We start from the raw sequence: 52,029 nt of genomic DNA on the forward strand, positions 1-52,029 counted from the left end.
TCTCACGCACACCACAAATCTGTATTAGTATTTGTATTTAAAGTATTGTTTTGGTTTTGAACGATTGTGATTGGCTGAATTCCAAGCAGCTGATTTTGTTTACACTATTTTTACGCAGACATAGGCAAATCGAGTAGACCAATCGTCTGTAAAAACCAGCTGTTTACCACGTGCTCGTGGTATAACAAAGGACACAGCTGATTTTGACAGACGAATCATTCTACTCGATTTGCCTATGTCTGCGTGTACATTTTGTTACAAACTAATACACTCTCGCGCGTGGATATCTCTATTTTTCTATTTTCAGCTTAGTTCTTTTTTTCTTCCAGCGCTCTTTTGGGTCTGCTTAGTGCTGCCAAAATTGATGAAATTTTAAGCGAACACTCACGAAAAGTAGCATTTATAGCGAAAGTTTACTGGCAGCACTTGCTCACTCCAACAGGCGCTGCACCAGCATGTTGGTGGTGTTGGTGGCCACCCTTTGTTCTTTATTTGCCTTCGCTCCTCGCTCGGTTTTCTTCAGCCTTCGATTAGAATCGGTATTCAAAATTGAAACGTCAAAAGACTTAGCGCGTTTGTTTTTTTGTTGGCGCTTGCTAATTATTTACATTTTTCGGAATTATTTTTCAAGTGAGTGACTAAGTAATGGTCAAAAGTACATGTTGCCGGTAGTTGGAAGCAATTTTATATCTTAAGGCTTTGAAGTCGTTAGCGCAAGTGAAAAGATATTGATGGCGACTTTCGTTAAGCAGTTATCCTCTGATCTTGCGTGTGGATGTGTGTGCCACCAAAATGATGAGAAATGGTATCGCAAAATAGAAATTATGATCAAAAGTACAAAATGTTTGGGGGTAGCCCAATTTTTAAATTCTGGGTGAAGCCCAATTTTTGGATTTTGCTTTTTTTTTAATAAAATGGGACTGACGATTTTTTAGATTATCAACATAAAAATATTTGTTAACAAACTTTTTGAAAATTGGCTTTTGTCATGCATACTACAGTGCCTAGAATATGGGACTTTTTCTCAAAACCTCGCTGAATATTGTTTCTTGACCTATTTTAGGACTATATGTCAAATATGAGCAAAAACTGTCAACATTTACCCGTTGATACTCGAAGGTGAAGTTTGTATGGAAAAAATTAAAAAAAATGTATGAAAAACACAGTTTGCTAACGATTTTGTTAGCGGGTGCGCTACTTCCATTAAAAAATTCCCAAAAGTAAGATTCTTATTGGAAATGTAATGCCCTACAACTTTCTAGAACTACCAACGCTGTGAAACTTGATGCTGAAAAGTTATTAGCGATTTAAAAAAGTCATTTTCGTATGAAAAACATTTTTTCGTCAAAGTCAGGCTCGGGTATCACTGGGTTATTTTAAATCAATTTCGCTCAAAATTTGCTTAAAACAACCCAAAAAAACCGATTTCCGCTTGTGGAACAGGGTGTCATTTTTTCTGGGCACCCTAATGTACACGGGACAGGAGGGAGTATTTATAATACATAAAAGTATAAATAACATAATAAACACAAATAAAAGTTGATTTGCAAAAACATAGAGAATATGTTGCATGATTAAAATGTATAGTTTATTTTTCATTCAAACAGTTTTTAAATTTTATCTAAGAACAGATTTCCATTTTTTTAAAATAATAATTTATTACTAAATTTTCGGATAAATAAAGTCAGTGTTTCATTTGTGTTATCATTAGTTTTTTTTTTTATTTTCCCATGATTTTATATTTTACATAGATGGTTCAATACATTAGCTTGGTTCACGGAGACAAAAATAGTTTGCTTTCGAAATATTTCATATTCCATACAAATATGCTTTATGAAATGCTATCGGGGGTGGTGGGTAAATATACCAGAGGAGTATTGCAATCTCAGTAAGGAACAGTTAGCATTTATGGTCACGTGTCACCGAGAGTCGTGTTGCAAGTTGCTGAAGGTTACAGAAAATTTGTTCACCTCAGCAACTGAACCGCATACTCTCTGCTCTGGAACTTTTCTGAAGTTACACACCGGTACAACTGTGCTATTCGCGTTACCCACAAGTTTGCTTCATATTTATTTAAGGGTGATGAAAATAAATCTATAGTTCTCAAACCGCTTTCCCTAACCCAACTCTCGCTGCAACTGTTTCACAATTGGTGAATTCAAATAAATAAAATAAATAATTGATTCTTTGTTGTAAACAATAAATAAATAAATAAATTATTAAACTAAAATGTTGGTTGATAAATAAAACTGAAATTGATACATTCCATTAATCACAGCTGCTTTTATATTGGAGTGTTTACTTTTGTCTAATCCCTCAGGATGGATCAGTCTTTTCCTCTAGTGCTTCAAAATTTTGTCTAGTAAATTTTTCGGGACTGCTTTTTTTATGCACGTTGATGTTGCTGTATTATTATTTTTGTTTCGTTTGATTTTCACAGTGATATTGAGGGATTAGTTTAAAGGGTGAATGGATTTGAAATTAAAGCAATGATAAATAAATAAAAATAAATTATCTTTGCACACAATGTGATTTGACTAGGTTAATAAATAGATAGTACGTTAGTTTAACTTATTTCATCTCGATATTGTACAGAAACTTAAGCTGCCGACGTACAGAAAAAAGAAATCTTTTCTGCTAATTTAGACTAAAAATGACTAGTCGAGAAGATTTCCACTGTTCTTTTCAATCACACCGTTACACGCTATTGAAAATTACACTAGTTGGATATAAATAGTTTTTGAGTTGCACAATCCGTATTTACATGTTTCTGTTTTTATGTGCTGAGAAATTTCATAATCCACTGATTTTATGCTTTTCCGTCATGAATCTAATTAACGATGATTGTTGTTTAAATGAGATCTGTATGTAAAGTGTTTAAAACATTGAAATTTTGATATTTACACAGTTTGCTTTTCCTCGACATTTCTTTTTCTGGAACGGACTAGAACATACTTTACTTATTGAATTGCGATTCTGGTTGACTGATGGCAAATGAAAAACCATTTAGCAATGACTAGATATGATACGCTCGAATGAGAGTTAGTTCAGCCCAGAGAGAAGTCATTTGATGATGCTCACTTTCTTTTGACTAGTAGCATTTAGTGCTCGATGATTGTACCGTCGTCCTTGTTGAGTTCGCCGATACTCGCCATGGCCTTGGTCAGCACTGAGGCGTCCTTCAGACTGATGACCTGCAGAACCTGGGGATCCGTGCCGGGTGCACCCTGGATCATCATCTGGTGCATCCCTGAGCCCACCGTTATTGTCTCCATCGTTTCTCCGTTTTCGACCTAGAGGGAAAGTGCGACATGATTTAGTACAGGGAAGCGCTTTGAAAATAATAAAAAAAATCAAACTAATTAAAACACAAGTTCTAATGTAATTTTACAGCAACTTTCTACTCACTAGATCACACATCTGGAAAGAGATAGAGAATAGTTATTAGCTGTAGCTTATAAACAAACTTCCAAAATTGCATAATTGCAAAAATGGATCAAATTACCTTGTGTCGAAAAAACCAAAATAAGAAAAGTACAAACTAAATAAAATAAAAAATGATTTTTATTTCGCTGTAAACATCTCTACACTTACAATCAATAAAATACTTAGAAAAAATACACACAAAATCATACGTGGACACAAATAAATAGAATAAACTACAAAACATATTCTAAGAATGGCACAAAGGTTGAAAACAAACATGACTCTTAAAACTAAAATCATTAAACTGCTCGTTAAATTTAAATCTTTAATAGCTAGCTTTGGACTACGACGGTGTTTATAGCTTGGGCTGATGGTCACAATAGTTTCGTTACTAATTTGTAATTTATTGCACTTTCTTTTTGATGTTTCATTCCTGCCGAACATTTTTCCTTTTTGATTTAGCTGCGTATGAGAGACATTTGCTGACTAGAATTATGATTGCGAGCGATTGCAAGTCAAAAATCTTACAAATATTGATGATGATCGTTCGACGTTTAGATTTATGTTTTAGTTTTTAAACACTTAGTTACACTACTCATCAGTTGAATTTTTGGTTTGTTTCATCTATCGATGAACATCTTTGTTTGATGGGGAAATTAATGTAAAATGGTCATTTCATTTGAAGTGAAGTAGCAACGATATTAAAGTTTTCTGATTAAGCACAAATTTGGTGAAACTGTTTTAATTTTCAGAAAAAAGAGATTGTGGATTTCAATCTCCATCCTTAATTTGTTTAGATAGAACTTTTTTCTACAATGATAATTAATACAAGTGGAGAGATAACTCATTTTTAATGATTTAAACGGTGTTGGTTATTTTTAAATATATTTTGAACAACTTGAAACAAATAAAAAGATGTTTTTTTGGAACGTTAAAACAAAATTTCTGAAAAGGGAAAAATACATTAATTTTATTGGGCATTTAATGCTGACATAGTAAAGCAATGCCATTATGCTATCGGTTCTGCGGCTTAGTAATAAATAGCTTTAAAGAATAACAAACTCAGAACTTCTCGAAAATTATTGAAAATATTTTTTTTGTTTCTGTTTGCTAAAGAACAGCACATAAGTTTTGTTGACAAAATAAATATGAATAAATATTTTCACGGCATCATGACTGCTCCAAAAACTCTAATATTTTGATTTAGATAAAAACTCTTCAACATTTTTGGAAGATTTTTTCATTTTGCACAAACGTGACAATTTTTTTCTGTTTGAATGTATTTACAAATTTTATTTGAAATTCAAAATATGTTTTTCCTAAGATTCGGGTTTCTTCATAGGATTTTATAATCTTGAAGAATAACTAATTCATAAGTTGTTGATGCAGTTTATGTTTGAAAGAATGCCAACATTCTGAAAAAAAATTGTAGGGAAGCTAATTTTCTAAAGAATGAAAACACTGAAAGAAATATAAGGATTAGATTTATGAAATTTGCAATAAACAAAATATCAAGAAATACTTATGTGAAAAAATCAAGAAAACTAGATCATTGTTAACGACAATTAAATAATTATTTCAGTTTAACAAGCTAGAGTTTATGAGCAAATGATCTTGAAAATAACACAGAAAAAATCCGATGTTGGAATCGTATGCAAAAACATGTACAACATCACCTTTGTGAGAAAAGACTGTCATCTTTCAATGACGGTTCTGGATATAGAGCATAGAAAAAGTAATAAATTATTATAAAAATATAAGCAATTCTCCCCGAATTCCGGAAATGGGTTTTATTTGTATTTTTGTATTTGGGCCTTTCCTATCCACCCATTCAAGTCTCCATACATTTTTGGCAGCTGTCCATACAAAAATGGATCATAAATATTCGAAAATCTGAATCTATTGAAGAAATTTTTCTGATCAATTTGGTGTCTTTGGAAAGTTTTTTTTTTTTTTTTGAAAAGTTTTAGACATTGATGTGGACTATTCAGAAACAAATTAGGCTGGTACAAATATTTTAAAAAGTTTTCGGCACCCCTCCCCCCCTTCAAAATCGGAGCGAAAAATCAGGGGGCAAAATTATTTTTTTTTTGAAAAGTTTTAGACATTGATGTGGACTATTCAGAAACAAATTAGGCTGGTACAAATATTTTAAAAAGTTTTCGGCACCCCTCCCCCCCTTCAAAATCGGAGCGAAAAATCAGGGGGCAAAATTATTTTTTTCAAAAAAGTAAAATAAATCATGTTTGGTGTTATTTAAAACTGTAAGTAGCACAAAAAGTTTTTTTTCGCTATTTTTTTTGTTTTCGTCAAGTCTTGATATTTTTTGAAACAAATGATGGCAAAACAATTGAAAAAAAAAATGCATTTTAAAACACTTTTTTCATTCAAATTTTGAGGCTATGGCTTGTCAGTACAATTTTCGTTTTTTTTGACCCCCTCTCCCTCGACCCCGGCCAGGGCCGCACACAAACTTTGAAAAATATTTGCAAAGGCCTGAGTACACGTATTTTTTTTTACTGATTTTAATTTTTTTTTTGCAGAAAATCAATTTCCCAAAATTTGTTGTTTTTATTTAAGAGATTTTTTTAAATGTTTTATGGGATTTTTTTTTGGCAAAAGTTTTAAATGTAAATTTGGATTTGCAATCGAAAAGCACTTAACAGAAATTGTGCCCTTGAGTGACGATTTCTGGAAATATTTTTGTGAAACGTTCAGAAAATTTCCGAAAATTTCGTCCAAGAAACATTCAAATTTAGACCCCTGGTCGCTGACACCCAGCGAATACAAGAAAAACAATCAGGAAATGTGAAGTTTTCAAATTCTGTAATTTGTAATGCTACAAAATAAAACATTTTTGAAATTTTCTGCACAGAAAAAATAATGTAAATTTGGAAGCTGTAATTTTGGAAGGTTGAATATTACCTCTTTTATGATGTAATTTTACCTCAATTTAGACTGAAAAAGTAACATTGCACCAGAAAAGTGGTAAACTTACACATTTCCAGAGGTAAAATTACACCTTTTTCTGACATAAAAGATGTACCCCAGATGTAATATTACCAAGATTTTTTTTTTCTGTGTGATCTTTTTGAAAAAATATTTAGAAAATTTTGGAATCAATACTATTTTTTGAAAAGCACCTAAATATTGTAAGATCAGATCGAAAATCAGAACTAATATGTTTTGATGACCCCTATTTGAGCTTGACCAGAAAATTCAGTTTCATTTTTTTTTGCACACTTCAAATGGAATGACCCCAAAAATATACTCTCTAAATAAAGTAACAAACCAAAGCTACCGGTAATCAACGTTACTTAAAATTTCTAAATTACAAAAGAAAGTACGGGGTAAAGAAAGAAGTGCTGGGGATGGTCTCGGGGTTAGTTAGTATTCAGTCTGTAAAACAACAGTATGATTCATTGTAGAAATGTCAGTAATGTTAGTTGGGAAGGCACTCTAAATTCTCGTGATGGTTATGTCTTTGGTGTCCAACAGCGGAGGGCTGCTGGCCGGACTCGAGGGCAAACTGTCCAGCACGGTCGTTACGCTACGTGGCCTCTGCTGGGCGGCTTCCAGTTCGGCCCGGACCAGCTGAACTTGCTTCTCGAGCAGCGCGGGGAGGCTTTCGTTAAGGAGATCTTTGGCGTTGAGGATTACGACGCCCGGGGGAAGGACCGGGGTTGGTTTTGGGATTGCTTTGTCCCCGGATTCGAACAGATCTTTGGCGATGGTTATTTTGAGGGGGTTGTTGTTGTTTAAGCTACTGTTATTGTTGGTTGATATCACATTTGGTTTTTTGCTTTGGTTCGCCGATTGTTGGGCCAATGCTTGCTGGTTGAACAGGCTGGCAAAGTTGGCCGCCATGTTGGCATTGGTGGCGGCCATGTTAGGTACGTTTCGTGGCCTCTTTAAACTATTGAGATTAAAGCTAGTGTTGGTCAGGGGGAAGAGACTGTTGGTAACATTACTGACATTACTGGTACTGCTAGTGCTGTTGGTTGAAATGGTCACGTTTTGGGAGGAAACTGTCGTTCTAGTGTTTAGGTTTAGCGAAGAGCCTTGATGGTTAGGTACCTGCATCGGGGTTATGCACACGGTTCCATCCCCGTTCGGAAGCATGTTGGCCACCATGGTCTGGTACATCTGCGCGGACACCGGCACCGTTATCATGCCACTGACGTTCACCGGGAAGCCCGAGTAGGAGTACTCTGCGGAAATTTGGACGACATTTAGATTTTTGGACTTTTGAAGAATAAATTTGAATGGGTTATACCTTGACCATCCTCTCCGGTGATGATGAGCTGCCCATCCTGGCCCAACGTGGCCTCGGTCAGATCCACCGACATGCTTTCACCCTGTGCGTCCGAAATGGTTTGAATTGTGTGCACGTTGTTATCGTTTTGGGCTTGAAGCTGCGGAAGAGAGTGCGTGATTTTAATACATTGTATAATGTAGATTTAAAGTTGTTGTATTACCGTTGCGATTCCTTGTACTTGTGCAGTGGTTCCGTCTGGAAGTGTGATGATTGGATTGTTGGGATCAACCTGGATGATGGAGACCGTGCCGTCGGCGTTCTGGATGGTCTGGAGAACGGTGTGCGTGTACTAGAGAAGGTAGAAAAGAAGAAAATCTTTACAATTCTGTTGCACGACAAAGTACAGTAATAACACCTTCATGCTCAAATCAAAGAAAAGCAACATAATTTCAAAGTAAAACAATCTTCAATCAGAACAAACCAAGTCAACTCAACTAAAAAAATACAAGAAAAAAAAACCAAAACTGCACAACAACAATATTCTGGTAGGAGGATTAGTACGAACATCCACATCGCTTAGCGCCATCGAGTCGAGGCAAACCTGCGCGTTCAGGGTCTGCGTGGGCGAGGGTTGCTGCTGAATCTGGATTGTGCCGTCGGACATTTCCTTGATGATCTGGTGGGTGGTCTGGGTTTGCGCCTGGGCGCCGCCCGTCGTCACGATCGTCGGCGTCCCGCTGGACTGCTGCTGGATGATGATCTGCTGGCCGGTTGTGCTGCTGCTGGCCACCGCCGTAGCGTTGCTGCTGACGATGGTTGGACTCGTTGTGATAACGTTTGTGTTCTGAATCTTGATCTGTTCAACCTATGTTTATTGTACAGGATTTGAAGTCGGTATACAAAGAGTCCCATCGTCCAGGGTTAGTGGAAATTTTTAAATTTAAACGTAATTTAATAAATTTTACGTTAGTATATAGTATAAGATAAAGAAATGAATAGTATGATACTTACGGTGGAGTTTGCAGTCGCAAGCGCGTTGGCCTTTTCGTCCTCTTCGCTGAACGCTGGCAGCAGATCCTCCCGACCGTGATATTTGTAGCAGTTGATGACAATTTTCCGCAGTGCGTGTGTCCAGCTAATCTGTAACCATTACCAAAAGAAGATATACCTTCAATCATTCAACTCTACAACTCAAACGAACCTTTTGCTTCTCGTCCTCGGACCGGGCGTCCATCCGCACGTTCGCCCACGGTAGCTCCTTGGGCCACCAGCCCGGACGTGTCGAGTCCCGACCCCAGCCCGGCTTCCCGCGCCCCGTCGAGTACTTCAGCATCAGCGGAATGAACGCGCGCAGCTGGGCCTGGGTCATCTTCTCCACCGGGGTCGGAATTCCGTCGATGATCAGCGGGGGCAGCTCGAACAGCGACGGGTCGTCCTGAACGCGGGGTGGGGCCTGGGCGGCCAGCGCTTCGTCCAGCTTGTCCATCACGTTTGGGCGGAGATTTTTCAGCACGTCCTCCAGCGGTTTCGCGCCGAACACTTTGAATATGTTGTTGGGCTTGCCGGGAGTGGCGACCAGGACGACCGCTTGTTGGCCCACACGCGTTGCGTACTCGAAAATGGTTTGCTATGGAAAGGAAATACGACTTGGTTAGACTTTGGTCCATTTAAATTGTTTTGCTGCAGTTTTGGAATTACAGCTATTTGTTTAATTTTTAAAATTCTTGAAATTCAGAGTTTTTTTTTATAAGGTTCTATAAACATTTGAAAGACAATATTTTTCAACGTTTATGTCGCCACCCCTTCAAATTCAGTCCAAAAATTCAGGGGGCAAATTTTTTTTTCGGCAAACTTCTAAATTTAAAAAACAATGGCAGGTGTTAAATGTATTTTAAAACACTTTTTTCATTGAAATGTTAATACCATGGCTTGTTGTTTCAATTTTTCTACTTTTTTTTTTATTTTTTGCCACCCCCTCGACTTTGGCCAGAGTCGAGGGACATAAACTTTGAAAAATATTTGCAATGGCCTTTCTTTTAAAACAACAATTTTTTGTATTAATATTTTCAATATATCAAAATGATATTTTGGTAACTAAAAATTAATTAATATAACATTAAGGTTATTTACAAAATTTTTAGATTAAAAAAAAACTCTTAAAAAAAAAACTGATATTCAAAATTTGTAATATTTTGTCTGATAAATATAGAAACTGGACTGTAGAGATTTTTTATAAATGTTGTTTTTTAAATTGTTTTAGTTTTGTATGCAAAATAAATATTAGCAAATTCCTATTTTTTCTCATATTTTCTGGAAAATTCAGAACCTCTGATATTAGACATGTTATATTTATCTAAAATATGAATAACCCAATTCTGAAAAGCTTGTCATTGCGATTCTAAACCTTGGGTATATTTTTAAAACATAACAGCAGATTAACATCATGTCTAATTAAAGCAAAAATCAATACTAGAGTAAATTTTCATTTCCATCTATCTGCTGTGGGTTTCCACATAACACTTAAGCAGCTACAAACTGAAGCGTTTGGTACGGTATGTCCACGCATCTTAAGTTCCTGGTAGATTTTGTGAAATGTGAACGTATCATAGAATCCTCTCAGCGGTAAACCCAATGCAGTAGGGCTGGTCGCTTATATTTTGTAAAACATTTTCTAGGTATTCTCAGATATATCCGGGCAGGTGGAATATCAAAATGTTGTTAACATATCTGATTTTGTTATTAGATATCATTACCATATATAATAAAAGAAAAAATGTTAACATCCCCAAAAATGTTATCAACCAGATAATATTAAGAGAATGCCAAATTTAAGTAAGACAACAACAACTCAAGTTATACCATATGAAATGTCATTCAATCATTGATCGCATTATTCGTGTGATACTATAAAATGTGAATAAAAAAACAGCAGTTCTTACTAAATTTGTTGTTATTTTTAAATTTTAGAACTACTGACCAATTTTTCATAACAGTATGGGGAAATTTGTAATTTTTTTTCAAGGTAATATGATCAAATTTCAAGCTACTTTTCAAGATTCTGAAGCATTGAATATTGTAAAATGTAATAAAGGTGGGCAAAAAAAAGAGCGAACCGCTCAAAGAGCCGGTTCACTTAAAAGAGCGAACGAACCGTGGCTCACAAAAAAAAAGAACCGCGGTTTTTTTAAACTCCGGTCAATTTCAAAAATTTCAATGCTCATAAAAATTAATCCCAAAAGTAAATGATTTTCTCAACAAAATGAAATAAACTTTTCAGTGTGCAACTGATTGTTCATTAAACTAAAAAAAAACTTTAAAATTTTAATGAAAATAGAAGTCTTATCCACTGAAAACAAATTAAAAAGCATTTTGGGATCGATCAAAAATATGTTGATTTTTTGTGAAATTACGTTGTACAGTATCTAATGCAAAAGTTTTTTTTCGGTTTAAAAAAAAGTTCATCGATACTTCGATATTTTGAAAACTAATGATTGCAAAACATCTGGGGATGTCTTTTTCATTAAAATGTCTTTTTATTATTTTTTTGCGGCTTTGGTCAGAGTTGAGGGACATAAACTTCAAAAAATATTTGGTATGGCCAAATTTATAGAAGTCCAATGTGAAATAACTTATAAAATCACACGATTCTTGAAAAAACCTTATTCATTCAAATTTTGAAAAAAGAGCGAAAGAGCCGTTCAAAAGAGCGAACGAAAATGAGCGGCTCCTAAAAAAGAGCGGTTTTGCTAAACTCTAAGGAGAGTTCATTAACTATATTAGAGATTAAAAAATCTCTAAAATAACTGCAAATAATTTTCATGGTCCCTCCTATATATTTTCCGAGATTTTTATTTTATTTTGATTATATGTTACTATGTGGAGACGCAGTGCGCACTAATCTTCTATCTGTGTATTCTATCGAAAGACTGGATTATAAATATTCATCAATTTCACCGATATCGATTTTTGACAAAAATTTCTTCACATAACCTATTATGAGTTTCATAGCTAAAGCAACATAAAAGTTAAATAATTACAAAAAAAATACAATTTGGCTGCTGTCCATACAAAAATGGTATGTAAATATTCAAACAGCTGTAACTTTTGAGTGAATTTTCTGATCTATTTGGTGTCTTCGGCAAAGTTGTAGGTATTGTTGAGGACTTTTGAGAAAAAAATAGGTACACGAAAAAAAAATTGCAGATTTTTTTATCAACTTTTTATTCACTAAAACTCAATTTCCCAAAATACTACCATTTTAAAAGGGCCAAACATTGAATATTACGCCCATTTAAAATGCTAGTCTTGATTTAAAAAATTTCAAAATATTTTTTTCAAAGAGATCGGAAAATTTCACGCATTTTTCATGTATTAACATTGAAAATCAGACCATTAGTTGTTGGGATGTAGTCATTAGAAAATGGTGGGTTGTTTTGGTGAGATTAGGAAAATTTCAATTTTCGTGTTTCTTTTTCTTAAAGCGGCTCTATATCAGCAACCCGAGGTCCAATCTTCAATGTCTCTTAGACAATTTTATAGCAAATTTTCTGAATTTTTCAAAAAAAATATTTTTAGAAATGGTCACTCATGGTCACTATTTTTAAAAATTGAAAAACTGCAAATATTTCGCTAAAATCAAACTTTCGGTGGCTATATCTTGAAAACGGAGCCCTTTATCAAAAAATCTGTAAAGTCGATTGCAAATTCAATTTTGCATTAAAAAGTAATGTCAAACTTGTTTTTGCATGAAACTTCGATTTTTTCCAAAAATCACTATTTTTTCAAAAATTCATAACTCGGCGACAGATTTTTTGACCATGTTTCTCTATGGCTCAAAAGTTGCGGATTTTTGTCCCCTAAAACATATCAAAAAATCTCGAAAATCAAAAAAAGTGAAAAAAAAGTTGATAAAAAAATCTGCAATTTTTTTTCCGTGTACCTATTTTTTTCTCAAAAGTCCTCAACAATACCTACAACTTTGCCGAAGACACCAAATTGATCAGAAAATTCACTCAAAAGTTACAGCTGTTTGAATATTTACATACCATTTTTGTATGGATAGCAGCCAAAATTGTATGGAGACTTGTATGGGTGAACCAATGACGCAAAATAGCTTATTTGGTCATAGGGAAGGCCCCCACAAAGTTTGAGTCAAATCAAAAAATACAAGAAATAAAAATGGTCGAAATCGGCCGATTTCGTAGAGAGTTGCTCAGTTTTAAAGTGAATAATTCTTCCCGACACAGTTGACCCCACCGTACTCACCCTCAACTTCCTCAGCAGCCGGTTCTGCTGCCTTTTCCGGATGGAAGGATTCGTCTCGAACGAGTGCGGTCGCTTTTTCTTCTTGGACGATGTGATGGCCGCCGCGGCAGCCACTCCGACCACGCCGGCCGCCACCAGCTGGGCCGTCACCTCGTTCTCCATGGCCACATTGATCAGGTTCCCGTCGTCGTACGCACTTCCGGGACTGCTCGGATTATCATCGTCGTCATCGTCCTCAGATCCCGTGAGGTGGTCCTCGTCGATCAAATCCATCGCTTCCACCGAGTTCATGGTTGATGTTACTTCCTTTGCTGCTGCTTTTCACCGACTGAAAAAGAGGGTGCAAAATTTGAGTCACGCAAGTTAAGATAAGCGCGACATGGCCACGGGGTGATTATAGTTGCGCACCCCTGTCGAGTTTGGTCGGAATAAGTCCTTTTAACATGTTTCAAAACGAAGGGGATAACGCGTGCGTCCTTTATTTAAGCTATAGTTCCAGGGCTGGCCACTAGAGGAAGTGGGACGACGACGCGTGCATGCATTAACAACAGGACTAGGGGGAACAGTTATGCTCTATCTTGTTTAAGTTGCTTCTGGCAAGTGCAATGCCACGGAGTTTCATTGGTGTGTGTGTGTGAATCAGAGGGCTCTTTAAACTTCATTCGTCTCTTTCGTTTATCCTGGGTTGGTGGAAATAACAAAACGAAGGTGATTTCCTATTTCTTATGAATTTCTACATTAAACACAGAATATAGATAGAATATTTTGTTTATCAAGTTCTACTTTTGTAAAAAGATCGACTGGATATTTTTTTATAATTTCAAAGTATGGACCACATTATAAAATTTTTGAGATATGTTTTTTTTGAGATCAGAAAATTTCGCAAAGGTTTCAATTTTTAACATTGAAATTCGGAAAAAATAGTTTCTGAGATATAGTCAGTTGAGAATAACAAGATAATTAGGTGACACGTAGAAAATCAAATTTTCATTGTTTCGAATTATTTGTGAGGCTGCATCTCAGAAACTAAATGTCCGATTTTCAATGTTTCGGAGAGAAAATTCTTGGAAAATTTCTCAGCTTTTCAAAAAAAAAAAAAAAATTCATGATGTTTTTCTTTCTATAAGTTTTTTTAAATGCAAAATATACTAAAAGAATTCAAAAATTTATACCTTTAGATATAACTTCGAAACGGTAAATTTTATCAATTTACCGCTGAAAAATCAAGGGGCAAAAAATCTTTTGAAAATTTCAATGAAAATAGAAGTCAAATCAACTGAAAACAATCTAAAACTCTTTTTTTTCTGCATTGATAACCATATGTAGCATGTTACAGCACCGAATTTATTTTTTTTTTTCAAAAAATAAATTTTCGTCAATACTTAGGTACTTTGGAAACTAATGATCAGCGCCGTAGCTAGGGGTTGGCGCAGTTGGCGACCTCCTAGGGCGTCGAAATCGGTGATTGTATTATTTTTAATGTCAGTCATAGCATCCTCATTAAATATTTCAAACAGATAGGGCGCCAAAATATAAAGTTGAATTACAAATAACTAGATAATTTGGTTTAACATGTAAAAAAAATGATTTAGAGGCGTAAAAATCAATTGAATGAATATTTCTACCGAAGTGTTCTTGAAAATTTATAATTAATGCTAAACTTATTTTTTCAAAAAAGAAGGAGCGCTCAAGTTGCACAAAGTTCAAGGAGTTCTAGAAGAGATTTTCAAAATAAATACAGCATTAAAGTTTGGACCGTTATATAATGAAGTTTAAGCCACACCTTCCAGACTAAAAAAAAGTCCAAATATATGTTTTTTCGCGTTAACTTGGCTGTGAATCAAAATCCGCAAAATTCAGAAAAAAAATTTGGTTCTGTTTTAAGCTTCTTTGAAAAAGGAGTAATTTTAACAATTAAACATTTACTTTTCTGCTCTGCTGCTCTGATCATCACTTTTTCAGTTTTAGCTTAACCGGTGTTGCAAAATTGCCACACGTTCAGATTATTCTGGCTTTTCAAGTGTTATTTACACATTTACTTTTTGAATCGTCAAAAAAGCTCTGATAATGAGAAACTATTCAAACTTTTATTGCCTGGAAAATGTATTAAAAAATAATAACTTTGTAGAATATGGAATTCCATTTAATGTTTAAATTCATGTTTAAATCAAAAAATACAATTGAAAAAAAATCAATGCAAAACATAATCTAAAAAAATAAAATCATAAAAAATATTTCCAAGCATCGTATGGGCGAATCAATAAAAATGAATAAAAATTTCTTATCTTCATATTTTTTTACAAATAAAATGCTATTATTATTACCATTAAAATAAGTTTCATCATGAATTGCGCTAGATTTTGAATGATTTTTAATTGATTTTTACGAAATTTGATTCTGCCGCTGCATGTTAAAAAATTATACTTATTGTTTTATTTTTTTTTTATTTTGAAGAAGGATTTTTTTTTTTTTCCAATCACACCGAAATGAAATCCAATGCCAAATCAGTTTTATATTTTACGAATCCGGGAAAATTCCTTATTAAGTGTTAAGTTAAATTGTTTTAGCAAAACTCATCTGGATTGAGCATTCAATTGTGTGCATTTTTCTGAAACATAAATTAAAAGCAAACAAAATGCTGCTATCATTATCAATTTTATTAAATCTGAGGAAATATTCAGCCAACTTAATTCTCACAATAAATTCTCAATTCAACCTTCCTCAATTATTTTGAAAAATAAATCATAAAAAACTGTTATTCTGATTTTAACCATTAAACCACATTTAGGTCTCCAATTGGGTCCTAAAATTAAGCCAAATTAGGGATATTATTGTTCACAACGATAAAGCTTAGTTTCCTAAGCACAACGAACCTTTGTACGACCGCAAAGGATTTAAAATGGATTGCGATTATACTATCAAAATTCTTTGAAGCAATAATTGAAAAATAACCTAAATTTACCAAAATGAAAATGGCGGGGCCCCAAATTGATGCTTCGCCAAAGGACGCCGTGGACCCAAGGTACACTTTTTAAACACTTTTTTCATTCAAATGTTTAAACCGTGGCTCGTAAATTCAATGTTTAAACAAAAAAAAAACCCTAGTGATTAAATATTATTATATTTTGTGATTCGATTATCCGAAATGAAATTTTTCGAAGAGCCTGGAGTGAAGTATTTTCAAATAACAATTTGTGTTATTTTCGAACCAAGCGCATCCCGATCTTCTGACAAAACTTGTACTTTTCCAGTAATTTCCACCCGCTCGGGTTGGCCCATGCTTTTATGTTTACAATCTGGCACCACACGCGTTCTCATTTTGCTCTCCTGGATCGGATAGCATGGTTGGTTCGTTGGTAGTGTTGGTGTTGGAACGACCCTTTTTTTTCTCCTTATGCTTTTGCCCATTGAAAACAGGATACGCGTCTGCTATCGTAGCCCCGAGTAAGGGTTTGATTTAGTTTTTTTTTCATTGAGGGAAACTCAGCATATTGTTAAACATGTCATGATTGAAATTTACACTCGACTGCCCACACTAGCTCACCACACTCACTCACACTCACGAAACTCGAAGGAAATTTGCGGGGGATCTTCGAAGGAAGAAAATCCTTCCTTGGCCACTCCGGATTGCTGGGGGGTCATCTACGGCGGAACCACGGAGATCCGTGCCATATGGTCTGGCTTTTTTCACGACACCCCGTCACCACTTTCACGGTCACTTTTCACGCCGTGACGAACGACGACGACGTCCCCCATCTTGGTGATTTTTTTCACGCTGCCCTTTTGTAGCCATTATGGCCGCGCACTGCTGCTGCCCCGAAACACGGTCCCGAGACCAAAGACCAAAACATACACTGACCCCACCGAAATATGGTTTGTTTACTCCGTGAAGGATGCCGCGAGCACGCGGCGATTTCCACGGCGGCGTCGGAGCGCGCGGACCCCGAATCCGAGAGCGATTGAGCGCACATCGCAGCAGGAAAAATTCTGAGTTTGCCCTATTCTTACAAAACAGACAACATTTTGCTGAGCAAGCCCAGTTAAATTTTCGCGTTACGCACCTGCGTGAAGTTTACAAAAATAGAAACCAGTCGCCGCGGATGCACGCCGACAACAATTGACCACTAAATGCACTTACCTGCCGTTTTCTGCACGAAATCAGCCCGAATTATGCACTAAATTGCAAAGAGTGAAAATTTTCACGTCCGCAGCACTCGTCGCGATGGCCGACGCCAATATCGATTTTCCACCCAGGGCAGGAAAGAAGTGCTCATCAGGCAAGGCAGCAGCAGTACAGCAAAGCAGCAGCAGCAAGCAGGGGGGTGAGGCGTCGCGACGGGCGTCGGTGGGCGTTGGTTGACGCGGGGTGGTGGTGGAGGGACGCAGAAAATCTCGTGACGTCACGAGGGTGATGCTTGCGGGCAGTTTGGCGCTTTTATCAATGAAAGAGTGATATTTATGCTTGAATTTATCTAGCAAAATTAATTACAAGCTCATTCCAGCAGTATAAAACACATTACAAGTTACAGTTTAGATTATTTTTACAGTTAAAATCCCAACCGTGCTGACGTCACACGGTTGTTTTACTAGTCAACCTCACTAGCTCACATAATCGCTGCTGTCAGTGGGAATATGCTGGGACACGTTCGCCGATTTGACATGGATTTCTTATTGGAAAAAAATAAATATGTTGACAGGAATCTGAGTTTGATTTTAATTTTACCGAAAAAAGGTATCTAAATTATGGAATAGTCTGTTAATATTCATCTTTTCTTTATTTTAGGCAGAAGAGAGTCATACCTGGTCATAGCCTGGTATATCGCAAGCATAATAATCCAAAGTGAATCGAGAAATCAATAGTTTCCACAAATATCTTCATCATTCCAATGCCTATGAACATAAACATCCATAAGCAGAATTAAATTTCAATTCCATTTCTTCCAGTCTTTTTTATACTGCATAATTTTACACCAATTAATGTCTATTCCTTTTCAATACTTATGTTGTGTCAAGCCTTATTCTAAAATTGTTCATGCATGCATCTGATTTTTAGTAGGAAAACAAAATCACAAGGCTTCATTGTTATTTTTGTGGTTTCACAATAATATTAAAATTGATTATTTTTCTGAAAATTGAAAAGCGTCTGGAAAAAGTAAAAAAAAAAACTAAATTAAAATTCCATGCCTTATTTTTATAATTTCAATGCAAAAATACTTTAAGCAAGACAGGAATTACGATACAGCAAAAAAAAAATTAAGAAAATGAAAATATCAATGAATTTATAACAAATTTGATGTATTTTAGCAATTTTTTTTAAAAAATAAACTGTGGCTTGTTTGATTGAAAGCGGAAAAAATATAATATTAAAATATGTATTCATGATAGTTCACTAAAGTTTGTAAATCGAGTCGTACATTATTATGATGAGTGCTGAAAAAATCTTCTTTTTGAAACTTGTTTCATTATTTTACACTTTTTGAGTTGCTTTTCTGTTTGGAATTTTGGTGAACATATCATATAATTTTTCGAACAATCAGGGGGCAAAACCAAATTACCGAAAATAAAGTTTTTTAATGAAAAAAAAAAAAAACGCATTTAAAAGCTTTTGCGAACTTAATGGATTAATATTTTAACTTTTATGTTTCCATTTTTAGTCAAATAAGGCACAGCTATGTTTAAAAATAATTAATAATAAAACAATTAAATCTATGCCACAGATCGCCAAAACACTTCAAACTTGTTATAAATTCATTGTATTTTGCATCTTTTGCCAGTAGCCTAATTGTTGTCATGGTTTAAGCATTTTTGCTTCAAAATTATGAAAATAAAACATGGAATATTATTGTTTCTTGGTTTACCTTCTTGGAAACTATTTTTTAAATTAAAACAATATTTCTGCGGGAAATTTTATACAAGATTAGCTATTAGTTTTTGCGGCATATTTTTGGAATGGAGAAATTCGTTTTAATTCCAGGCAAAAATACGTCTAGATTTTTTTTAAGCGGTCCCATAAACATTTTTTTTTATTTTTGGGAGTTTTTAAATCAAGGCGATTTTGAAAAAATCCAAAAAGCAAAACAATAAAAATAAAATTTTGTTTATAGGAAAGTTAAAAAAAATCTAGACATTTTTTGAACATCAACATGATATTAATTAAGAATGACAACCTCCTGAATCCATATAAAAAGAGCAGTTCTCTCAGATTTCGGTCATTCGATTTTTTGTATTTTTTTTGTCCATATAATTTTCCATACAAATTTGGCAGCTGGCCATACAAAAATGATGTATGAAAATTCAAAAATCTGTATCTTTTGAAGGAATTTTTTTATCGATGTTTGCCATCTTTTGAAAAAAATATTTTTGAAAAGCTGAGAAAATTCTCTATATTTTGCACTTTTGAACTTTGTTGATACGACCCTTAGTTGCTGAGATATTGCCATGCAAAGGTTTACACGGGTCCCCCACAGACCGTTATTATAAATAAAAAATTTCCACCCAAACCAATGATTGGACATGGTTCCTGGGACCATTCTGCACCTCTGGGACGAGTTTCAAAATATTTGCCGGCAGAAATTTCGAATACGGTCAGTTTTAGTGTTTCGAGTAGAAATTAAGGGGAAATCACATGTAAAATGCGTAGGAAAAGATCAAAGTTTCAATGTTTTAACTCCAAAACATTACTGGTCATGGTTTTAAATTGTATTAACATGTAGCAGAATGATATAAAAACGATTTACAGCACTGACTTGGCCGGATTAAGCCGAAGTTAAGTGACTTAAGTATATTATTTACAAGTTTATACCTTAATATTTAAAAAAAAACTCCTACATCAAGGAATTTAAAGTTAAGGAAAACTAGATAGCAAAAACTAACTTAAAATGGGGTGACTTTGAGCCAAGGGGTGACATTGTACCAATAAATGCATTAATATTGCTTTGATAAGCTTGAATTTTATGTTAATTTATTTATTTGTAGACGGATTAATTTGGTCTATTTATGTTCTCACAAAGCAATTTGATGATATTGCTACGCAAATCTGCTTATTCTGTTTGAATAAAGTCTGTTGATTTAAAATTCAACTAATTAAAATAAATTTAAAATCTCCTGGAATCCTCCAAATTTGAAAATTATGCTCACATTTTTCAGTTCTGAATCAATTCCTTCTGAAATCAAATAAAACAATCAAAATATTAGGGAAACAATTTTTTTGACGTGGCAAGTTTGTGACATAGCAATCAGAATAAAAAAACTTTTTTGTTTTAAATCGTTTACAAATTTCAAACTTACGAATGAAATCCGGAGACAACTCCAGCTATCATTTAGCTCATATATTTTTGTTGTCCTGAGTAATGATTATACTTAGCAAAAGTTTAATGGCACAACTTCCCACAGGATTAATATTTCAAACCAACCAATTATTTTTCAACATTGCAGTTATCGTCATGAAATAGAAAAAATTAAATAAAATAACTTTTCATAATTGGATAAAATAATGTTGATACACTCATAGTTAGGATTCAATAAAACATATTATTGATCATCAAGAACGTTCACTAATAATGTATTCATCAAAACAAATCCTACTTCTGGCCAATGTGAAAACACAATCAATCTTTTAACAAGCTTGGCATATCTTATGAAAATATGAAAATAGTACAGTTAAATATCAAATCAAATCAAATTGTTCGCTCTACAACATTACCAGCCAAACTGGGGTGAGAGGCAACCACGTTTAACACTCTAACACCGAACCCGATATAGTCAAGTATGTACAGGCGATGTAAGTTTTCAATGTGACTTGTGTCCTAAAACTCTTGTCGGGGTCAAACGGTAAGGCTTATGAAACTAAAGCTTTATCTATTTCTTGACTTTTTTTTGATAAGGTCCTATAAACAAATGTAAACATTGAGTGTATCCCTTTCACACCTTATGTCAAAGTCCATCGGAGTAAGCGGGATACACTCAATGTTTACATTTGTTTATAGGACCTTATCAAAAAAAAGTCAAGATTTTATCTATTTTTTAAGTGTTTCGTACTTATTGAACTTTTTATGGCAGAAGACATAATCTAAGAACAATATTTGCAACGATTATACTTTGCAATTCAAGCTTATCGAGCTTGGTGTTAAGCTATCTGGCTATTATAAAATCGTAAAATTTGGTACAATGTCACCCCTTGGCTCAAAATCACCCTATTTTAGGTAATTTTTTGCTATCTAGTTTTCCTTAACTTTAAATTCCTTGATGTACGAGTTTTTTTGTTAATATTAAGGTATAAACTTGTAAATAATATACTTAAGTCACTTAACTTCGGCTTAATCCGGCCAAGTCAGTGCTGTAAATCGTTTTTATATCATTCTGCTACATTTTAATACAATTTAAAACCATGACCAGTAATGTTTTGGAGTTAAAACGTTGAAACTTTGATCTTTTCCTACGCATTTTACATGTGATTTCCCCTTAATTTCTACTCGAAACACTAAAACTGACCGTATTCGAAATTTCTGCCGGCAAATATTTTGAAACTCGGCCCAGAGGTGCAGAATGGTCCCAGGAACCATGTCCAATCATTGGTTTGGGTGGAAATTTTTTATTTATAATAACGGTCTGTGGGGGACCCGTGGTTTAAAAACAGGAAAATTGATGTTTGCTAAGTCACACCCAAACAACACACTATTTTCTAATGTCGATATCTCAGCAACAAATGGTTCGATTTTTAATGATAAAATATGAAACATTCGTGAAATTTTCCGATCTTTTCGAAAAAAATATTTTCAAATTTTTAAACCAAGACTAACATTTCAAAAGGGCCAAACATTCAATATTACGCCCTTTTAAAATGTTAGTCTTGGTTTAAATATTTTGAAAATATTTTTTTCGAAAAGATCGGAAAACATTTTATGAATGTTTCATATTTTCACATTGAAAATCGAACCATTTGTTGCTGAGATATCGACATTAGAAAATAGTGTGTTGTTTGGGTGAGACTTAGAAAACATCAATTTTCCTGTTTTTAAACCTTTGCATGGCAATATCTCAGCAACTAAGGGTCGTATCAACAAAGTTCAAAAATGCAAAATATAGAGAATTTTCTCAGCTTTTCAAAAATATTTTTTTCAAGGGTGGGCAAACATGTGCACTTATTTAAAAAAATGAAAAACTGCGACTATTTTCAAAAAAGTCACCTAAAAATGGATTAAACTTGAAAACGGTGCACTTTATCAAAATTTCACTAAAGTACTTTTTGATTGCAAATTTGATTTTACATCAAAAAATGAAGTTGAAAAAATTTTTGCAACCAATTTTTCGATTTTTTGAAAAAAATCAGTATTGATTCAAAAATTCATAACTCGTTCAAAGATTTTTTGCACAACCTGGAAATTTCTGAAAAGTTGGCATTTGATGTCCTCTAAAACATATCAGAAAATGAATAAAAAATTGAAAATAGTGTTTTTTTGCAAATCAAGTTTCAGTGACAAAAAGTTAAATAAAAAATCACCAAATTGCCCAAGACACCAAATCGGTCAAAAAATTCCTTCAAAAGATACAGATCATTTTTGTATGGCCAGCTGCCAAATTTGTATGGAAAATTAAATGGACAAACTAATGATGCAAAATGGCTTCTTTGGGCATACCGAAGGCACCAAAAAAGTTTCAGTTGGATTAAAAAATACAAAAAAAAAATAAAATTTAAGAAAAAAGACCGATTTCGTAGAGAATCGCTCAATACAGTCCAGACTCTATTATCCGAAGGCCTTGGCAAAATTACTACTCTAAAGTGATTTAGAATTTTTAAATCCAAGATGGCGGCCAAAATGGCGGTAATGAAATATTGAAAAAATACATTTTTTAATTTTAAAGGCTATCAAGCATTCAAATTTGACTGAGATGGGGTCGTTGAACTCGAATTTGATGTTTAAAACAAGAAAATGAAAAAAAACGAAATATAAAAATGTTGTTCGTGATTCGATTATCCGAAGTCCAATACAAAGCTTCGGATAATCGAACTTCGGATAATCGAAACTTCGAATAATTCGGATAATCGAGTCTGAACTATAATAAAAAATCTATTTGTGGGACCTCTAGCCTTGACTTGACGTTCCATATTACCCAAAATGCAAAAGCAAGTTTTATTGGATCTTAAAAAAAAACTCCGTAAAAAGTCTTAAAGTAGTTTTCACGGACGGTGCTGGTGATTCACGAAGTTTTTACGAACTGCTTGCGGAATTTTATCACATAACTGGGGGGTTTTCTCCTTGTCATCTCCTTGGAATATTCGTTTTGTCTTGAATAATGTGACCTATTAATTTCGAGGCAATTTATAAATATTATGTTCAAAGATTTATATTTGAAATCATGTTTGAACTGATTTGTTTTTTTTTTTAAATATTCATTTAAAATTTAATAGGACGAAATAACGTTGGAAATTATAGCTTTGGAATAAACAATAATTTAAGAAACGATTATGATTTGAAGATTTTCCCAATACTTAACACAACGATGTTCTATCAAGAAATATTATTATGATTTTTTTTATTTGAAGCTTCAAAGGCAATTCAATGAAACTTTTTTTGCAATTCTTAGGAATTAAAAATCACCACAAATCACCATTCACCATTTTTGAACGCGAAACACACACGTTTTTTTCGCACAACACTCTGGGACGACATCCCACCACAATATTGCCCTTCACTAGGCAGCTAACTGTTTCAAGTACGAGCTAGACGTCCCAATGAAAGGCCGAATTGTAGTTTCGATTGATTCTTCCGGAACGCGCGCCGCCGAAGGATCCACTTTCTCCGGGCTTAACTGGGCAGACACTGACACGGTGACGACAGCGGACGGAGGCTTTTATAATGACGAAACTTAAGAGTTTGACTCCTTTCCACGATGGCGGCCACAACGCAACTGATTAGTTATGGTAATTATTTTTCAACTTTGACCACATCACCACATTCGACCAGCAAAACGCGTTTCCCATTCACAGGAAACTCTGATTTGATAAAATGTCCCAGCCCCAACGAGTCAGCCAGGCTCACATGTGGCCGTTATTTGTTGATAACTTTTTGTGCGATACTGGCTGGACAACAAACTGCAAGTTGCGTTCACACCCGCAAACGGTTATCTGAAGTGAAGGAGAAAAAAGTGCTCACTTTTTGCTTATCACTAAATGTTCGGAAGAATAGATCTTGGTGGTTTCTCGGTACATACAACTTACTTGCTGCTACTGTTCAAAAGTGTGTTATCCGGCAACAAGGATGACTGATTTGCACGTGCTAACATCATGGTTCAAAAAATATTGGGAGGTAGACATTTCTGAATTTGCATTTCGAGTGAAAAAAAAAAAAAAATGATTTGTTTGCAACTGAAAAAGAATAAAAAGATTTTTTTTAACTCTGGGTTGAACATTTTAATTATTAAGTCTACGTGGTTTATACATGATCCCCCAGGTGTACTGAGTTTGACTCTCAAATATTAGCTTGATTCGTTGCGACAGGACTTGGCGTACCGGCTTCTATGTTTTGGGATCTAGCACGCAGTAATACGAAAATATTAGTTTTTTTTTTATCTTTAGAAAGAATTTTCTGATCGATTTGGTGTCTTCGGTAAATTTGTTGCTGATTTTTACATTTTCTTTTCAGTAAAAATCAATTTGCCATTTTTCCGCATTTTTTTATATTTTCAAAATTTTGAGATATGTTTAAGGGGAAAACTTTGAGCCATAGAAAATTACGGCCACAAATTTTGACGCCAAACTTTTTGAAAAAAAATGAGTTTTTTTTCGAAGAGTTTGGAAATTTCCTGAAATTTCGTCTCAGAATCATTGGAGATTGGACTTTTGTTGCTGAGATAGTACGGATAAAGAAAACATTGATGTTTTCAAAATCTCACCCATTCCAGTATCTCATCAACTAAAAGTCCAATTTCCAATAAAAAAAATAAAAATAAAAAAAATTGTGAAGATTTCTAGTCTTTCGCATATTTTTTTGAATTTTTCAAAAGGGGGTAATATTGCATGTTTGGATTTTTGAAATAAGATTCAGCGTTTACACTGCTATATTATCCCTTTCAAATGCAAATTGGCACTTTAAATTTGGTCTGCGCTTTTTCAAGATGTTTTAGTTTTAAAATTGCATCAATTTTATCTAAAAAGGGCTATAAGTTCAACATATTTTTTCAAAAACGTTTTTTAAGAGTTCTTAAAACGCTTAGAACATTACTTTCATCTCAAACTTAACCCTGAATTGCCACGTTCTAGAAGCTGATTTTTGATTTTGTAAATGTTTGTTTTTTTAGATCTCTAAAAGTGTTCAAGTGCTTTTCTCTAAAACTTAAACCTGAATTGCCACGTTCCAAAAACTTATTTTTGAGGATTTTTCTGATGCTATTGACAAATTTGGTCGTAGGAGGCGTAGATTGCGAGATATGAAGAGAAAGAAAAAAAAAAAAGAAAAAAAAAATACTCTTGCTAAGTAAGGCAGACTCCAAGATCTTTATTCCAGGACACTTTGGAGGACCTAGATCATCCCAAAAGAGATCCAAAGGGATCGAAGTGGTCCCAAATGGTCGTGAGGATGTGACTGGTAATAACTAAACTTCATTTGCCTTGAAAAATCGTTGTAAACCTGAATTATCTTCAACATTTTCTGAAGTTTCCAAATTTCAGGTTTTCAGGTTTTCTAGGTCGTCAAAAAGGCCATTAACAACCACTCAAACATTTTTTCCTAGGTAGAGAAACTTATAAATTACAACTTTGCTGAACAATGTTATATATTTTGAGCACTGTGTGATTTTATACAACCGAATTTCGGTATGGGTCATATATGACCCATCAGGCCTGAAAGGGTTAATAAAAACACCTGATCGTAAACCAAACCTCATTTTAAACCAAGCAAAAAGTTTTCCTTTTTCATTTGAAACAACTCTCCAAGCTCAAAATCATTACCATTATTCTAAAAATCCATTTTCAACTTAATTTTGCGATTTGGACTAATTTGCACTGTAAGATAACATGAAGATAATTTGACTACAAAAACTGTTTTATTATTAGGTTGAAATTCTGTTTTTTGAATTCGTTAAGAAAATTCAAAATCATGAAAATGTTTACCTCATCCTGTACTGCCCAATGGGACATTTCCGAAGTTTTTTTTTCTGAAACGGTCTTGGAAAAGGTCCAAAAAACATTTTCCCTAATTTTTGTTTTTTGGCCGTTTTTGAATATCCAGGTTGTTTCAATAACGCCTAAATAGCATGTTATTTTTTTAGTAGACCTTTTTTAAAATCCAGATTGTTTGTTGTTGTTAAGTAGGACATTTTCAGAAATTTTCTTTTGACGAAAGATAACTTTTTCTTATTTTTAGAATTCCATGGTATTTTTAAATTGTCTTGTTCAGTTTATGTTATTTTTCTGTTAGCATTAGGCCTATTTAATGAATTCTCATATCTATCTTTTGCCTGACGCGTTTAATTTTTCCACTGGTTACTTTTTGTTTTTTGCATGTTTGACTGAGAAATATGTTTGGTTGACCATTCCAGACGCAATTATGGAAGGACCTTAAAAAAATCATTTCGGATAAACAAGTATGAAAGAATGAAAAACAAAAAAAATAGATGTCTTATTTTTGTTTTTGAGCTTTCTGACCTTAGGGGTAGATTGAGATGTTTTAAATCCAAGAAGGCGATGAAAATTACTGTTATGATTAATTAAAAAAAAATGCACGACCCTTCAAATTTGACTAAAATGGGTTCGTAGAACTCTAATTTTATGTTGAAAAAATGAAAATAAATCATTCGTAGTCTTATACAATCTATCGGATAATCGAGTCTGGACTGTATTATGGTTGAAGTGTGACTAAATGGGGGGTTAAGCTGTAGAGGCTTAACTGCTAGTAAAATAATATGAAAGTCTGAAGGTTTATTGAAAATTCAACAACATAATTTTTAAATAAAATAATTCTAAAAAATGGTTGAATAATTAAAATGATTAACAAATATGATTCTAATCTAATCTAATCTAATCAGACCCTAGCGCAGCCAATCTTTCGAAGGGATCCTGGAGAGTGCCTTAGGTTAGATGACGCCTAGCACTCTTCTTGTCATTTATTAACATTTGTAGTGCGCCATTGCATTGAAATGCATTGAAACATCACAAGCGTTAAAGCGGCCAGGCCTACTGCGTAAAGCCGTATCGCAGAGATGACTCGTAATTGGGTTGAGTTTGAGCACTGAGTGTTCGAACAACAACACAATTCTGAATCGACAGGGGAGGAAGAAGCGTGGGGACACACCACCATACGCTCCGAGATTTGGTTGTATTCGTTGGGAGCACCATGCTAAGAAGGTTTGGTACTCCGGGACCCTCTTGGATGGGACATTGTATTTCCACGAATGCCCTGGTCACTATTTGCCGTGGTTATAGCGCCACAACTCGCTCAAAATGATTAACAAATATGATTCATCTATAAACTAGATGAATGTGATAGAATAAATCACAGAAATCAAATTGCAAAAATTGTCACGTTTCAGATTTTCTGAATAAAAAGCTAAGCTCTAAATTGAGACAATGATTGAGATGGTTATTCTCTAGTCTAACAAAAAAAAAGTCTCCCAAAAAAACGAGCCCCCATCACACTTATGACCCCTGGGGGGCACAATCAAAGATGAGTGCGTCCTGCTTGATGGTGTGAGCTGCCTCGGCGTAATAACAATAAAAAAGCACCACCACCCTATGGGAAAATCCCGCATTCCCCTTGGTGGGGAGAAGAGCCTTCCCCCGCCTGGGCCCGGCCGGGAAATCAATTTCTTTATCGCCCGCCGCGTGGTTCATCTTCTCTCTGCCTCTGGGTGGTTGTAATCTTCTGTGACGATAAGGAAAAATTCATACTTTTTTATTCTTTTTCATTTGAGTGAGAGCATTTTTGGGGTGCTGCTGCTGCTGGGTGGATAAGTGGGGAGGTTTGAGGGAGGAGGGGACACACGGGCATATGCATTAGGACAACGCTTATGTACTGCTAATTTACGATTATTGCATGTATGCCACATCACATAACATAACGATCGATTTTCCTTGTTACAAATTGTTTTGGTGCGTACTTTTCACACTTTTTGACCACCACGAGAACCGCAAGTGCGTTGTAATGGCTGTTTGTGGTTTGCAGTTTTTTTTTAAGAATTCTCTTGAAAATGATTTTGATGAATCGAATGTTCTGTTCGGACGAGGACAACCAGTTATATAAAGAGAATTTCACAGAACAGAACTCGTCAGAACTTGGAGGCACTCCCCCCATGAACTCTTCATCCAGTCGGGCTTGAGGGTCGATTTCTTCACGAAAACTTTATCAATCAGAGTTCGATTGCTAGAATCCAAAACATTACGGCATAGCTTAGGTTCACAAAATGCCGTCCACTAAATAATACCAACTTTTTCACACTTCACTCGCGGAAAACTTACTCCATCGTTGTGCAAGACCATGTCGGTTCTGTGTGCGGAATTGACATACCTTAACCGCCTATTGCGCAGCTGTTCTATACATGTAGATATTGTGGCTGTTGACCGTGGCTGGAGGCAAGGCAAAGTTCTCCACCATCACCATAGGGAAATGGCTGAAGTTGGAAATTGATTTTTCACTGGGCGACCTCGTGGTTTTCCCGCTTTTAGCATTTCGGGCAGTAATTTAGGAGCGGTTTTCTGTCCGTGGTCCCAAATCCTTTTTCAATACGCACAAACCACATCTTCCATCGGTTATCATCGACTCTGTGACCCAAATACATACATTTGCGGCAAAAGAGGGACCAATCTTGGTCCCAATATGAAATATTTATTCGGTTTTACGACATCCCGGTCAATCTAGGCTGATCCCATTTGTCCATCGATGGTGGTCGAGATGACTTCGTTTTCCATCACAGATTTCCCAAAAGGGGATCAAAGCCCCGAAATGCAATCTCTATTTATTTGGGATTCTAGGGGGAAAAAAAGTGGGAGCTGTGAGGGGGCATTAGTGCGGCATTGCTTTTTTTGTTTTGTTTTTTTTTGCCGTTCTCCGGCCGCTTAGTCACACCCCCAAACGAAGGAACGACCACATCATATGCATAGGAGAGGGCACGCAGCATCCCCTCTATCATCGGGGCTTTTGAGGAGTTTGTTGGGATGAGAGTGCGGGTGCTGCTTTTCTTTATTTCCGGCAAGTGTGACATTAAGAAGCGGGAGAGATGGGGGGCGTTAGTGGTGTGGCGTATACTCATGAATATTGGAGTATGAATAGTTTGGTGTTTGCTTTGGAACAAAGGAAGGCTCCAATATAGCGAAATGCCCCATGTCCTTTTTTTTTGTTTTTTTGTCTGTTGTTTTTTTTCGTTTTGATTAAAATAGTTTTTGATTTGTATTACTGGTTGTCGCCGTACCGATGGATGGCCTTTCAAAATCAAGATACTAATGATAATTTTGGAAAAAAGTATACAAAATGTTACTAAAACAACATGATCTGGATTTGATGTCAGTAAACGCTTCAGTTTCGTCAAGGTATGATAGATTTGGGCTCTCTGAACACGTTTCAATCGACAGAATTCAATTATAGTGATTTCACTGCCATTAAATAAAATAATAAATTTAGGGTTTAAATGCTATGGAATCATCCTAAGCATCCATGCGCAATCCTTATTTTTTGCTACGCCCACAGATAAACGTGGGTGCGCATGGTTGTTGAAATGATTCCATTCCATTTAGTGTGGGAGTTGTAAATTTTATCATTTCAGAATTTTTGGACCAGATGAGCTCACCTTTCTGGAGATTTTTTTAATGGGTCCAATAAATTAAGTTTTTATTTTTTGCATTTTGGGTAAAAATTTAAAAATTCCCAAAGACCAAAAAAAAAAAAGTTTGTTGTGCTTTTAAAAAAAGTTTTTAAAGTTATTTCCAAAAAAAAAAAAAATATTTGTTCAAATCTGATCGAAATATGATCAGTTCTCAACAGCTCTTACATTGTTTGGCGATTGATTGTTCGGATGAAACTTTAATTAAAAAAATTGAAACATTCGTTCTATGACACTGAAAATTTGGACCAAGAGTTCTCAAGATGTCGTCTTTTGAAAATTAAAGATTACACGGCTTACACTCGAAAAAACTCACATCTTTCACATTTTAATTTTTTTGCAAAGCCATAGTCCCATCTTCGCATAAATTTTCCAAATTCAAAAAATCTTGCTATGTAACCTTAGTTAGCTTAAGTCAAATTATTTGGCCTTTTTGAAATGTAAATAGTGATTTGAAAAAATAGAAAATATTTGAGAAAAATTAACACGAAAAATCGGATCAATAGTTTCAAGATATCATCAATTGCAAATCACGGGACGAATGGGCAACATTTGGATAAACATATTTTTCCTAATTTTGACTTTTTGCAAAGCCTACAAAATTCTACAGATGTTTGCCAAAGATGGACTGGAATGTACACTATAATGAATAAAAAAATGATTTTTTTCACGAAATTTTACTTTTAAAATGGCCTTAATTCGAAACGGTACATTTTATCAGAAACTGCCATAAGTACTCTTTGAAGCTTGAAGCTTTAATATTCAATACTTAAAAAAAGGCTATTCCACACAGTTAAAAATAATGTAAATTTGGAAGCCGTAATTTTGGAAGGTTGAATATTACCTCTTTTATGATGTAATTTTACCTCAATTTAGACTGAAAAAGTGACATTACACCAGGAAAGTGGTAAAATTACATAATTCCAGAGGTAAAATTACACCTTTTTCTGACATGAAAGATGTACCGCTTCCTAGATGAAATATTACCATTATTTTTTTTCTGTGTACACAACAAATCATAACTTGACAAAACAAAATGTCCATCAGCTTTTGCGTTGGATTTTTTGTCCACTAAAACATAATAAAAAGTGAGTTTGTCAAAATCGAAAAAAAAAATGATAAATTTGTCTTTCTTTTTTTCAAATTATCCCAATCATAAACTACAACTTTTCCGCAAACACCAAATCGATCAGAAAGTCCCTCTTCAAGGTACAAATTTTCGAATATTTGCGTAGCACTTTTCTATGAACAGCTACCACATTTGTGTGGAGACATGTGTGGAATAACAAATGATGCGAAATGGCTCATTTGAACCTACACAGAAAAAAAATAAGGGTAATATTCATCAGGAAATGGTGACAGATTTTGTGGCGAAAAAAATGTGTAAATTTCAACATTTCAAAATTCAACTTTTTTTGGCTGTTTAAGGAATAGATGGACAAGGTTTCATCCAAATAAAAAAATCATACAAAAATTTAAAACAGATTTTTGTTCGAAATTCTAGAGTTCTGTTTTAAAAATTTGGAAAAAAAACAAATCTTTCGAAAAATTTAAGTCAAAAATTACTGTAACTCGCACAGTATGGATGAAGCAAAATATTATGTTCAATTCAAAATATTCTATTGGTGAAATTGCGTTTTTTCCAAAAATAATTTTTTTTCCCATATCAAATAGCTTGAGAGGAGGCGCATGGTGGCTCAAGTAAATTCTAATAATTTATTAATAACCTTATTATAGGTCGTGTTTCAAAATGATTTACATTTTTTACCATTGATTAGCATAAAAGTATTTCTTAATATATTTAAAAAAAAAATCTGGGTACCAGGCGTCTCTTTTTTGCATATTTTTTTTCTTAAAAACGCAATTTTCACCGGTAGATTAATAAGAATCCATCATATTCTTAATCAGGGAGGTGAAACCAAACTTTCTACGTATTAATCTCCCATGGGAGCTTGTTCAAACACAAAAAAAAAAATATATATTTTTTTTAAAACTTCATAATTTTAATGGAAATAGACGTGCAATGATTGAAAACTTTTTTAGATGATTTTTCTTGCGTTTATAATTACAGTTAGCATAAATGAATCTATTAAAAATGTGTGATTGTTTTTTTATGTAAAATTAAATACCAGTATCGCAAAAAGTTTTTTTTTAATCTTAAAAATAATAACTTCAAAATAATTGTACTGGTGTGTAAGCATTTCAGTGATTCATTGGAATATTCTTTCCATGGCTTGCTGTTTCATTTTGTTTTCTTGTTATCGGTCAGAGTCGAGGGACACAATTTGAAAAATGGTTAATGGGCTGCTTTGTACATAATTACTAAGCTAAGCTATTGCTCAAAAAATAAAAATAGTAATATTATTTATTTGCAATACCACGCCCTCCAAGCCAAATTGGAACTTTTTTTGCCGTTGAACTTTTTTTAATCGATGTGCATTGAGGTGGAGAAGCATGGTAGCTTGTTTCATAGTAGTCTGAGGATTTTTTGTCCATCAATTATATTGACATTAACTATTTGAGTGGTATTTTAATGTTTTACTAGCTTTTTTTAAACATCCCTATCATTACGACACACCAACACATTGCCACACGTGACAGTGGGCCAACAGCAATGTATCGTTTGGTATGTTCTATGTGCGTTACAATCAGCACACATAGATACCATGCAACATGGCACAGGGTAAATTGACTCACGATGTAGACTGGCAGGTATGGTATTTCTTATAGGATTTTTAATAGTCAGGACCCGGTGCCTGCAGTTCCCGTTACAGTTTATATGGAATTCCAATAAGAATGTAACAGAAAAATTAGGCTCCGGGTCCAGACTGTTAATGGTGTTTCATTAATTTTAGTGATAAGTGATTCTAGGTGTCTGTAATTTATCATGGCGATATTATTTACTGTGTTGATCTACAATCAACTTTGAAAGTATTTTTGGTTACCATGGAAACGGCAACTTTGCATAGATATCACGTAAATACGTACATTAAGGTGTATTTTTCTTTATGTAAATCTCGAAATCATTTGTGCACCTTTGTTCAACAATTCCCATTTCCCCCCAGCTGAAATGTTTTGATGGTTGTGTGGCGTCGTCGTCGTCGTCGTCGGTGTGTAGCGCCGACATTCCAATTTGAACGTGCGCCGTACGCGAGCTGCTAGCTTTGCTGCTTTAGGCATAAGTCTGTGTGGATGGACCACATTTAGTTGCAATTGGATTTCGACACGAGCAGACGACGGGGACCGACGACCAGGTCTAGTTGGAGGTGCCTACACACTGGCTCTAATGGGCTGGCGAAACTAAACTTTCACTAAACTATCGATTGCGACGGGCAAGGTGTGCGGATTGGTGGGCTTCAGGTTTTTGTGCGAAATGTTTTGAGGGGTTCTATTTTTAGTGATGGGTTTGGTGGAGAAATGGTTGTGCGAAATGGTGGTTCTTTCTTCTTTTTTTTTTTTTTGTGGTGGGATTGAAGTTGTGTCTAGTGACAATTAAGAATGGTGTATCTTGCTGCTCTGTGAATCAGAGTAGCTGAATGGAGGGTTTTTGGTGTGTTTGTGTGAGTTGAACTTCCCTTTGGGTCGTCGTCGTCGTTTGCGTGTGCCCATCCAAGTGTTTCTCTGATTGCGATTCAAGGCACTTTGGCGGCCACTGGCAGGCACGCATCCAGTGCTGAAAAGTGCCACTTTAAGTGAATATCCGCGATTGATCTTGGGCGATTGAATGGGTGAAGTTGCAATCGAGTTGCAGTGATACTTGATTGCTCAGTTGGAAGTGTATTAGTGTAAAACGGCAGCCCTAAATCAACAAACAAAACATGTTATTATGCTACGCGTTCCACCCACACTAGCGCGCGCCTACTGTGTCTCTCCCGTAACACCGCCCAACACACACACCGGCGCTCTATAGCATGAAATGTTGCAATTGTTTCCTTGGTGATTTCGTCGGCATATGGTGGGATGAGCCCAAGTTGAACCGTCATTCGTCTAGAGAGTGCTTTAATATTTAATGAAATGACGACTTTTTACATTTGTTAATATCGATCTATGGCGGTACGTGCCGTGGGTTTTCGGGCCTCGAAATGGATTAGATTTCTTTTTTTTGCGTACACTCGGATGTATTTTAGTCTTTTGGTATATTCTCGCTTGAATTAAATTCTTACAAGAATGAAATGAGAAAAAAGGAACAAGAAAAAAATGTGGTGCGCAACCATGCGACACCGCCTGTGATGTGATGAGTGAAAAAGAAAGTATGTTTGTGCGACGCCTACTACACTGCGTCTTCTTAGTAGATCGCACAGACGGTTGATTTGGCTGGGGAATCAGAGCGAATCGAGTCATCATCGCATCGCGATGCACTAGCGTTCAATCGAGTTATCTGTTTTCTAGTGAATCGCAGCAAGACCGTCTATGTTGCTGCTGCAGCAGCATGTGTTTGTAGAAGGTAGATATCCCAGTCAGTGGAGAAGTGGAAGAAGTGCACGGCAAAAATAAAGGAAAAAAGTCGATCGTGGAGTGGGATTAAACGTTCGCAAAGAAGAAACGAGATTAACAACCACAACCACAGGCGCGGCTTAGCGATGCAGCAAAGTGTAAACGTGTTGAATGAAGGTTCTAATCCCACGGAAGCAAGAAATGGCAACGATATCGATCTGCTGCTGAGCGGCGGCGGTGGCGACTCTTTCCAACGCAACAACTTTGACGACAGTGTTAGAAATACTAGCAGCAGCACAGTCGCGAGTGATAAAAATATTCGACCTGCCTCGCTGCCAATTAAGAAATGCTTCAATTATACGGAGGAAGACGCCGTTGGTAGTGGTAGTGGTAAAGCTGACGATGAATTCGAGCTGAATCAGTCGCAAGCCGAGGCGGCATTCCTGAGTCCGAGCGAAGGTCACTTTTTCAAGCGCTATGCAGAAGTGTCCAAATTTATCAGAAAAGACAACAACGCAGCAGACTGCCCCGCGAAGAATCGTCGAAGGTATGCAAAGCGCCACCACCCCAAACATGGACTTGTTTCTTTGTGCCCCATCATAACCCGACACCATGCTTCTCGTCTCTCTCTCACAGGTCGGATACGTCGTTTATGCTAGCAAAGCAGAGGTTATCCTCGTTCAGCACAACCGGCTGCGGAGTCGGAGGTCAGCAAGAAGCTAATGCCGAGACAATGGACGACGACCTGGCTCCACTGCTGCCCAGCAAACGCGAACTCTCGCAAGAGGATATCTATCATGTAAGAAAAACAACCTTCCCGATCATAAACTTTGCAATAACGCAAAATTTACACAGTCCCAGACCTCGCTGGTGTCCAGCTCCGAAGGGGGAATCCTCGCCGAAGGCGAAGAAACCTCCAGCGAGGACTCGCAGGTGTCGGACGGCAACTCGTCGCGCAGTCCCGCCTGCGTGCTCGGCCTCGTCGAGCGGCTGCTGCGGACGCATCCGGTTTGGTTCCTGCCCGGGATACAGCGCTCCGGCGCGGTGCATCTGCTGCAGGGAAAGGAGGAAGGGGTAAGCAACCGCGGGCTTGTTTCTTTAAATTGAAATTGATGGAGACTGCAGCGTGCAGTCTTCGTTGTGTTTGAATGAGTCATGCGTGAGCAACAGAGGCAGCTTCCTTTTTGTGGCGTAAAACGCGGTTGAGCAATTTATGGAAATAAGACTGATTATAGCCTTGCTATCTTCCCACGATTATGTGGAGCGCTTGACCGGATTGATGGTGGTCATGTGCAAATTGTTGTATTTAGTTTGAAATGATTCATAAACTCTATAAATTTGATTTTTAGTTATCATTTTTTTCTCATAAGAACAATGTCCAAACTGCCGTTTTCTTTTAATTATTCTGGCAGGGCAATTTTATTTAAGTGTTGTTCTATGAAAAGTTTTATATCTGTTATTTTGAATTTATTTAGATTATTTTTTTTTATTACTTATTTGCTTTTTAAATTTTTATCCAGAGTTTTTTATTTATTAAATTTTGGATTATTGGCGTCTGTGTTGCAACAAATTCGATTAAATCGTAGCATGGAATAACAAAAGCTTAACAATCTGATCCTTACGTAAATGGCTGAAGTTGGTTAACAATTCAGGAAGTTTAAGAGTATTATGTCAAATAATTATTTAGGAATTTTTAAGAAATACTGGTTGAAAACTATATATTGGCGCCTTTAAAATTTAAATTTATGCCATGAGGTGCGTAATTCGCTACGAAAGGAAGAAAATGCTGAAGAAAATAACAAATTTCAATACAAGTCTCCCTACAAACATGCTGGTCATACATAACGAGCTTTTAGAATTTAAAAAATGTCTGTCTAGATTTTTTTTTTAATTTGTTCACAAAGTTAAATTATTTTTTTATATGTTTCAGAAGAGAGTTACCAGTTCAAAAGTGGTTTAAATATTATTGCAATGTTAGGCTTCATAGAAAAAAATATTCGAATGAGCAGAAAATTTTACACTTGGTTAATTTTTTAGCAATGAAAATAGATCTAATAAATTTAAAAGAGTATCTTAAGATTTCGAAAAATAGATAGACTAAAATTTAAAAAAAAAAGATCAAAAAAACATAGATTTTTTTTAAACAAATGATTGTAAAACAACTGTACAGGTGTACAATGCATTTTACCATGGATTTTAATTTCAATTTATTTTTTTTTTTAACAACCCATCCTAACCCTTCACTTTGTCTAGGAGCACAAACTTTAAAAAATAATATTTGCGTCGGCTTAATTTTAATCAAATATTTTTTCTGCGTTCAGTTAAAATATAAAATACTATTAGACATATTCAACTGGTAAAAATAATATAGAGCAGTTCTCTAGGATTTCGGTCATTCGATTTTTTTGTATTTTTTAATCCGACTGAAACTTTTTTGGTGCCTTCGGTATGCCCAAAAAAGCCATTTTGCATCATTAGTTTGTCCATATAATTTTCCATACAAATTTGGCAGCTGTCCATACAAAAATGATGCATGAAAATTCAAGCATCTGATTTTTGATCGATTTGGTGTCTTCGGCAAAGTTGTAGGTATGGATACGGACTACACTGGAAAAAAATAATACATGGTAAAAAAAATTTGGTGATTTTTTTATTTAACTTTTTATCACTAAAACTTGATTTACAAAAAACACTATTTTATTTATTTTTTTTTTGATATGTTTTAGAGGACATAAAATGCCAACTTTTGAGAAATTTCCAGGTTGTGCAAAAAATCATTGACCGAGTTATGTATTTTTTAATCAATACTGATTTTTTCAAAAAATCGAAATTTTGGTCGCAAAAATTTTTTAACTTTTAAATTTTAAAATTTTTGCACAACCTGGAAATTTCTGAAAAGTAGGCATTTTATGTCCTCTAAAACATATATATAAAAAAAATAAAAATAGTGTTTTTTTGTAAATCAAGTTTTAGTGATAAAAAGTTAAATAAAAAAATCACCAAATTTTTTTTACCGTGTATCACTTTTTTCCAGTGTAGTCCATATCCATGCCTACAACTTTGCCGAAGACACCAAATCGATCAAAAAATTCCTTCAAAAGATACAGATTTTTTAATTTTCATACATCATTTTTGTATGGACAGCTGCCAAATTTGTATGGAAAATTATATGGACAAACTAATGATGCAAATTGGCTTCTTTGGGCATACCGAAGGCACCAAAAAAGTTTCAGTCGGATTAAAAAATACAAAAATTAAAATTGAAGAAAAAAGACCGATTTCGTAGAGAATTGCTCTATATTAACATGTTGTTGAGGTGGTCAGTTGCTAAAATAACTTATTCAATAACAACTCAATAACGGAAAATTGTACTGAAAATAACAAATATTGTTATTATCTGAATAACAACAAACCCACAAAAAAAAATAACAGATAAAAAAATTTGAACGAAATAACTTCTAGTGTTATTTTTAAATTACTCAAATTTTTCGATAACTTTGTGTCGATAACATAAATTATAATAAGGCATTCGTTGGAACATGATGATTCTAAAACAAATGTGATATGATATTTTTTTTGCAATTCCTTTGTAAAACTACTTACTTTTTCAGTCATTCACAAACGACGAAAAGTTTTCTTTTCTCTACCAAACATAACAATCAAAAAGTGCAAAGTTATACTTTTCAGCATTTAAATTGGTGCTGATAAGTTGAACTTTTCAGCGCTTGTATCATAAAGTAATACTTTTCAATACTTTTTTGAATTGATTGGTGAATTGACTAAACACATGGACATTTGACTTAACAGTAATTTTAAAGGGTGTTTATTGGAATTGCATTTAGATTTTTATTTGATAATAACGTCCTATAAAGACAGGGAATTTCATAGTTTATTGGACCTTTTCTGAGCTCTATGTATGCATTCAGCAATCTCTCCGTTTGCAAAGTTTTGAAGATTACCCTAAAATTTTAATGCAAACAGAATTCAAGACCATGCCTTCGTTAAAAAAACCCCATGACTCATAGCAGATATTTTTTAAAGTCATTGTCAACACTGCTGATTTTTCTTCATGCTCCGTATGAGTTGAGCTCCTTTAAGCTTTTTCAATCGGTAGAATTTAATTTTTATATTAATTGTTATGTAATAACTCATTTCGAGTATAAATACTGTGGATTCATTCTAAGAAACCATGCGCCTCCTTGGATTCATTCTAAGAAAGGAAGATTCAATGGAGGCGCTTGGTCTCTCAGAATGTAGTCATAACGTTTACAGTTAAAAATTGAGCTTTTTGATTTAAACCGGAGGCTGGAGATAAATAATGTTTAATTCTGTCGGTTGGAACAGCTTCAGAGCATGACGAAGAATCAGCAGAATTGACTTTCTAGATGTTATATTATTATATTTAATATTAAATTCAAACCACTTTCCCTCAGAACTTCATCGTTCGTGGCTCCAGCCAGTCCAAAACGATGGCCGTATCGGTGCGTCTCCCGGTGGACACCGGCCCGTACATCGAGCACTACTTAATCCAGTCCAACGACGGACAGCTCAGTTTGGAGAGTTCGCGCTTCAAGTTTGAATCCATTCCATCGTTGATTGCCCACTACTCGCAGTGTTGTGATGAACTTCCCGTTCAACTGTGTCTTCCGAAGGCGCTGAGAGAGGCCAAAAATCGACAGCAGCTCTCCTCGCTGGCCCTGTTGGGTCAGGAGTTTTGGCGATACCCGATGGCATCGCCAAAGCCGAAAACCGTACTATCTGCCAACTCTAGTCATCTGAACACGCCCTCGGATGCCACCCAGTCCAGTGGCATTGGGTTGACGTTCAACAAGCAAGTGCATGCGAATTTTAATCATTTTGGAGGCCAGGAGGCCAACACCAGCTTCATCGGTCCGGGGGAAACTCCCACGGACACCATATCAACGCTGAGCAGCTTCACCGTTGGACCTGGCCAGCAGCTGCTGAGTCCGGAATCGATTGACAGTGCTGTGGTAATTTCCCCCACTGACCCGAATCAAACGGGCATCATTGGGAAAACGAGTACTTTCAAGTCGAAACGCCCGCTACCGTCACCCGGTGTGGCGTCGTACGACGTTGAGAAGCAGATCGATCTACTTAACGCAAACCTGTTCAGCTCCAGCAGCAGTGACCATGAACTGAAGATAAGCCAGCTGAACGAAGTCATCCATACTAGCACGTTGGAGCGGCAGTTGAAAACTCCACGACCAACGCCGCCAAATACGCTGAACATTAAGCCCATCCGGAGTCCACCGGCACCTCCGGCGAGACGGCTGAAGCCACCGAGTGCGGCTAGCACCCCGAACGAGCCAAATCAGCTGTTTTCCAACAATATTACGGTGACCACAACGGTGACCTTCAGTGTCGACAATCACACAAATGCACAAATCATCGAGCTGGTCTCGCCGGCCGAGAATAGCAAGAATTTTACAACGGTAAGTGTGATAAAAGAACGTAATTTGAAATCAATAATAAGAACTTGTTGCAATTTAGTTCCAGTCTACGGCGGCTCGTCTTCCACCGGATGGAGAGTGCCACGTGGGAGGTTCTCTCGTAAAGTCCCATGAAATTATCGAGTCGGAGTCTTTGTCGAATATGATGGCGATCCAGTCGCCGCTTTGCAGCAGCAATAACGGAAACGGACTGTCGTTCCGCAAGGTTCCTAAAACTGCAGAATCCAGCTCCAGTTTCGCTCACACTAACCGTACTAGCAGAAGAAGCAAACGAAAGGAGTCGAAACACTATCAGGTTTGTTATTCATTGAATTTATGGCAAATTTAATCTCGTAATACTCACAATCTTGTTGCAGGAATCGGATATTTTGGAATCTCCCTCAGTGTACTGTCGAAGCAATCTTGGTGATAAAATTAGTGACTATGAAGATATCTGGACTCAGGACAACAACGGCAACACAACGTTGGTTAAGGTGGACAAGGTATCCACCTTTAAGCCAGCAGTAGACAAATCTGTAAATCTGTTGTCGCCAGTGGCCCACACCCCGGTGGCAGATCCTCCGGGAGCGTTTAGTGACTTTCCCAAAACACCGATCCTCTCGTCGTTCAGCACGGAAAGTGTCCATCTGAGACACCACTACAGAGATGCCAGCAGTGACCGCAGCACTCCGACCGAGCAGCACAGAAACACGGTGCTGAAAACCTTTTCGCCGACTCCAACTCCAACTCAGGAAAAGCCTTTGCACAATCCCATGCTGGAACCTCGTTACAGGATGGGATTGTGTTTCCCAAACGTAACGAATCGATGTGACTTGAACGGGAATGATAACCGGAACGACATGTCACCGGTGAATGTTGGTATCCTTCCTGCCAGCAAACAGGACAGTCCGTTCTACGCCGATCCAGCGGACGTCCTGAACAGTATCATTCGGAGAAGTCCGTTCAACAGGTCAACGATGCTTCCAAACAATCAGCGCCACTCGGAACCACCCAAGCAGCTTCTTTCGGGCGTTGATTCACAGTCCCCTCTCCCGTGGGCCACGATCGAGCAGGACGCAAGGTACAAGAATCAACTGGCGGCATCGCTGGACGAGCTGAAGAATCCGAGACACGCCCCGCAGCCTAAGTTCGTAGACAAGTTGCACTTTGACCGGCTGTCGCTCGAGCAAACCGAAGCCAACGACTACGACAATGACTTGCGCTGGATGACCGATCAAACAAAGTCGGATGCGGCGATTCAGAGGAATGTCAAAATATTGACCCAGGGCCAAGAGCTGCTAGCTGATAACCGAACCGTAACAGTACATCAAATAATTGCCAAACGATTGCCGCATCTCGATTTGCCAGAGCTGCCAGCGGCAAATGGAGGCACCAGCGTATACCCTGACGAGTCCAAAAACACCGTAGAAAACGGATCGGGTACCTTGACCCGCCCGCAGCGAAAATCTGCCTACGATAATGTGGAGAAACATGGTGCAGGTACGAGGACGCCTTAATCCTTCAAATCCTAAGGAGTAATAATTTCTATTTTGGTTGTTATTTCAGGATACGCATCGTCCCTGATCAACAGTGCCCAGTCCGACGATGGAACCGTCTTTTCCGAACCCTGGGACAGTTCTCAATGGGATAGCTTTCTACCTCAGGATAGTAAGTGTATCTCTACCCGAAAAAGGTGAAGGGTTAAAAAACGACCTCCTAAAATCGAAATTGTTTTATTTTACCTAATTAGGCAACGCCGCCGACACGATTCCGATTGGCGACGGGCAGCAGGCAGGTAAATCGTGCGACCGGTACGGATCTCGGAACGAGTTGTCCTCGTACAACAGTCTTTCGTTGCGGCGGGAGGTGCGCGTGAAGAAGTCGAGCCCATCGCAGAAGGTGGCGACCATTTTGCGGTCGAGAAGCTGCCGGGATCGGGAGATATTATGTGAGTATTTTTTTTTTTCAACATTTTTGTTCTTGAGTTTGAGTTAGTTGATGATCAATTTAGTCAATTTAAAATTAGCTGCTTTTGGTCGATGCTAGTTAAAGAATTATCTTATTTTCGATTTTCTAAATCTTGAAAATTTAAAATTTGTGTATTTTAAAAATTTCAACATTTTGGTTTTATTTAAAAATATTAAAATTGTAGAATTTAAAAATTTTAGAATTTTAGTATTTTAGAATTTTAGAATTTTAGAATTTTAGAATTTTAGAATTTTAGAATTTTAGAATTTTAGAATTTTAGAATTTTAGAATTTTAGAATTTTAGAATTTTAGAATTTTAGAATTTTAGAATTTTAGAATTTTAGAATTTTAGAATTTTAGAATTTTAGAATTTTAGAATTTTAGAATTTTAGAATTTTAGAATTTTAGAATTTTAGAATTTTAGAATTTTAGAATTTTAGAATTTTAGAATTTTAGAATTTTAGAATTTTAGAATTTTAGAATTTTAGAATTTTAGAATTTTAGAATTTTAGAATTTTAGAATTTTAGAATTTTAGAATTTTAGAATTTTAGAATTTTAGAATTTAGAATTTTAGAATTTTAGAATTTTAGAATTTTAGAATTTTAGAATTTTAGAATTTTAGAATTTTAGAATTTTAGAATTTTAGAATTTTAGAATTTTAGAATTTTAGAATTTTAGAATTTTAGAATTTTAGAATTTTAGAATTTTAGAATTTTAGAATTTTAGAATTTTAGAATTTTAGAATTTTAGAATTTTAGAATTTTAGAATTTTAGAATTTTAGAATTTTAGAATTTTAGAATTTTAGAATTTTAGAATTTTAGAATTTTAGAATTTTAGAATTTTAGAATTTTAGAATTTTAGAATTTTAGAATTTTAGAATTTTAGAATTTTAGAATTTTAGAATTTTAGAATTTTAGAATTTTAGAATTTTAGAATTTTAGAATTTTAGAATTTTTGAATTTTTGAATTTTTGAATTTTAGAATTTTAGAATTTTAGAATTTTAGAATTTTAGAATTTTAGAATTTTAGAATTTTAGAATTTTAGAATTTTAGAATTTTAGAATTTTAGAATTTTAGAATTTTAGAATTTTAGAATTTTAGAATTTTTAGAATTTTAGAATTTTAGAATTTTAGAATTTTAGAATTTTAGAATTTTAGAATTTTAGAATTTTAGAATTTTAGAATTTTAGAATTTTAGAATTTTAGAATTTTAGAATTTTAGAATTTTAGAATTTTAGAATTTTAGAATTTTAGAATTTTAGAATTTTAGAATTTTAGAATTTTAGAATTTTAGAATTTTAGAATTTTAGAATTTTTGAATTTTAGAATTTTAGAATTTTAGAATTTTAGAATTTTAGAATTTTAGAATTTTAGAATTTAAGAATTTTAGAATTTTAGAATTTTAGAATTTTAGAATTTTAGAATTTTAGAATTTTAGAATTTTAGAATTTTAGAATTTTAGAATTTTAGAATTTTAGAATTTTAGAATTTTAGAATTTTAGAATTTTAGAATTTTAGAATTTTAGAATTTTAGAATTTTAGAATTTTAGAATTTTAGAATTTTAGAATTTTAGAATTTTAGAATTTTAGAATTTTAGAATTTTAGAATTTTAGAATTTTAGAATTTTAGAATTTTAGAATTTTAGAATTTTAGAATTTTAGAATTTTAGAATTTTAGAATTTTAGAATTTTAGAATTTTAGAATTTTAGAATTTTAGAATTTTAGAATTTTAGAATTTTAGAATTTTAGAATTTTAGAATTTTAGAATTTTAGAATTTTAGAATTTTAGAATTTTAGAATTTTAGAATTTTAGAATTTTAGAATTTTAGAATTTTAGAATTTTAGAATTTTAGAATTTTAGAATTTTAGAATTTTAGAATTTTAGAATTTAAGAATTTAAGAATTTTAGTATTTTAGAATTTTAGAATTTTAGAATTTTAGAATTTTAGAATTTTAGAATTTTAGAATTTTAGAATTTTAGAATTTTAGAATTTTAGAATTTCAGAATTTTAGAATTTTAGAATTTTAGAATTTTAGAATTTTAGAATTTTAGAATTTTAGAATTTTAGAATTTTAGAATTTTAGAATTTTAGAATTTTAGAATTTTGGAATTTTAGAATTTTAGAATTTGAGAATTTTAGAATTTTAGAATTTTAGAATTTTAGAATTTTAGAATTTTAGAATTTTAGAATTTTAGAATTTTAGAATTTTAGAATTTTAGAATTTTAGAATTTTAGAATTTTAGAATTTTAGAATTTTAGAATTTTAGAATTTGGACTAGTAAAAATTTTAGAAGTTTCAAAATTTCAGTTGTACGTGTTTTTCAGTACAAAATACAAAATTTTGATGAAACTTTGTTCAAAGGGGTAATTTTGGTCCATGATCACGAATCAGATGCATTTTTTGATAGCTCGTGACGGATACGCGGCACGTCCCCTTTTATTATTGAACATGCGAAAAAATACGTTGGAAATTTGATGTCAAAGGGACTTTTATGTAAAATTGGATGCCCAATTTGAACAAAGATTAAAATGTGAATCTGAAATGAAATATTGGAGAAAAACCATTCGACCCTGTTTAAATATTTTTGAAAAATTCAAAGTACACGTGGTTCTAGGCACCCTAAACTTCATTCTTCCCCTCGAGTTGAACCTGCGCAGAAATTTTGTTGGACGGTGTTATAAGTTACTAGAGTCATCATGCGTTTGCATATTGTTTTCTTTGTAAACTTGTTTTAAAATTTATTCATCAAGATGTGATTAATTAATATGATGAGGAACATTAGTCACAACAAGTTATTCTTTAGTTCGCTGAGCCATAAAGTCATACAGCTTTGCGTTTCCATTCACCCTGCATGTTTGAAACAATCTCAAATTTTATTGCGTCTCACACTTCGATAATGTGCACCATCATCCCAATGATAAACACGCTGTTCAAACTACCCGGAGGCACACAAACAGAGAGAAAAAGGAAACCAAGGACGTCGCCACACGCATTCATCAATGAACTGCTTCCGTCCGGTGTGGTCGTCTGCTGTGCCGGAATTTGTCTATTCGCTACGACGCCATTACTCATTGTTCAGATGGACCCAGATAAGTGTGCCGCCGCCGACACATAATCCACTTTTCCTCCCCAGCAGTAGCTAGTTGAGTAGTTTGAGCGTCACCATCAATCAGTGTTCAAGCAAAAGCTTTTATTTGCCAGGACTCAATACTAAACTCAAGTCGATGAGTGAGTGAGTGAGAGGAGAGAGATTGACTACCGACGAGAAAAACTTTCGTTCTGTTCGTTTCTTTGTTTCGGGAAGATATTTGGACGCTGGGACCGAGAGGTGGGCGGAGCAAACCTGTGATTTATGCTAACTTGAGGACATCCGCATGGTACTTGAGCTTCAGTCTGTTGGTTGAGATTAGAGTGTGAAGACGGGTGTGTGACTTAAGTATGCGCCGTAGATCTTGAAGTGAGGCCTTATTCTCTGTGCGTGGATCGTCGGGGTGATCGTTCTGATGAGAAACTTTAAATTTCGACGATTCCTGCAATCTGGAAAGAATCGTTTCTCGATCAGCCATGAGGTCGTTCAAAAAGTGGTGGCTCGAAAGGTTCGCGAACCGGAATAAGGGCGGTACGGACGGGGCGAACGGATTCGCTCGAGTAGATTCCATTATAAACAACGCGTCTCGTCAGCGTTGGCCGTCTAGTAGTGATGTTGCTGCCGCCGTCGCAACTAACGATAATCGAAACGGCAAACATGCTGATAAAAGTGGCGATGCGCTGCTGCTGGACGCTCACTGCAGTCATCATCATCGCCATCGTCAGCCGGGAATAGATAACAACTGTTGCTCGCTGCTTGGCATCAGTCTCGAATATGGGGTGAAGACGGTCAAAAGTGTGTCCACGCTCAGCCTCGACGACCATCTGATACTCGATGAGTACGAGATTGTCCAGTTTGAAGATATTGCCGACTACCGACCCGCGTCCAAGTTAGACCGTCTGTTCTACCTGGGCAGTAGAATCGAGTATGGACTGACTCTGCAGGAGGTTCGAGCAGCCGAGCAGCACAAACCTCCAACACTAGCAAGTGAGTCTAACAAATCTGCAAAACTCAGAAGAAAGGTCAGGCGGCTAAAGTTGGACGTTGCCGATGCCCTGAACCGATCCCTGATGGGTCCTCTGTACCAAGCTCAGAAAACCGACTCGGATGTGTGCGAATCATCGTACTCCGAAGTGGGCGGCAACACATCGCTGGACAGCTGCGATTCGCTCGACGTCCAGATGCACTTTGGCTTGAGTGATTCCGGCAACATCATAATCGACATTGGCCACATTCAAGAGCAACGTGGCGAGGGCACCTACACCAAGAAACGCACCCAAAAGTTCCTCCGGAAGCTCGACTGTGGTGAAGAGGCGTTCGAGAGTACCAAGTTTCGCACAACCTGGAAACAGTGGATCCGCAAAATCCTAATTTGCTTGATGTGCAAACCCGAAGGTATGTCCAAAACGTGTCCCGGAACCGTGCTGGCCACACCGCGACCACTCATCCTGACGCTGATACTACCCTTTGAGATAAAAGATTAAACCCATAAATCATCGCCACGATACCGTAAGCCTCGAGCCGGGCTATTTGCGTTACTCTCGGTCCCATCACTCTGCCACTAATCCCACCCAATGTGTTTCTATTTTCAGGCCACCCCCGCAATAAGACTGTTTTCAGCGGACCGGGCGAAACGATCGGTACTTACGCGCTGTCGTTGGCCGACGACACGGAGTCGACCTTCTCGCGGAATATATCAAACTTCATATCATGCACCAAAGAGTCCAAGGCGGCACCGCAGGTCGTCATGCGCAACATGCGGCAGTTTATGAGCGGGATGAAAAACTATCTGGTGAAGCACGGCGAGGGTGAGTTCGCCAACGAGGTCCAGAAGGCGCGATCGCAGCTCAAGTCGGACGAGTTCCTGAATTTGGACTCGATACTGGAGGAGGTGATGCATCGGCTGGTGATTTTGCCGCTGCGCGAACATCTGTACGGGCTGTTTGTGGATTATTATACCCAGTCCGGGGACATCCAGGTTCTGGTGGAGAAGGTGAAGCAGGCCTCCGGGCGGGGACCTGCGGTGTTCGGGATTAAGGTAGGTTGATATACGGAAAAGTGATCACCAAATTTGGGTAAAGACAGCGGAAATTTGCGAAAACTTTTTTTAGCCTTAAATTTTACTGAATTCTCCTTTTATAACTGCTACGGACACATTAAAAAAATTTGATTATTTTTGGGAAAGTTTAAAAAAAAGGTATCGAAATATTTTTCATGACAAATTTTTCAAATCTAAAAACATTTTTTTTTCAAAGAATTAGAGACTTTCTTATAAATTAGTGTAAGAAACTTTGAAGATTTACCTGTGGTAAAGATAAAAATCTTGAGTTTTATTAAAGGTCTTATAAACTATTGTCTTTCATATGTTTATAGGACCTAATAAAAAAAAGCTCTAGAATTAAAAAAGGAATTAGAAATCACTCAAAATAGCACTCAATTTCCAAATGCTGATACCTCAGCAACTAACGATCTGATTTTCAATGTTAGAAAATGAAACAAAAATTTCTGATCTTAAAACTGAATTGAAACTCAAGAGTCACATTTGAAAAGGGCCAAATTCTACACCTTTGTAAAAAAATTGAACTTCAAGATAACATTTGACATGATTTTTCGAAAGCATTGACGTCAAAAATATTTCTAAATTTGCACTGTAAAACAAGAGTCCTGATTTTCGGTTAAAACATCAAAAATAACTCACCCATCGCCGAACGAATCTTTGCCGACTGAAGCACGCCAGCACTGCAAGCGACTTGGCCAATCACACAGCGATACAAATAGATGTGTTCAGAGAGGAGAGAATCTAACAAAATACCAGCGCGCAGCTCAGTTGGCCTGCATGGCCTCAGTTTGCCGTAAATTTGAATTTGGCATGGACACAATTGCTGTCAAATGTGTCTTTGACGTTGAGTTGACAACAAAATTTGCAAAATAATTTCGATAGTATTTATTGATCGCAGACTATTTTAAGTCAGCTTTGAGCGACATAGCGTATCTAGTTTCTCTGAGCCATTCGATGTACTGACCGATTCGAGTGAGAGGGAGGGTAAAAGAGAGAGGAGAGAGTAATCGGTTAGTGTCGAAGTGACAAACGGTCAGAGCAGTATTGTGCCTTGTTCGGTTTGTGCTCGCTAGTGGTTGAGTCTTTTTGGAGCAATCAGGGCTATTGCTTTAAAATCTATTTGAAATCAAACGACTGTCTTTTCTGGTACTCTTAACCAATTTCAAGTTAAATTGTACCGATTTCCAGTATCAAAAATTGTCTGATTTCCGATTAAACATATTTAAAAAAAAAAGCGAATTCTGCGAGTATAGGTAGGAACAGGGCTATTGATTTGCTGTTGACGAAAAATTGGCTGTCTTAGCAAAAGTTTTGGCAAATATTAGCAAAATTTGTTCTGATTTGGTGATCGATTTCCGTTTCGCGCAATGGTGGTAAAATCATAATGAAGAAAACTAAAATCCTCTTTACAATAAAAAAAACAACAGAACACCGTCATCCCGCCAAGTGCGAGCGCGTTACGCCAGATCTCCGCCCTGTTCGTCCGACTTCAGGAAACGGAACTACCGCTGGAAAAGCTCGATCTCCTCCTAACAGCGGTGTCTGCCATCTTCGAGTCCACCGCCAGCAGCATAGGCCAACAGCTCAGCGCGGACGACTTCCTGCCCGTGCTCGTACTGGTCGTGGCCCATTGTGGCTTCATCGGGGCCGAAATCGAAGCCGAGTACATGTGGGGACTGATCCAGCCGTCGCTGCTGAGTGGTGAAGCCGGATATTACTTGACCGCGCTGTGCAGCGCCGTGCACGTGCTGAAGAACTTTTCCCTGCACGATCACGAAGGAATCGCTGGGTCGATGGAGGTAAGTCAACGCATCTATTTCAAGTTGAATTCGATATCATCAATTTTGCTTTCAACAGTGGGTCTCGTCAACGCTGCCGGAATGTTCGTCGGTTCTGCGGGTCATCATTCCGGACGAGTACAACGGATCGATTCAGACGCGAACGCTGCCTATTCGGCCGCACACCACCACGAGGGAGGTCTGTCGAATCATTGCTCACAAGGCGAGAATTACCAACGCGCAGGATTACGGACTGTTCAAGCTGATCGATGGAGAAGGTTTGTGATTGCAGGGAGAAAAACAGGCGTAAATATATTTCGAAATCAGGAATTTAACAGACAACCTGAATAATTGGAAACTCACCACGGCGATTTCGAATTCACCACAGCTCGCTTACACGCGTTCGACAGTTGTTTGCTTGGTGACAACTAGAAGACCCTAGTGAGAAGTGATTGATGGGCTTTCGATTGAAATGTTCAATGATTTACGTCTGTTTGTCTATAGTGATGTGAATTGGTGAAATAACATAATTTTTGATTTTAGAAACTCTTCTACAAGACAACGAGTGCCCCCAGGACGTGCGGATGGCGGCCTGCGGAAAGCACTGCATGATAGCCTACAAGCGGGTGGACGCGAAAATCGCCTGGCCTACTGTTATGCCAACGACTCTGACTGATAACCAATAGCACTACGGATAAAAGTTTCCAAAAGTAACATGTTTTATTTATTCGATTCATGCACAGAAAAAGAAGGAATGGTTTCGTATGCCGCAAAACAATAGCAGATAACTGTGACAATTAAGGAAATATATATATTCATATATTTATTTTTACCGATAATATAATTTTCATCTGTAATAGCTTTTTGTTAATGCTTGCTAATGAAGTACGATAATTTTGTCAATTTTATTGGCTCAACACGTGTAATCGAGCCCGCAACAAAAATACGAGAGACATAGCTATGAAATTCTAAGAAGGACTGAATCGTTTCGTAAATACACTTCAAATATACCTGCTATCGAGTTGTGTGATTAAAACATCGAAATTTCGCTTAGCTTAGTCCCACACTAATTATACCAGGACAAAGTAATTCCGATTATAATATTTTTGCAACATCCCACAAGCAGAGTAAAAAAAAACGTCCTGTCATTTATCTAACCGTATATAATCATTTCACATCTAAACATTTAGAAAGTCATTGTCAGGAACTGTTGATTTTCATTTTTAACTGTAACAATTGGACTCCTTGAAGCTGTTTTAATCGACAAAGTAAAGTTTTTTTTTTCATTTCCGACTAAAAAAATAGCTCAAATTCCTGGTGCAATAAAATCATTTTGTGAAACTCAAAAAATTTAAAATTACTGACTTTTTGAAATTTTATTATTTTCAATTTTTGGTTTTTCAAAAATCAAAAAAATATTTTTTTAAGTTTTACGATTTGAAATCTTTTGAAATCACTAAAATTTTATTTTTTTAATAGTTTTTTTTAATTAAAAAAAAAACTTAAAATTTCTGATGTCTTTAATTATATTGTAAATTATTATCATTTAATTTTTTTTAATTTGCGATATATTGTGAAAACGTCTTTTTTTGTTTTCATAGCTTTTATTTTTTAAAAACATGTAGTATATTAGATTTTTTTTCTTTCTTTTTTTAAATTTTCGATGTATAGGATCGCATAAAGTTTTTTTCCGCTAAAATTTTTGGTTTCATCAAATCTTACATTTTTTTAAACTAATTATTGCAAAACAACTAAACTTGTGCAAAATGCATTTTAAAACACTTTTTTCACTAAAATGTTGAAAAAATGTTATTTCAATTATTATATTTTTTTATTTTTTTTTTCATTCAATTCTGTCGATTGGAAAAGCGTCGCAAAATAGTTCTAACAGATTAAGACAAAATATCAGCTGCTTTTGACATTGGCTTTTAAAACGTTGAGCTGTGCTTTCTTTCGCCAAATTCTTCCATATTAAACGAAGTACTTATTGAAGCCGACTCATAACATCTGTACATATGATCGCGTAGTAGATCAGATTTCAACCTATCCGTCTTTCGATTCTCCACTTAGGTATCACTTAGAAGTTTCAAGTTTTGGGTGTAGCTGTTTGCGTTTTTCGTTCCGTTACCCTTCGATTATTATTGTTTAACCAATCGTTTTTGTGTGTCGGTCATGTAATGACAAATAATGTAGCGAAATGCGTTGCCAAAAAAAAAAAAAAAACGAGGAAAGAAAAAGGAAGAAAGTAACTCTAAGTAAAAATTTGCACCCGACAATCTAATGAAGAAACAGTATCAAGCGTTTTTGTGATTACTGCTATGTGTAGATGTTACGTGAAATCGTCATCCGTTTGGACCAAGTCAATCCCCTTCTGTCTCCCCCTCCAACAATCACGTTGAATGTGTTTTTTAATTCTTATTTAATCCTAGTCAGAAAAAAAGAAAAGAAGATCGTTTTATTTGGCTATATCGTCTATTTAATAATTTTGTTGAGCGTCTGTTAGCTCACTTTACCACTTTATTTAACTTATTACTCGAGAGTGAACAAAAGAAAACAATTAAAACTTTCGGAAATCTAATTTCATCCAACAATTTGCCCATTTGCCAAAACAACCAATATTTATACATTATTCGATTCTCAGACAGTGTGTCTTTTACCTTATGTAACGCGTGCATTTTTGAATAGATATTCCAACAACACTACTAGTTTGTAACGTTTCTAAACTTGTGTAATTGCTCATTTAAAGGACAACATAAAAAACAAAACTACAATGCTCACTCTTATACTAACAATAAAAAAACTATATTCAGCATATACACAAATTGCAATAAGGCTGGTTTGGATTTGCTTTGCGTTTGCCCTAACGAGAAAAATAAATAAATAATATTTTCATATTATGCATACTTTCGCCATGACCAGTATTACTACAGTGAACGGATTACCCGCAAACAAACTCAGAGCAAATTCACTCGCCCCAACGTTGTCGTACCCTCTTCTTATTAACAAACTTGCCAAATAAAAAGTAAATAAAAAGTTTTGGATGCATCTATTTTTACATGATATTCAACTATGTAAACTCAATCAATAAACTATTCATAAACAATTTGAAGTGGTTTTTCATTATTTGATGACATTTTCCAAGCGTTATTTGATGACATATCAAGCGTCAATTCTCAACTTTATTTTTAAAAAAATCTTATCATAAGTTTTCAAAGTAAAAAAAAAATAACTGAAAATTAAGATTGGAATCAGTTCCAAACTGAATAGCTTTGCAACAGAGATTCATTTGCTGTTCCCTTTCAAGAGATTTCCCTCCCAGCCAATTAGGTTGCAATATAGTTCTGCATACTGTAATTTAAACTATATTGTTCGGTCTTCCCCGAATTCGGACCGATTGCTGGGGGAGGAATTTATTTATAACTGAAAAGTTCACAATGCCGGCAAAAAGTTGCACCAGCATTAGTGTCGCAATAGATCCACACGATTTT

General features: G+C 35.6%; 2 protein-coding genes across 11 annotated transcripts; one reads left to right on the top strand and one right to left on the bottom strand.

Annotated features, from left to right (window-relative positions):
* Positions 1-1,697: 1,697 nt before the first annotated feature.
* LOC120426565 (DNA-binding protein Ewg) lies at positions 1,698-17,290 on the bottom strand. 6 transcript variants are annotated; one of them, XM_039591341.2, is made up of 10 exons: positions 17,088-17,273; positions 12,950-13,277; positions 8,886-9,311; positions 8,696-8,824; positions 8,250-8,549; positions 7,905-8,033; positions 7,703-7,841; positions 7,504-7,637; positions 3,409-3,420; positions 1,698-3,293 (listed from the first exon to the last, which is right to left on the bottom strand). In XM_039591341.2, the coding sequence occupies exons 2-10, from the start codon at positions 13,238-13,240 to the stop codon at positions 3,102-3,104; spliced, it is 1,752 nt and encodes a 583-aa protein (XP_039447275.1). In that variant the 5' UTR covers positions 13,241-13,277; positions 17,088-17,273; the 3' UTR covers positions 1,698-3,101. The 6 variants fall into 6 exon arrangements, with proteins under 6 accessions (XP_039447275.1, XP_039447277.1, XP_039447273.1 ...); XM_039591343.2 differs by lacking the exon at positions 3,409-3,420 and having other exon boundaries at positions 17,088-17,276; XM_039591339.2 differs by lacking the exons at positions 1,698-3,293; positions 3,409-3,420 and having other exon boundaries at positions 3,547-7,637; positions 8,286-8,549; positions 17,088-17,287.
* A 15,595-nt stretch (positions 17,291-32,885) lies between these two features.
* LOC120426560 (protein sprint) lies at positions 32,886-51,644 on the top strand. Of its 5 annotated transcripts, none has more exons than XM_039591326.2 (13): positions 32,886-33,024; positions 34,148-34,739; positions 34,829-34,991; positions 35,048-35,266; positions 38,626-39,645; positions 39,704-39,958; positions 40,020-41,142; positions 41,209-41,310; positions 41,393-41,590; positions 46,297-46,742; positions 48,191-48,562; positions 48,621-48,819; positions 49,085-51,644. In XM_039591326.2, the coding sequence occupies exons 2-13, from the start codon at positions 34,339-34,341 to the stop codon at positions 49,225-49,227; spliced, it is 4,641 nt and encodes a 1,546-aa protein (XP_039447260.1). In that variant the 5' UTR covers positions 32,886-33,024; positions 34,148-34,338; the 3' UTR covers positions 49,228-51,644. The 5 variants fall into 5 exon arrangements, with proteins under 5 accessions (XP_039447260.1, XP_039447264.1, XP_052565288.1 ...); XM_039591330.2 differs by having other exon boundaries at positions 32,902-33,012; XM_052709328.1 differs by having other exon boundaries at positions 32,961-33,095.
* The last annotated feature ends 385 nt before the right edge of the window (positions 51,645-52,029 follow it).

The sequence above is a fragment of the Culex pipiens genome, chromosome 3 (genome assembly GCF_016801865.2).
Source record: "Culex pipiens pallens isolate TS chromosome 3, TS_CPP_V2, whole genome shotgun sequence".
Taxonomy (NCBI): Eukaryota; Metazoa; Arthropoda; class Insecta; order Diptera; family Culicidae; genus Culex; species Culex pipiens.

Excerpts from the sequence above, each read along its gene's own strand:
- LOC120426560 (XM_039591326.2), top strand. The coding sequence starts at position 34,339 with ATGCAGCAAAGTGTAAACGTGTTGAATGAAGGTTCTAATCCCACGGAA. Across the intron at positions 34,992-35,047 it reads CGCAAGAGGATATCTATCAT|TCCCAGACCTCGCTGGTGTC; the intron begins GTAAGAAAAACA and ends AAATTTACACAG. Across the intron at positions 41,143-41,208 it reads TGTGGAGAAACATGGTGCAG|GATACGCATCGTCCCTGATC; the intron begins GTACGAGGACGC and ends TTGTTATTTCAG.
- LOC120426565 (XM_039591337.2), bottom strand. The coding sequence starts at position 13,240 with ATGAACTCGGTGGAAGCGATGGATTTGATCGACGAGGACCACCTCACG. Across the intron at positions 8,825-8,885 it reads CCGAGGACGAGAAGCAAAAG|ATTAGCTGGACACACGCACT; the intron begins GTTCGTTTGAGT and ends TAATGGTTACAG. Across the intron at positions 8,550-8,695 it reads TTGCGACTGCAAACTCCACC|GTTGAACAGATCAAGATTCA; the intron begins GTAAGTATCATA and ends CAATAAACATAG.